The sequence below is a fragment of the Varanus komodoensis genome, unplaced genomic scaffold, assembly GCF_004798865.1.
Source record: "Varanus komodoensis strain SLA01 unplaced genomic scaffold, ASM479886v1 scaffold1, whole genome shotgun sequence".
In the NCBI taxonomy this organism is placed as follows: Eukaryota; Metazoa; Chordata; class Lepidosauria; order Squamata; family Varanidae; genus Varanus; species Varanus komodoensis.
The window spans coordinates 106,542,206-106,614,294 of NW_025335268.1; the positions used below are offsets into that span (position 1 = coordinate 106,542,206).

General features: G+C 43.7%; 1 protein-coding gene across 1 annotated transcript; it reads left to right on the plus strand.

Annotated features, from left to right (window-relative positions):
- Positions 1 to 9,029: 9,029 nt before the first annotated feature.
- On the plus strand, positions 9,030 to 43,070 carry KCNK18 (potassium two pore domain channel subfamily K member 18). The gene is made up of 4 exons (XM_044431537.1): positions 9,030 to 9,190; positions 34,982 to 35,292; positions 36,613 to 36,756; positions 42,253 to 43,070. The coding sequence occupies exons 1-4, from the start codon at positions 9,030 to 9,032 to the stop codon at positions 43,068 to 43,070; spliced, it is 1,434 nt and encodes a 477-aa protein (XP_044287472.1).
- Positions 43,071 to 72,089: the final 29,019 nt, after the last annotated feature.

Here is a 72,089-nt window from a genome sequence, read left to right on the forward strand (position 1 = left end):
TATTGCTGTTCTTTCTGGTTTGCCACTCAGCCAGTCCATACTGACTTCAAAAGGCCCAGAAACCTCCCTTTTGCAAGCAGCTGCAAGTCTCTTCTTAAGAGCAAGGCCAGGTTACCTGGCTGAGGTCCTCTGTTGGCCAGGCACTGCTACTAGGTAGAACTATGGATTGTCACATCACTGAAGATCCTTGCCTAGAATCCATTTCAGAGCTGAAGATAAGCCATTACTTCACATTCAGCAGGTGAAGTACTGAAGAATCTTCTGGAATCTGCACCCAGGCAAAGGAGGAGGGATCAGAGGAAATGCACTCCACTGGGAAAGAAAGTTGGGGGTTTTCCTCTTCCAGAACAGGTACTATGAGCAAGACTTCCAGGAAACAGGGGTTCTAGAGGCAGATTGCACCAAGGTTTTACTGTATAGGTGTCCAGGTATAGTTTTCCCCCCAAGAAAGTGGGGATGACCTGACACAGGGAGCAGGAGAGCTTTTGCACGGACACAGTGGAATTTCAAGGAACCAGGTAGGCAGCTCCACAGGGCTCTCATGTTCCCCCAACAGCGCCTGAGAACTGGGAAGTCTGGTTTTGTTTTACTGGTTGTGGTGGCAGCAGGCAGCAGTTGATGCCACTGCAGCAGGCCTAGCACCTTCGCACGGGGTTACCAGCCGGTACCAGGTCACCACAGCTGCGTGACCCAGACTGAATTCTCGGCACGTCTTCTCAGCAAAGTGCATGGAACAGTGAAGGGTCACTACTACTAGTACTACTACTACTACTTCTACTACTACCACCATCATCATCTCTGTATCTCCCAATAGCTGAAGCTCCCTTGACAGTGCACAGTCAGCAGAACTTAAGGTGGGAAAGACAAGACCAGGTCAGCTCGGAAAAGCTGTTTTTTCCATTATATCAATATATGTTTGAAAGATACTTATTTATCTCAATAGGCTTTTAATCAGGCACATGCGGTTTTTAGAAGGCCATCTTTTAATCAGTCCACTTCTGTCTGGACTGTCTTGCTGGATCATAGTGAAAGTGTAGAAGCCACAAACGGCTGATTGGCAGTCTTACACTGGAATGTGCAGCAGGGGCATGGAGCATGAGCTTCTGCTCATGGGACGAAGGGGTACCAAACCCAGATTCAAGTAACGGTTCCAGTCAGCTATCAGCTTCTGGCCACGAGGGCAAGGCTCAGGACCAAACAGGAGGTCAGAAAATGAAGCGTGGGAGGGAGGATGCCCTCAAGTTTATCTGACTCTTTGAGAGGCTCCTTGCAAGGGAAAGAGGCTGCTGAAGTACACTGGGCACCCCAGTCCTGCTTATCCCTACTCTCTTGTTCTATGCAATAAGGGCAGGTCAGGCCCAGCCAGGGAAGGCCATTAAATGAAACCCGGGTGGTGGGATTCTACGGACCTCAGCTGAGCGTGGCTGCAGTACAAATGGCAGAATGTGGACCTGGAAGGGGCAGTGAGGCTGCTGTTCCTGCAGAACCCAGAACCCGGGGAGACATGGTAGCCTGTGGGAGCACTTGCCTCATAAAGCAAGATGGGCAGAGCTAAGACGGGCCCCCTTGCAGACTGGCTCTATGTAAATCCCCATTTTAGACTGTTTTTAAGAGAGCATTCACCATTGTTTCCAAGATGAAAGAAATCATTCTAAGATGATTCACGTGAGGTTGATAATTAATTAATTAGTTAATTTCTATACTGCCCAATCACCGCAGCTCTCTGGGCAGTTTACAGCACATTAGGATAAGGGCAATGATCCCACAAAATATGAGGCATTGTGAAGGGTTGGACATATAAGATTTAAATAAAAATAAATAAATAACATATCCAATATAATACACTGTATTATATTCATGCATTTTGGTTTATTTCCCTCTTGCTCCTGTTTGGCCTTTAAAACAAAACAAAACAAAACAAAACAAAACAAAAACCCTCGCTCCGAATAAAGTTTTTCAAAGTTCATTATGCTTCTTGAACATAACACTCACCTGCATTATCACTGTGGAGTTCCTGGGATTTTCTACTGCTCTAAATGAAGGTTTCTCAATGTCATGGGATGTGAAACTAAGCAACAGAGAACGCCCAGCAGGAGAAGGCACAGGTGGGTCCTCGCAACACATGCTATGCATGTGAAGTTCAATCACAAACTATTGTGCTGCTTTGCCCCCTGCTGGAAATATTCCAGGGGATACCCAACATTATTGGACTTACCCTCCATATCACTGTAACTCTAACCAAGAAGACGTCCTCGGATTTGTGGCATGCGTCTTAGCCTTATCTGGTAGCTGCTAGGCTACAGCAACGAAAGCTGCAATCCTAGATATGCTTTTCTAGTTCAGTATATAAAGGGAAGACAAAACAGTGGTAGTGACATTTACTAGCAGCTGCTAACATGCCGCAGTTCGAAAAGTCAACTTATGGCCATACTTGGTGTCACAATGGAAACATTCTATACAAGCCATCAGTCAAGACATGGAATAATGGTCTCTGTCAGGCTGCAGTATCATTGCAAAGTCAACCAAAGCTTTAAAAAATATAATGTCAAAGACGAGCGTGTATATAGTTTTAAGACAGTCAGTGGAAAACCTCTGACAGCATAGTCAGTGATTGTAATTTTGTACACAAAAGAAAATATAAATGACCCTTTCCCCCAGTTTAGGGTCGCCTCCCCCTTCTTCCTTGCACAATTGGAACTCTATTGAACAAACCCAAGAAAGAACAGAACATTATGTGTAACAGATAATCAGTTGATCAGTCCAAGGATCATAAAAGGTGTCTCACTTGTCTTGATGGCCCATTTGTGATCATTCCACTCCATTCACTTTTATAGCAACATTCCATGAACAAAATTCCTTAGAATGACCTCAGCCCAAGTTCAGAAGAAACCCTCCACACACCCTCTTCAGACCTCTGTCCCTTCCTTGGTAATCACCTGCATAGCTAGGAAGATGAAGAAAGATAAAGAGGGAGGGGAGAGAGAGAGAAAATATGTGGCAGGAAAAAAAAAAAGGATTAATACACCCATTTTTAGGTCCAGGTGGCCTCTTTACTACCATTGGCCATGCTCACCACAGACATGCAACCCTGACAAATTTGCGAGAAAGGAATGCATACCTTGACAGAGAAAACTCATGTGGATCCTTAAAACTTACTCCTCACCCCCGGGCTAAACTGAGGTACTTACCCATTCTATGTATGTATGTATGTATGTATGTATGTATGTATGTATTTATTTATTAAAACATTTTTATGCCGCCCCATTCGCCGGAGCCTCGGGGCGGCTCACATCATTAAATTAAAATAATTATAATATAAATTAAAAATATAAATATTAAATTAAAATACAATTTTTTGTGCTTGAGTAGGGATTTAACCATCTATCAAATGCAGGGCTCTGTCCTTCACTGTAACTGGCACATTCTGAATCATGCACAACTGTTTTGCATCTGATCATCTCCATCTGCTGGTACATCCTGCAACCCAGAAGTCCCACTTTTCTGCTGCCACTGTGCTTCCAAAGTCCCATCCAACAGAACTGCTGTGGGTGAGGAGATTTGCTTGATATGATGATTTTGCCACCTTTTTCTTTGCAAATAATACCAACTGGTATCTGTCCCATGTTGCAAAACACTTTCTGTCTAATAGTGTTATAAAATGAGAAAATTTGGTGAGCCTCCTCTGGTTCCCAACTAAGAACCAATGCTTCAAAAATTTGAAATGGATAACCTGAAAAAGTTTCATTTATATATTCTGATGTGTGTGCATGTGTACAGGTTCAGGCATACATGCATGCACACACATAATTTTAGTTCCTTCATTTATACATTACATACATTCCATTCTGCTTGACTAGCACTCTTAGGGTGTTCTAGACTTTTAGAATAAATTAGAAAATAGCATCTCATTATCATCCTTGAGTTACAAACACCCAATTATGAACAACCTGAAATTATGAACAAACTGCCCTAAAACCTATATTTTAAAAAGTGCAGAAAATTGTCATTGCTATAGAGAGAGAGGAAGCACAAGGGGAGAGAGGAAGTCCTCCAAAGCGTGTTTTCCTTCTCTGACTATCAGGAAAAGGAAATCTCTCCAGCATTACTTTGCTGCAAAGAGGAGGCACAGGTAAGTTTGTGTGGAGGGATGCCTAGAGATATTAACAGGTTTTTAAAAATGTCCATAGGGGTTCTGTGCCCCTAACCTCTGCAAATGTCAAGGTCTTACTATAACTGATCCAACTTACTGTTGTGTATCTGTGCACTACAGTAACCAAAAGAGCTACAGATTTGTTTTTTAAAGTATCACAGCATTAATATAAAAGACCTGGGTAAATTAAAAGCTCTTTGCCATGATGCCAAAAAGTCAAAGGACAGAGTCAGGAGCATCTTGCACAGAAGGAGTACAGTTCCGTATAAGAAGAATCACCACTGAGAAGGTCCTTTCACCATAAAGCAAAGACATCTAAAGCTCAACCTCTGAAGTTATCTCTATATTCAAGCAGAGTTCCCCTGGAACTAGGTAGTCCATTAGATTCCAGGCCCCAATTCCTTTCTAGATCTTTGCATTGTGCTCGGAAATGGACTGGTAGTCTAGGAAGTTGTTCAAGAACTGATGGGATGTGTTCCAGTGATGGTAAACAGTCAAGGAACCATTTTCTTGACCAACTGATGTTTCCAAGTGATTGGTCTTTAAGGACAGCCCTAAGTACAGTGCAGTGCAATAGACTCATCTGGATGTGGCCCAAACATGAACAGTGACCTATCTCTCTGTGCAGATGGGTTATAGAAAGCATGCCAGAAGTAACTTTGTGCCACCAAAGCCTCTTAGGTCTCCAAAGACAGGGCAAAAGTGGCACATGTGGTCCTTTCAGCTTGGCCCCCCACATGTGGTTTGGGGCTAATTTCATGCAGCCTCCAGTGTTATCTGGGGTACACATGCAGAAGGTAGAGAAGTGATAGGATGGCACCATAGTCAGAATAACCAGAGGACTTAAAGTTCTGCAGCCCCCAATCTACCTTCTGTGGGGCCCTACTAGAGAACTGAGATTCCCAGTTTGCTTTCCAAGCAAACCTGTTTAGCAGTGATAACAGAAGGTTTAGAAGGTCCAACCTGGCCTTGGGTACCTGATCTTCTGAGCTGTGCCCAGGGTCTTTAGAGTTGTCCCAACTTTCAACATCTACACTAATTCAAGATTGCTTCTTTCCTCTGAATTCAGTAGTCCTACAGTTGTCCCTTGGAAGGCTAACTGAGCACATGGGGAAAAGGCCTTTTGAATCTGAGGACAGACTGCTACTTTTCTTTTTGCTTGTTCTTGGGACTAGCCCTGGACATGAATACAGAGGCCTGTGGAGAGGGAAAAGTAGCTGAGCTAGTGCAGGAAATTATATGACAGGGAAGAAACTGGGGCTGCAGAGGAAAGGGAAGCATGTACAGGGTTGCATCCAACTTATTGTGTTCTTATTATGATCCTAAACATGCTTACTCAAAAGTAAGTTGTCCTGAGTTCAATGGATTTACTTCTAAGTAAGTGAATGTATAACTGAGTCTTACTACTTTATAAATGTAAATAAACTCCTTTGAAAATAACCTCCTTACAGGTTTGCAACCTGTCTTATTCACTCTGAAATTAATACCAATATTTAGATTTGGAAAGAAACATGAGGATTGAAAGCTTGGATATTAAAAGAAAAGCAAAGATAGCTGTGCTGGTCCATGAGGGGGAAAAAACCAAAATTAACAGTTGGGCAATACCTTCGTTAGGAACTTTGGTTGGTCATAGTAACAAGTATGCAGTTATGCATTTTGATATTTTAAGATAATGTATGTATTATTGTATGATAATGAGGCTGCTAGAAATGTAATATTGCCAACTTTGTGGATGTTAGGATTTCAAGAAGTCAGAACCCAGGTACTGAAGTGGACAAACAATTGATCAAATGAATGCACTGTGCAGGCCTAGGAATAATGAAAAGGGTATTTGAAATGAGAAGAGCCACCTTCAAGGGGCAGCTTTCTGTACCTCCTCACCTAGTTTAAGAGCAGCCATATGACGCATCTAGCCCTGCAGTCTCTGGTGCTGCTGCACTTGCTGGAAGTAGAATGGCTACTTCTGAGCCATTCCTTGCTTGGGGGAGAAGAGGAATGGCTCATAAGTAAATCCCCCTGTATTTAATACCTATCAGCAGGGGCTTCTACAGCTGACAACACATTCCCACATTCTCTCTTATCAATGTGCATATTCAGTTTTCCATTAACTGGAAAATTTGAAACCTCGTTCAAATCATGTACATAGAAATGGGCTGGAAGCATTAAAGCCACTTAGAAGAAAATCCTATTGGAATTAGTGGAAATGTTTATAAATAAACATGGGTATGTTTGGGGTGTAAAACAGTGGATTCCTAAATCAATTAACTATGTTTATGGCTTGTCTTTTAGGATAAAACCCTGCCAGGGCAGCATACAGGAATGAATAAATGAAGCATATCAAGCAAACATAAAAACAAAACCAGTAAATCAGCAGTTAAAACATAATGCACAATGAAAAGCAGAGAGCAGTGATTTTTTTAAAAAATCTACTTAGATTTTTCCAGTAAAAGAAGGCATTCCAAAGACTGGGGCCACCCCTGAAAAGATCATGGCATTGACGGTTTGTAGTTGCTGGCCAGTCGGCAAGGAAGCTGATTTAGGGCCTCATAGATTGGTAGGAATTATCTATGAGGAAGTCTCACTGAACTCAAGGGGATTTACATCTGAGTAGATATGTAGATGATTGTAAGCTAACCTGGTTCTGTAAACCTCCACAATCAAAATTATCAGTTGATACATCTAAGTGTTTTTAACCCACTGTAGATCTCAGTTGATATTATATTTCTCTTAATTTATTAATAACATTTGGAGAACATTTTCGCACCAAGGTCGGCAAGGCAGCCTGCAGCAATTCCAATAAAAATACATTAAGAAACAAGGAGTAATCAAACCAACACTGAAACATTAAAGCTGCTATAAAATGGTTTCGAGGCGTATTCTCCTCAATTCGTACACTTCTAGGTAGTTTAAAGGGCATTTATGTTTACAGGCCTATTAACAAGTTTCTTTAACAAAGTACTAGAGATGCTGCAAAAGACAATGTTTGTTTTCAGAAGTAGCTCCCCCGGACCACCTTCTCCCCACCCCCACTCTCTTTTCTTTTTCTTCCTTTCCCTTTCCTGGTAGAGTCCTAAGAAATTGCTTAACATCGTGGAGAGGAAACGAGAAGACTTTGAAATGAATTCCCACTTTCATAATAAATCAAATTTCGCCCTCCCGCCGCGCCCCGAACTGAACGTGGGTCGCGGGCCCCGAAAGCAGGCAGTCCCAAATTCCTCCAGTCTAGGAGGCAGGCGTGGGACTAGAGCCGCTCGGCGGTGCCCGGATAGTCCGGAGTCCGGATTCAGGACTGAGAGGCCCTCTAGTGCTAACGACGCAGAGACGTTGCCCCGAGGACAAAAGCCTCGTCTGGCTGCGTGTCTAACCGGCCATTCTGCTAGACCGTCGAAAGTGCCAGAGAGAGCCCGATTTGCCCAAGGGGCCGCCGACGGCTGGGCTGCCTGCAGCGCGTCCCGTCGGACTCAGGCACGGACCCTGGCGGGCGATCCAGCGCGACGGCTCGCTTCCGAGCCCCGCCTTGCCGGCGCCATCCTCCCTGGGCCGCGGGGGAGCGGGAGGGGGCCTCGCCTCCCCGCGCCCCCTCTTGAACCCGCTGGGCCGGCGGACCGGACCTCGGCGAAGGAGACGAACTGGAGGGCACCGACGGCGCGGGCATCGGTCGTGGGCCAGTCGCAGGAGCCGGCCGGTGCCGAGCGCCGACGCCACCTAGCACCGACGCCGCCACGCCGCAGCTTCGCCCACGCTGCCAGGCATCCCCAGATAAAAGCAGGCAGGCAGGCAGGCAGGCCGGCTTTCTCATAAGTAGCTTCGCCGTGCCTGTCTTCCTATCCCATCCCATCCCATCCCATCCCATCCCATCCCATCCCATCCCATCCCATCCCATCCCACGTGTAACTGATGTTTTGGTCGTGATCCAGCCCTCTTCTGAAGTTTTCAGGCTTTCCTTTCATCAGCGTTACATCCTTAATGTTCTGTATTTCTAGCGCCTGACTTTTCACATACCGTACACTGGATCTGCAGCGTTTCTTTTCGCTTTCGCAGAGCAGTACGAACCATGCTTACTCAGAAGTCAGCCCCGTCGAACGTAGTGGGGCTTCCTTAAGAATACGCACTTTCCGGATTGCGCTTCGCTCCTCTGCTTTTGCGCCTTTGCAGCCGCGTCTTCCTTTTCCTACGCAGCCTCATCTGTATAAATGTATCTTCTCATCTATATTTATATTTACATGGGACCCTTTGTTTGTATGCTGCCGTGCCTGTCATTAAATTGACGAATGAAAGTTCGTGAAACCACTCCCTATAGCCTGCAGCAGACGTCAATATAGAGTGAAGTGTTCTAGTCCGTGAAGTTACTTTTAAGAGCGATTATTGCTCATGGAATACTTTTTAGGATCCCTCAATATGATAAACTGTTGAAAGAAGGTGGCAGAAAAAAGAATGAAATTCCTCATTCAGATTTTCTCAATGGGACTCTCATATATAATTCAGAGAGTGTGTGTTGTGTATTCAGAAGGACAGTCATGTAGTCCTAAAACAACGCTTCTGAGAGGTACTGTGTGGATTTAAAAAGTTGTTAAATGTGCTAATTCTTCACATTTCTGTTAAAAGGTCGATGTCTATCGCTTAGACGTTGCAGTAATAAATGAGTAATATAACACGCGTGGTTATCTTCGCAGGATGGTTCTGAACGCCTTCTCCATCCTCATCTCAGCGGGAGCGCAGCAGAAGGAGAAACGGAAGTGCTTTCAGACGTGCACAGGGCACTCTCAGTTATGCGGAGAGAAGCGTTAGACACGCAGCTTCGTAGGCGGAAGAGGGAGCGGCCCGTGAGGCGCGAGCGGCTGCGGTGGTGTGAATGCGCCGTCACGTTAACGGGGGCGCGATGAGACCGCCCGCCCGCCCGCCGCGGGAGCGTCCTGCGGCGATGCTGGCGAGGACCGTGCGCACCGCGCTTCCCCCGCGCACCGCCACCCTTGCGGCTGCGGGATCATGGTCATCGTCCGCGATGGAGAACCAAGGACAGGTCGCCAATCAAGTGTTTTTGTAACGGTGTCATAAATCGGGAAAAGGAGGAAGTGTGGAAAAGGAAAGTTTTCAAAAGTCAAGTCAGGTTAGGCTGTTCCTTCTGCCCCTTTCAGACTTTTTCTCGGGCCAGGCATAGACGGAATGGCAAGGATCAGATCGCGCTACGGGTCGGGCGAGGCGGGCTCCTGTTGCTGAGAGCTGTTGGCGAGCCAGGCGCCGAGGACTCCCGCGCAGGACCAGAAAGGGACGCCCCTCTTGCTCTCATGAGAATATAGGAATGTAAGAGAGTCACGCTGGACGGGAGTGAAGGGCTGCCTAGTCCAGCATTCGGTTTGCACAGGTGCCCACCAGCTTCCCGTGCAAAATCCACAAGCAGGACAGGAGAGCAAGAGCTCCCTTCAGGCCAAGTCCCCAGCAACAAAGGCAGGCAGAGGGACACCAGGAGTAGCAGCCCCTGATGACACCTTGTCCACTGAATCTGCCTAGTCTCGTTTTAAAGCGACATATTATAGTAGGAAATTCTATCGCGTGCCGTGCGAAGAAACACTTCCTTTTATCTACCCTGAATCTTCAGCTGCATGGGATTGCCCCAGGTTCCAATATTAGGAAAGGGGAGAGAAATGTCCCTCCAATTGACTTTCTCCATCTTCCGCGTAATTTTGCACACCTCTCTCTTGCCTCCCCTTACCTCTTTTCTAAGCTAAACAATCTCAGATGGGGTCTCACTCAGGTCCCATCAGCTTATACCGGAAGCTGCAATTTAATGTAGCTGGTAGTCAGAAATATCCTCCCTCTCATTAGAGGAGTCCTACCTTGCTGTCATGGATGGCAAACAAACCTGTCTACTGTGTGTATGTTTATGAAATATCATGAGTGGAAAAATGGGGGCTGAGAAGTAGTCACACAAAATACTCGATCCACAATATTAGATGGTTAGCATCTGATGCTATTTCTGCTTAGAGTAGACCCAGAACTAATGGGATTCAGGTTAGACTAATACAGGTTACAACCCCTTGAATCCTGGCTAACCTGTGCTCTTTCCTATTCACATTTCTTGAAGGGGAAAAAAACCCTGCAATTGTCTACTCATTTACCTGGGAGCAAGCTCCATTGAACATAGTGGGTCTTACTTCTAAGTAGAATGTATAGGATTGCACCATTCAAGTTCCCATTCCACCCCTTGCAGAATGCTCTCTTTCATTCCTATACCAAGAGTAGGTTAAAGTGTTATTTTACAGAGTGCAGAATCAACTCTAAGCAAATTTGCCTGGATGCTTAAAATTCACAGAGTGTGTGAATTCTTGCACCGGTCAGTTTTCTGGTCCCTCATTTCACATGCCCTCTTTGGGACTTACTTCTTCCCAGACTTAAATAGGATCCACAACCACAGTTCTATTCAGTGAAATGCGGTGCCCAAGGCAGTTCTGTGCTTGAAGCCAGATTAACAATAGATGTATCCAGATTCAGTCAATGTAGCTTCTCCAGTAAAGCAAGCAAGGAGTTTTGGACCGCTGAGCTGAATTGGGTGCAAATGGATCCTTGCCTGATGTCTGGGGGAAAGACCTTTAATATGTGAGTTAGCAGGAAAAATGATAGTACCAAGGCACATGTGCAGAGTATTACCGTATTTTTCGCTCTATAAGATGCACCTGACCATAAGATGCACCTAGTTTTTAGAGGAGGAAAACAAGAAAAAAATATTCTGAATCAAATGGTTTACTAAACTATTTAATAAACTATAACAGAATACAGTAATACCGTATTTCACCCTTGTAAAGTGAACAGCAGTCAACAGTTTCATTAAGAACCATCATCACTGTCATAACAAAAGAGACTTTAAAGTTTGAATACTCTTCTAGTTTTCATTGAACCCATAGAACTCATCATCACTAGAGTCAGAATTTATGAAGCTCTGTTGCTCACGATCACCAACATCACTTTCTTAGTCAGTAGTGGAATTATTGAAGGAATCCACAATCTACACCAGTTATACAAGAGCTGCTGCAGACAATTCAATAACAAATCTAAAAAAGCCAGTAATGTCCACGCTGCCCTACTAGTAAATAATAGAAAAAAACTTCTGACAAAAAATGAGATATTATATGGTAAATCAAACACACAGCGGACTAAGTAGCCTTTGAAGAATAAACTTCATACATGAAGGTAATGCTGTTCAAATACCCACTGATCCTAAAAAAAAATGTGTCTGATCAACTAACAGATAACTGATCCATGGAAAGCTTCCTGATAATCACAGGCACATTCCCCATCACTTCCCCATGGGCTTCATTAAAAGACGGGTTGCCATTTGAAAACACACACCGACCTGTGATTTGATTAACAGCTCTCACCTGTGCCGGAGGAGGGGGGCGGAGCAGGGCGTGCTGAGCATGTGCCAGCCATGTGGTGCCATGTGGTGCAGGCGGCTGGCAGAGAGCCGGCGATGGTCTTCCAGGCGGCGTGGCGGCGGCAGCGGCAGGTCTTCCCGGGCGGTGGGGGTGAGCAGTCCGTCTCTCCGTGCTCTCCGTGCGGCCGGCGGGTTAAAGGCCGTGGCTCCTCCTCCTCCGCAAGCCTCCCCCTGAGCGGCACAGCTCTCACCTGCGCCGGAGGCGGGGGGCGGAGCAGGGTGCCCCGAGTGCGTGCCAGCCAGGTGGTGCCACGTGGTGCAGGCGGCCGGCAGCGTCCCAGGTGTCGGGCACACACACATTCGCTCTATAAGACGCACAGACATTTCCCCTTACTTTTGTGGGGGGGAAAAGTGCATCTTATAGAGTGAAAAATATGGTAATCTCCAGGTACCCTCTCCTTTAGGATGAGAAAAAAGGGCTTCTATAAGAGAATAAGTACCTTCTAATCAAGCTTGAGACAGAACCCCCTTTTTTACAAACAGTTGTGTGGATGAACAGTTCTGGAAATACTAAGCCAGAAATGAATCAGTGAAGTTCGACTTGATGTGTGAGTGGGTGCTTGCATATGTGAATGTGAATGTGCCAAATTCCATTTAAGACCCTTGCAAGCCAGTTCATCACACAGGTTGGCAGCATCAACAGGTGATGTTCTTGTGTGCCAATATGAAAGGACTATAAGAGCAGCCTTCCCCAACCTGGTGCCTTCAGATATTTTGAACTTCAGTTCCCATCAGCACTAGGTAGCCTATCCCATGATCAGGAAAACAGGGAGGTGTAGTACCTCTGGCTGGAGAGGTTTATTATCCCAGAGTTTTTAGATGATGGTGATGAGGAGGAGGACGACGACATTGTATTGCAGTAATTGTTACTGTCATGTGCTTTAGGTTATAGCTGACTTATGGCAGCCTTATGAATAGATGTCTTCCAAAATGTCATGTCCATGACACATCTGCTCAGCTCTCATAAACTCAAGGCTGTGGCATCCTTCATGGAGTCAATCCATGTCCTTGTGCTTCTTCGGTCTTCAACCTTCCCTAGCGTGAGAATGCATTTTGCAGTGAGTTCTGCCTTCACATGATGTGCCCGAAGTATTACAGCTTCAGTTTTGTCATTTTTGCTTTCAGGGAAAGTTTTGGCTTGATTTTATCTTGGACCCTTTTGTTCATCTTTCTGATAGCCTGGGGTATTTGCAAAGCTCTCTTCCCATCATGTTTCAATTGCATCGATGTCACCCCTACAGGTATATATCAATGTGTAAGCCACCCTGGTCAAAGTTGCTTGAAGGTTGTGATTAAAGAAATAAATTGATTCAACCTGAAATGTGAATGTAGTCCCATGTTTAATTGCAAGTTATTGGGAGCCGACTAATGCAGCAGAGCTGGTGTGTCCCATTTTCAAAAAAGTGAAATAATGCACATTACAATTGAGCCACCCCACCCTAACACACACACACACACACACTTCATGATAGATTGCCTCAGCCAAGTTCACACTTACTTGTAAGAGCTTTTCAACATGTGGAATTTACTGCTTTTCAACATGTGGATTTTACTGCATATTGATGTCTCCTTACTCAAAGTTGTTTACAAGTTCCATAGATGATAAGGAGACTGTCCAATTTTGCTTCTGATTTTAAAGGCTCTTTCTTATTTTTGTTGTTGTCTTTTTTTAAAGCAGGGAAAATATGGTATTATTTCTGAAAGTAAAGCCGTTATTTTGTTATAAACAAAGTCATTCTACTATGGCAGAGCTCCACCTAGAGCACGGGGCCGCTGGAAGTAGAGTCTGGGTGAGGCTGGGCCGCATCAAGTATTCCACCACCGCGGTGGTGGTGGGCCGCTCATCCCGCAGCCGGCCCGGGTGCCACTGGCGCTTTGAAGGCAGCAGGGCCCCTCCCCATGCCGTGCCCGTCCCAGCAATTGGCCCGCGGGCCGCAAGTTTGAGACCCCTAACCTAGAGGGTATGTTGTGGAAAGGAGGAGAGGAAAAAATGTAGAGCTCTGAACTCAGTTATGCAACAAAACTGAAAGTAGATACAGTCCCATTTAGGAAGCTCTGAAACTACTGAGCAAATTAAGTGCCCAGAGAACTCAAGTCAAGAAGGCAGATGCATCTGGGAATCAGCACTAAGCAATCCTTTTTCCCTGACTCAAATTATAGGAGCATATGTAGGGTAGAGGCTTCCTGAAATTCTCTAGCCCCTTCCCTTAATGTCCACCAATTTTAGCTTTAAAAACTGTTCTCTAGCTTTCTAGACCAGCAACAAAGAGAGCCCTCAGAAAATGCTTCAGATCTAGAGCACTGTGGTCATCTTTGCCATCAGTATTTTCTATACACTTCCAAAGACATTCCAAATATCCCTAATAAATGCCAGGTAGGACAGAAGAGCAAATGCTGTCACTTGCACTACTGGTACAAGTAGCAACTTGTAGTAATAACCAGTGGTACTAGTTACAAGTGCTAGTTACAAGGTGCATGTGGTAACTTGTAGCATTACTACTAATAAGTAGCACTAATATTATCGCCAGGTTTGGCAAAGGCTGATACAGGAACATGAAAGAAGGGTCCTGTAGGCAAAATGAAAAGTATAATTTCATGTACGCACTGTAGGCAATGGTTCCACCCATTCCGAATAACTGAACCAGGCTGTACATTCTTTGAGTTTGTATTTATTTCATTGCTATACTGTCTAATGGCCAAAGTTCTCTGGGCTTTCTAAGTTTGGGTTAGGAGGAGAAGTTAGGTTCTCCCTCTCTCCAAAAATAATCTAGGGCACTTGCAGCCCTGGGTCAGAGGGTCAGCACTGTTCATTTTAGAACCTGGACTTATGGACCTTGTGGAGTTCCTCTTTAGATGACAAAAGGCATTCATTCAGTTGTGAAACAGGCAGCTAAACATGTTTCTCTGCACTCCACACCACCATCTCATGCATTGCAAGTTTTTCTGGATTCCTGATTTCTTAGAATCCCGACAATGAAACACACTCAACTCTGGGCATGTGCAATGTTGCATTTTAATCTCACTTAAATCATAGCAGCATCACGGCTACATGAATGCAATGCTATTTGCTTCTGCTGTCCTGCTGCTTTCCTCATCTGCCTTTGTCTGGGTGGTCACACAGGAGAGCAGCTCTGAACTTAAATGAGGCATAAGAAACTCATCCTGCTAATTTCAATGGCTCTGTAGAAGTGCCTGGACTAAGTTTTGGAACTGCAGTGAGATATGGATAAACAGAAAAATAAATAGTTCTCTGTACTGATGTGCAATAAACATGCTTAGCTACATGTATGGACCAGTGGATAATGACCAGTACAGAGATACATGGAGGAGACTGGATCCAGATGAAGCGCAGCACTTGGGTGTTCAATGGTGGCTGATGCTGGCAAAGCACAGGAAGAAGATCCATGCTCCAGCTAGCTCAGTATTTGTCTACATAACAAAAAGACGTTTTCCAGGGTCTCTCCCAGCCTTGTCTGGAAATGCTGGGAGCTGGAGATGGGTTCTTTTCCTGCAAAGCATGTTCTCTACTCTATCAGGCAAAGCACAAGGCTATACTGAGCCCAGATCCTGGTACTATGAGCTCATGACCATTAATTGTCAGCTGGGTGTTATAGCCCAACATATCAGGAGGGTGCTGGATTGAGGAAGGCTGGATATTGGCTCATTTGCAGCTTTTCACTCTGGCTTGCTCTTGTAGGCAGTGTGGTGCAATAGTTAGACTTGATCTGGATTCTAGTCTCCACTCAGCTGTGAAGCCCACTGGGAGACTTTGGGCTAGTCACAGGCTCTCAGCCCAACCTACCTTACAGGATTGTTGTGAAGATGACATGGAGTTAAGTAAGCCACCTTGGATTCCTCACAAGAGGAAAAAAAGGAGATATATAAATGTAAAATAACATAATCATAATCCCTTCCTCAAATTTCCCTTTCCTATAACATCCTTCAAGGTATATTGCACATAGTTAGACAACTTTCTTTTTGCACAGGATACAAATATCACTATGCTATAGCCAGGGCATACGACCATGAAAAGCCACAGAGTAATTCTGACAGGTTCCCTATGCCAGAGACAGTAATTTAACATGAGGAGCTTTTTCACACATGCTATATCCCTACTAAATTCCTGCCTGTTGCATGGCTGTTGCATAAAGAAGGAATCCAGAAAATAAATACAGAAATGACAACATTAGGTACCAATAGATAGACCCAGTTAGTTATTTGGACAAAGATAATAAAAATAATGATGAGTAATGAAAAGATTAATTCTAGTTCTAGATTTCTAGTCTTTTGTATATAAAACAGTTCATAGGTACATGCATGTAGTTTTATCTATAGAGAAACATATGACTATTTACGCTTATTATGCATTAGTATAAATAAAACAAGGGACTGACTTTGCTGTGAGTGAGCCTTCTCTAGTTGGGGAGGAGAAGCAGGAAAGAAGGCACCACTGGGATTGAACAAGCAGCTGGAAGACCACCCGATCCCAGATGCCATGACTCCTTCAACAGGGAAGGCACGGCGTGGGCAAGTTCTCTGCAGGCATCTTCCACGGTTATCTCTAATCACAATTCTCCAGCACGGCGGGCTTGGAGGAAACTGGGAAGGCTCTATGGGCTGAATAACAAAGTCTACAGACCAACTTATGTCCATGGGCTTAGACATTCCCTTCCTTTGCTCTAAATAACTACAAAATGGATGAGGACATTTTATGTATGTATGTATGTGTATGTATGCATGTATGTATCTGTTTGAAAGAATTGTTCAGGTGCTTTCAATCACCTGACAGGTGTCGGTGCATTGTACATACTGGTTAAAGAACTGTACCTGCTACCACCCACTTTTTAAAATTAAAAAGTTCCATCTCTAAAACACTAACCAATTAATTGGCATCATCTTTTTATTTGTTCAAAAGGTTTAATCAACTAAATATTCCAGACTATTTTGTATGCAGATGTAAGACCTATGGTGGCTAGATTGTGCATTCAGGCTTATAATTGTTCTTTCTCTTCAATATTTTTTAAAAAATGCACAAATTGCACACAAGAAGCTCAAAGCTAGTTTCCCAGGTGAAAACTTTCTCAAACTGCTACAACCTTATGAGAGGAAATCAAAAGAGGGATTTGCTACCCACACCTCCCTCCCAGCCCTGACCTTGGGTAGGGATGTGCGTGAGGGAGAGTGGGAGGGATTGACCATTTCCAAAACTTCCCTACTTCCATCTCTGCAACACCACAAAAACACATCTTAGGAAAGGCAGCAGAAGATAGAGCAATAAAGATGGCACCCATCATGCCTCCTACTTTCCCAGATGTCTGTTGGCAGAGCACCAGATGTTTGGGGCCCTCCAACATAACATTGGATCGCCTCTTGGACAGGCATACAATTGCCAAGTCGATGACCTTCTTCAGTGTTGGTGGGGCCACACAAAAGAGCTGCCTTGGGGGCATTCGGTTGTTTTAACTGGTGTTTTTCAGAGTAAGAAAGGATGGAAGAATTCTGGGCGTCCAATAATCTAAATCCTCAAAGATTAAGGCCATGGGGTATCAAAAGGCCATGCCTCCATCTCTTCCCTTTTTGACACAGATTTCCTGGTCTTGGTCATATTCATCAACACTATTAAGTTTTGCTTTGGGTTGTTCCTGTAAAAAATATTATTCAGCTCCCACAAGAAAATATTGTAACATGTGCAATGTTCCAGCCACTAGAATCTCTTCCCAGATATTCCATTTCATTATCCTTATGAATTTCCAGCTCTCTCTCTCTCTCTCTCTCTCTCTCTCTCTCTGTGTGTGTGTGTGTGTGTGTTTCTTTCCTTCCATGGTCACTGAACCTTTTCGCCATTGGGCTGCTTGAAGAGGCATTCCCTCATTTATTTATTTATATTATGCTAAGCCTTCCCCAAATTGCTGATAGCTCTCCCTCGCTTTTTTAGTGGGGAAATAATTAAGGGTGAAGTGCTGTATGCATTTAGATAGGTATAAACCTTATGGTGATCTGCATCAAGCTGGAAATTGTAGGCCTAAATATGCATAGGATTGCACCCTAAGAGGTGGTGAAATAATTTTTGATGGCCACTGGATACCACACATTCCCTAATCCCTTTGCATCAACTTTCATTCACAGTATTAAATGTCTTTTGATTACTAGGATCATTCCTGAATTACTTTGGCTCATATAGAACACTGGTCTTATATAGTCCCTTAAATACAGTATCTGCAACATTTTATTAGAAGTGGGGTATCAATAGTTAAGACACTTGCTAGGTTTATCCATTTTCTCAGACATTATAAATCCCTTTCTTGCTGTTGTTTCTCCCTTAGCAGGAAATGTATGGGGATTACTTTCAGTTTCTCTTGGTATTTCAAAGTTAGAAGCTTGATCATCTCTACCCAACCAAAAATGGCCACCCTGCTCCATGACAGACACTCTGGGTTGCCTCCTTGCAGGATGCCAGAAAACTTCACACCAAGATGTGAGCTGGGGTGGAAGCCATGCAGAGCAAGTACATTTCCCACAACCTTGAAAGAGAGCAGGTGCCCTCTTGTGGCAAAAATGGCATCCTAATTCTTCCATACAGCACATATGAAGGGTGTTTGGATTAATCTGTGTATTTATTGACTTATTAATCATCACAATATTTTACTATGGGTTCACTAAAAGGGAAAGACTTAATTGCAAGTGCCCATTAAACTTTTTGCCTAAGATTCACTCTAGGCGCCACAGCAAATAATTCGTGCAGCTTAAAGACTAATGGGTTTCTCTGGCATCCATTTGTATGCACACCTCATTGCACTTTTGATTGTTTACTATTACATCCATATCCTGCCCTTCTCCTCCTTGCAAGGAACCCATGACTGTGGTGCTCCGCCTCTCTCTCCCTTTCCTCAGAAGAGCTCAGCGAGGTAAGAACATGAGAAGAACTATGCTGGGTCAAAGGGTCCACTTAGTCCACCATTCCACGTACACAGTGGCCAACCTGTTGCCCATGGGAAACCCACAAGAAGAGCCTAAGAGTGACAGCGGCCTTCTGCCCATGTTCCCCAGCAACTATGGTGCACATAGGCATACTGGAGTTAGCAGGACTAGTACCCACTGATAACCAAGATGGCTTCATCTTCAATAAGTCGATCAGCCCAAGAATCAGTACCTGGCCGCAAGTCACCCGAGGAGCATTCCGGCTGCATGGTGACTAAAACCGGGCTCTCCCAAGCCCTAGTCCACACTGCAGCCACCACATAATGCTGACAGACACTCCGTCACCCGTGGGATTTTGTCTGTGGAATTCGGCGCTTCACAACCTTACTGACACAAGGTTTCTCTTTTTATCCAGAGAAAACTCTAAAGGGCATCTCAGAACTGCCTTGTGCGGGCAGTGCCATTTAAAGAAGAGTTACTCAGTAGTACTGGACTGAATTTGATCTGATGAAATCAGGAGCTTCTTGCTGCCATTCTCTTTATTTCTTGCAAATGCTTCCAGATGGACAGCAACTAGTACTATCAGTGAAAAGAAATTGCGGAGCTCTTCCATCCTTCCCTCCTTCTTAACTGGTTGTCTGTGTTCAATATAAAAGGCATCTAAGATGTCCGAATCCCCTTGTGAAAATCTATGAATGAGGCAGAGTAACTACACAATGAAAGCTCCTTTGGAGACAGCCAGACATAGTGAAGTTGTGGCCTCTAAACCTTCCATGACAATCCAACACGTGTCTCTTCAGTGAGATCATTTCTGTTGGTCAGTCAATCCATGTTCTTCTTCCTGTTGTTCTCATGTGCCATCAAGCTGTCTCTGACTTATGGTGAGCCTATGAATGAAAGCCCTCCAATATGTCCTGTGCATGCCATTCCTGCTTAACCGTTCTAAGCTGTGGCTTCCTTTATGGAGTCAATTCATCCCTCGTGTGCCCTTCCTTTTCTTCTTCTGCCTTCGACCTTCCCTAGAATGACTGCCTTCTCCAATGAGTCTCACCTTTTCTCTATGTGTCTAAAGTATGGTAGCCTCATGTCATGTTCCCTTCGGGGGAAAGCATGGGCTTGATTTGAGCCAGGTCTGGTTTAAAGATACTGAACCATAAGAAGAAAGAGCTGGGTCTTTAAGCTCTCCATGAACAGCACCTGGACAGCAGATGGAGCAAGCCACACCACTCACCTGGTCACATTTTCCCCTGCTGTGGTGAGATTCCTGTATGTCTAGATAAATAATAGTAATTGATTGTAAATTTGCATGCATGCATATAAATTAGTATAGGCAAATTTTACACAAACATGTGCAAAACTTTTCCTCCATTTTGGTGATGCATTTCCTCTCTCTCTCTTTCTTTGGTGAAACAGAAATGACCACACTATGCATTCATCCTATTTTCAGGCTCTTCCTGCCTTTAGAAGTGAGATGTGATTACTGGTAGAAGGACCATCCTGGCTAAGGTGCTTTGGTTGTTGCAGAATGCTCACCTGGCACTCCGTCTGAAGTTTGTTTGGGCCTTGTTTTACACGGGCCTTTTACCTTTTTATTCTGGGCAATATCCAATAATGTAATTCCTCTGATGAAAATTGCATTGTGCTAGCAAAGGTGTAAAGCAAAGGCGGGCAGTATCCCAGCATGCAAACTTCTACTATTGGCATTGCCCTAGAGGCCCTTTGCATTCTCTTGATGTAATTTGCTTTAGTGGAGTGACATAATTAAATACTTCCCTATGTTGTCTGGCTGCAGTTCTTCCTGTGCTGCTTGTTTTAAATAATGTTATTGTGATTTGAACTTCCCTGGATGTTTATGCATTGATCAATATGATATTGTTGTAAGTAATAATTCAATCATATATTTTTTTTAAAAAAATGCACCTCGGGTACCTTATTAGTTAGCACTAACTACGTAAGAACTGAAGAGGGCCTCTGCTGGATTGGATCCAAGAGCCTCTCTAGTCCAGCATTCTGTTTACCGCTGTGGCCAGTCAAAGCAACAGAAGAGCAACAATTGCAATTAAAAAGCAAACACATGCTAAAAAAAGAGAATGCAATTGTTATATGGAAGAAGAACTTTGGTTATTCAGTGCAGCACCTGAAGAAGTTAATCAACATGGGATATTACCAAATGCCTGTAATATTGCTTTCTTTGGCAGTGGCCTGGTTTGCACATAATGACAAGCCAGAGTTGGGACCGAGTGTGCATTGCGATCTAACCAGAACATTCCCTAGAAGCAAAAATGACAAAACTGAGGCTGTCATACTTTGGACGCATCATGAGAAGGCAAGACTCACTGGAGAAGGCAATCATGCTAGGGTAAACTGAAGGCTTTAGAATTAAAGGAAGGCCAAACAAGAAATGAATTGACTCCTTAAAGGAAGCCACAGCCTTGGATTTAGAATGGTTAAGCAGGGATAGCACGAGTAGGCCATTCATAGGGTCACCATGAGTCAGAAATGACTTGATGGTACATAAAACAACATGGATTGTAAATGGACTGAATCATGGATTCTCATTATATGTGAATCTTGCACAATTGAGAGTGCACAACCCAATGACAAACCATAGTTTTTCATGGGTTATTCATGGTCAAGAACCCATAGTTAAGTGTAGGGTTCATATTCCACAACAACCCACAATTCAATTTCAATCCATACTCAACCATACTCTTGGTTGTCATATGGAAATGCTGATGTGTGCTTTGCTTTTTTAAAGACGTTATTTCTTTAGAAGTATATACTGACTTCTTTAGGAATGTAGAACTTATTCCAACATCACACATCTTTATTACTTGTTGGATGTTTTGGTGGCGTTTATTATATGCATGATAGAGATGCATATACTTTTGCAATAAAATGTAGACAAGTCATTTGCATGCACCCCTCGGGGACTAGTCAGATGCCCCAAAGGGAAGACTCCAAGCAGGACTTGTTGATGCTTCTGCTTTCACTTCTTATGACATTCCATTCTGAAACTCGATTTAGACCAGGCAGCTCTTCAAGTAGACGGCCTGTACAAACAGCGGACTAGCTGATAAAGCTTCACTTGTGTGGGTGTATGACAAATAAGCTCTATATTCTGGTATAAGAATTCCTGGTCAAAGAAGGTTCCCACTCATTTGATATGCAACAAAATAAATGTGTGAATCTTACCTGAACCTACCCATGCACATGTACACAATGCACTGAAAAAAAAACTAAACTGAAAGTCAACAGCTTACAAAATAAAAGACGCTGGTCCTGGGAAACCGTATATATAGATTTACCAACAATCACCGTCTAGGGCATTAACAGGCTATAATTAGAATTTAATAATATGAGTGGAGGAGTGATCTACATGCTGCTCGAGAAATTGGAGCCCTTTTTCATATTTTGGAACATTTTCCTTTCTAGATTGGACTCCAACTTGCTCAGCACAATGTCTGTCCAGCTGAGCCAAACTTGATACAAATAAGAACGATGAGATCAGCAATGACCTAGCTTTAAATACCATAAACAAAAGGACTAATTGGAGCACCTCTTGCCCCAATACAATCTGCACAACTGGCTAGCATGGTGGGGCAAGGGAAAGAAAACAGTTTCCTAGACGTCAGAAAGACTCTTCTTGCTTGTAAATATACTACCAAGGAACATAAACCACAGGTTCATTCTGACCATTTATTGATATGCCAGTGCAAGCACTGAAGGACAGTGATATTATGCAAGCAACAGTTGGTGGTGTAGTCCTAGTGCAGGGCTGAAGAAGTGCAGTCCCAAGCGGACCAGACCTGATCACCTAGAGTGCCAACCCGGCCTCTAGAAGGTCACACTCGGTTGCCTCCATCACCACGTGTTTGGTGGGCTCCCAACTTTTGTGCACTCCCCTGCCCCCCCCCCACCATTCTAAACAGTTGAAATGCCTCTCCCAAGGCTTAGTTGCTGATCCTGGGAGCTTTAAGATGCTGGTGCTTTAGCCAGAGATCCCTTTTGTCTTTGAGCCTCCCATTGGGACGCAGCATCCAAGATGTTCTCCCAAAGAATTCTTATTTCATTTATTTTCTATGGAGAGCCAACCCATGCATGCACCTTCAGCAAAAGATTAATTTTGGAACTAGCAATAATTTGATAATAATATTGCATTTAAATGTAATAAGCTAATGTGACTTGCAGCCTAGCATGCCCTCCCTTTCTAATTAGACAAATGATCCAAAGAATGTAGATTTTTCTCAGTGTAACATAGAAAATTGCTAGTAAATTCATTAAGCACAGATTGCATATTTGAGCATATGTGTCACCTGAATTAAAAAAAAGAAAATGAGAAGGGTAGTGAACAGTCTGTTGTTGGACCATGTGTCATTTACGGACCATCACAAACTGTATATAGTTTTATGTGTCTATGTGTAGGTGTGTTGGAACTGTACATGTTGGACGCCATCCTTTGCTGCATCCAACTCTGTTAGAAGTACCATCTGCACATGTGTCTGTGCACCAATCATGTCCATAATGTGTTCCATTAGATGTGCAGAATATGCACATATTATGTTGGAAACTGGACCTTGCCACAGCCTCTCTGCACTTATTTCTATATTTAGAAATAAGTGTTTCTAAATATATATTTCTATTTCTATATTAAAATATATTTTATATTTCTATATTTATATTTCAACCCAGTTTTCAGTAAAGTGCTCTCAAAGCAGAGAACAATACTATAAAATAGGCCAAATCAGAGCAACAAAAATCCACAACTACAAACAAATCCATAAATTCAAACTACAGTGAAAAGCAATGCAGTTCCAGGTATACATATTTTGAAGTAAGTGCTATTAAGCTTATGGGGGCTTATGCCCAAGACATTGCGCAGCCAATTAGGATTGCAGCCTAATTGGCATATTGAACAGTCTACTTGCTTGAACAAGTTCCTTGATCTGGTTGATTTCTCATGGTTTCCATAACTATAGGGCTGTAAGTGGAAAAGCCCACCACATAGTAAGCTCTTACAGTCAATTGTTGGTATGGGATCACACCATAAAGGACTTCATTGGGTAACAGAAGCTTCATTTGGTCTAGAACCATGAAGGTAATCAGTGAAGTTCATAGAGAATTGAAGTTATATGTTCTCTAGAAGCACCAATCATCAGCTTAGCTGCTGAAGTCTATACTAGCTGAAGTTTCTGAAACATTTTCAGGACCAGTCCAAGTAGACCATGTTGTAATAGTCTAACTAGGAAGTTAGCAGGATGTGTACCACAATGATCAGATCTCTCATTCAGGAAAAATGAACTCACTAAAACTACTTCTAGTGGTTTGAGAACTGCAAGTGTTTGGCCTGATAGATTTTCATCTGATCTCATTTTAAGCAAAGTAGAGGTAGGAACAATTGATGGTGTCTCTTCTAACAACCTGGATTTGCAAAGGTATCTACCAGAATCAATGTGATATTGTATTGATCAGGATGGAAAAGAGTAGGTTGGAAAACTGACACATCAACCAGTCCAGCCTCACAAGGACATGAATGGAATTTTCCCAAGTCCTAGTAGCAGCCAATGACTTTCCTGTAGACATTTCCTTGCCTCCCATTTTGATCCTTCTTGAACAAATCCCTTGACTCAGCTTTAACATCTCATGTGTTCCTTGAGTGCCCTCTTGTGGCCATACTTATTTAGTTATTTTTAATTCATCCATTTGCTGCATTCTCGTCCTGAATGATTGTTTCCCAAAGCAGTTCATAATAATAAACCAAGAGAGCAAGACTGCTATCATGGTTGTAAACTAATACGACACACAAGGAAAAGAGAGTAGGGGTGGGGGAAGAAAAAGAAAAGGAGGGACCCCACAGGACCAATTGGCAAGGTCCCAAGGCCTGGTGACAGCTCTTCTGTGGTCACAGGGAAAGGGGGTCTTGGGGAAGGAGGATGTCATTCTGAGGAAGTGGGAAGTGATCCCTTAGAAGGAACCCATTCCTTAGAAGGCATGCATGCATCTTCTCCCATGGAGGATACACCTCTGGGGCACAGGGGGGCTCCGGCAGTGGGAGATATGATCATCAGGAACATAAAAAGCTGGGTTTGCCATGGGGGTGTGGATTGCATGGTGAACTGCCTGCCTGGTGCAGGGGTTGTGAATATCACATGCTGTCTAGATAGCCTTGTTGACAGCATAGGGGTGGAGTCAGTGGTCACGGTCCATACCATGAACTGTAGTTGTGAGGTCCTGGAAGGCACATTTAGGCTGCCAGGACCTCCAAGGAGGCTTTCTCTGGAATGCTATCAGTTCCATGTGCAGACAAGCACATCTGAGGCGTTAAAACAGTGGTGTAAAGAGGAGGGATTCAGGTTTGTTAGAGAATGGGGAACATTTTGGGACAAACCAGGCCTATACTGGAAGGTCTATACTTGACTCAGAATGGAACCAGACCGCTGGTGCATAACATTGAAAAGGTGGCAAAGCAGTTTTTAAACTGATCCCTGGGGAACAGCCGACAGGATCTGAGAAGGATCTGGTTCCAGTCAAATCATCCCTAGTGGATGAAGGGGAAGAAGTTTCAGATTGCTCAGATGTAGAAAGGAGGACATGGGCAACAAGGTTATGGTAAGCTGTGATAACTAGTTGGAAAGGGCAAAGTGCCAGAACAATAGTCACATGCAGCTGGAGGGGAACACTGTTCTTAGATGTTTCTATACACAGGCTTAGCCTTAGAGCTAACATGGTATCAGATTTGATATACAGTTGGGTGGAACACTGCCAAACAGCTCAAGCACACTTACATTTGACTTCACAGAAGGAAACCTCTCAAAAATGAAGAAGGAATTGGTAAAGAAGAGGCTAAAGAGGGAAATCAAGAAGTTTAAATCATTTTGAACTGCTTGGAAATTACTCGAAACCACTCTAACAGAGGAACAGAAAATATGCATACCACAAGTGAGAAAAGGGAGCAAAATGTCCAGGAAATCATCAGCATAGTTAAAGAGTCAGGAAGCTATTAGGAAGAATAAAGTTTCCTTCAAAAAATGGAAGTCTTCCCCAAATGAAGAAAACAGCCAGGACTACAGTCTTGCACAAGGGAGATGCAAGCAGACATTCTGAGAAGTTAAGAAACAGGTTGGTGTGTGCATTGCTACCATTGCCAAGGCTAACAATAAATCATTATTTAAATATATTAAAAGAAAAAGGAGGCTCTCAGTGGCTACTAGCCTTGCTGGCTATATGCAGCCTCTTCTACCAGAGGAGGCCTGCCTGCATACACCAGCTGCTGAAGAGCTTGGTCAGGTGAAGGTCTTGCACACATTCTGCTTGAGGGGTCCTGTGGGCACCTGGTTTGCCACCATGTGTCTGGAGTGCTGGACTAGATGGACCTTGGGTCCGATCCAGCATGGCTTTTCTTATTTCCTTAAGTTCTTAGGGAGATCCATTTTCAAGTCCAAAACAGGTGGGTGTGCAATTGTGGGTACTTCAATGCGCTTTGTGCCAGGATGATCTTCCCTCGCTGATGTTCTTGACTGAATTTCTGACCAAAGGATGGGGGCAGAGCCATCTTTCTCATGACTTCTGCTCTCCCAGGGCAATTGCCAGTTGGGATTGAATGATATTTCTGCATAGAGGGGGAACTGGGCATCCTACAACTGTTCTTTCTCAGGAAGATGGATGAACTAGGTTGGTCTCTCCCTTGGCTTGATGCTGCTTGAAGCAGCCTCCCAGAGGCCCTAGACTTCCTGGCTGATAGCTGACAGAAGCCAAAGGGTGGGTCCCTTCTTCATGCATTCAACGGTTCCCCTCACCACCACCTTATATTGAAGGAATACCTTGATAGGGTAAGTATAGAAGGTGAAATTCCCTCATCAGAATGGGGATGTGTTCTTCATTTTGTGAGGAAGAATCATTTATAGGAGGTATTTTAAAAGAATTCTGAGCTGGGGACAAATCTGACATATACTTTACTTTATACCACAGGAGGTGAAGAAAAGAAATTGGGAACCTCATTAGGGTTGTTGCACTGAATAGTATTTAGCATGATAGACAGTCTAGCATATATGGTCTAAATCCATAAGTTATTGTTTGGCCATCACTCAATCTTTGCATAAGAGATGTGAGGGTATAATCAATTAAGTCAAAGTGGGAGGAAACAACAATGACCTGAAACACAGTTGGGCTGGTAATTGTTAATCCATATCTCCCCCTTGTTCTTCTTGCACTGCCAAATGCTGGAGTGGCTTGAGTGTAAACAAGATGAGAATTAGCCTACAATCTACCACAGATTGACCACTGCTAGAAAAAGTAAGGTCATTACTTAACTCTAATGGCCCGTTGGTTCCTGCTATTTGTGATTTGTTTCAGGAGAGCTCTCAGTCTCAAATTATTAAACATAATAATGATGGAGTAAGCAGGTAGTTGAAATAGCTCTCTAATGGAATAGCCTGCTGAGCTAATCACTTCTGTCCATATAAACATTTGATGATATGGATTGTGGAAGGATATGTCTTGATATAATGCAGAAAAGAGATGCTTTAGAGCAAGCACAAACAAGGCTGATTTTCCTCCTGGTGTACAATGTTGCACAATTTGCACAACTGTAGATCAACTGTGATTACACACAAAGCTGATGGACATGAAACTCCAAAGCTCTTGACGCTTGCCTTGAGAGAAGATCCGCACTTAACTGGGCAACTGTTGTCGAATTATGTTTCCTGTGAAAGCTATGAATTTGGGGAAGCAGTGTAATGCAACGGCTCTGAACACATTCGAAGGCAGACAGCACTACAAGGTAGGTTTTAGCTTTGCTGCTATCCCTAACCTATTATGCTCTTAAGGTGGCCTGTCTGCAGAATCTGATGATCCCTGATGGCTCTGGCAGGGAACTCTCAGTCCTATTGAAACTCTGGCTGGGGTGGGCCACAACATGGTGGAAAAGCACCTGTTCTGTATGCAAAAGGTCCCAGGTTTAATCTGCAGGTAGGGCTGGGAACAATTCTTGCATGATACCCTGGCGAGTCACTGCTAATCAATGCTGACAGCACTGAGCTAGATGGACCAAGGGACTGACTTGGCAAAAGGCAGCTTCCTAAGGCCTGTGTTCCTAAGGTAGGGCTGGAGTCCATTGTGGAAAGAATGGTTTACCGGGGAAATAGGGACAGAACTTTAATTTTTGCCCCTCCTCCTCCATTTACCTAGCACAAGGAGATCTTTGAATTTCCTGTAGCTTCTTTGTTTAATTTAATGCTTCCCTAGCTATTAATCTTATGTAAATTATTCATGGCACTTACTGAGGAATATTTAAGATAGTAAGGGTGGGTTTTCTTAAGCACTGTGGCTTAATTTCATCCTGAAAGTCCACACAGGAATATTTTAAAGAGCTGAAAGGGAGTGGTGGTGGTGTCCCAGAACTTCACTTAAGCAGGAATTGCCTGTGAGAACATAAGATGAGCCATGTCCAGTCAAGCTCCTCAAGACCCATCTAGCCCAGCTTTCTGTTTACACAGTGACCAGCCAGCACCCTGTTGGCATCCTGCAAGGTGGGGATCAGTGCAATAGCTTCATCCCATTCATCTGCCCCAGTAACTGCTATTCACTGCCTTTGATACTGTGGGTAGCCATCATGATCAACACACCAACTTGTCTTGGAAAAGCCATCCAATCCTACATCTGATGGCAGCAAATTCCACCATGTAACTGTGCACTGTGACTTGATTCATCCTGAAAAACCACCATCTCTGCCTGGATACACGGGGAAGACACATTTGCGCTACGCTGCTTAAAGGATGAGTTTATGCATCCCAATTCAAATCATCATCTCCAACTCTAGCTGTTGTCATTCAGAAAAAATGCAAAGCATCAAAAATCAGAGAGCGAGGGAGAGGGAGAGGAAGAGGAAGAGAGAGAGAGAGAGATTTGCCTGTTTTTAACATGAAGGCTTCAGCTATTTGCCCTTAAATCAGTCATATGACTTGCCTGTCTTCTTGTGCCACAAAAAATGGTGACATCTTCACTGGCTGCTTGAGACCCTAAGACTTGGCTACTTTTCAGGATCAAGAGGAGAGAGATGGGTGTCTTCAGCATGTCAGTGGCACTGGATGACCTTTCTTATCCATTTCATGTAGAATTTAAACAGAAAGTAATCCCATAATCACCCATTTCATGTCAGGGTGTCACTAGTCCTCCCGCCTCCTGCCCTGAAGATCTACCTCGGGGCAGGAGCAGGCAATCCTCTGGCCAGTGCTGGGAGAAGAGCAGAACCACTCAACTGATTCCCTGACCCTCTGCGCTTGCAGGAGCAGGAACAGAGAGAGTTGACGGGGTGGTGGCGCCCAGTGGGGTGCTGTGTGCCATAGCGGATTCCCTCGTGCCACACCTCTCGTGTGAGCAGCAGGGCAAGTGACGCCTGGCTGGGAGTGGCATGCTGCAGTAGATTCCCCCGTGCTGCCCCTCTTGCTCCCCAGAATGAAGCTCCTCATGCGCCAGAATCTGCCGGCAGTGCTGGGCAAAGGAGCAGCACCACTCATTCGATCCTCCTCTGCTCCCTTGCCCATGCCGTTAGGAAGCTCCGCACAATGCTCTGGAGGACCAGTGGAAGGGCTGAGAAGCAGATGGGGGCAGTGACGACAGGGAGGTGGCAATGGTCCAGCCTTTGCTATCTGGCTTGCTAAAGACATGTTCCCGCACAGCCCAGGAAGCGGGTGCCAGGTTGGCTGCCTCTAGGGAAACTAGAGCAAGAAAGCAGGGTGGCTGCTTCTTGTTCTTGTCCCTGGCTCATCTGCACACATGACCATGTCTGTCAAAGCAAGGAGCCTCATCCCGCCCCATGGTGCCTCCTGGGTACTGCCCGGAGACTGAAAAGGAAGAAAATGCCGGACAATAGGAGAATTGCCATGGTGAACCTGATCCAGCCACATCCTTGCCAAAAATGAATGAATGAAGCGTGCAGTGGAAACCACCTGGCACTGTTTGTCATAAGATGTGAACCTGGCCAATGACTACGACTACCATAAAGTCATGCCTCCAAGACCTACCCTGCTTTTCAGGAGGTGCTGTTGTAGGTACCAAAAGGCACTGAAAGGTCTTGTAAACCCATTGTCCCGAGGCAAATTTCCTCTGTATGTTCATCTGGACAACCAAAGGCATCTTAGGCCCCAGATCAGGCTAGCAACAGAGTTTTTTCAGGATCCAGATTATCTGATTTGAGCTGCCATGAAAGGGCAGAAAATTGTTATTTATGTATTACTGGGGGTAGGTATTGACAGACAGTTGTGGACTTTCTTTCTTTCTTTCTTTCTTTCTTTCTTTCTTTCTTTCTTTCTTTCTTTGCCTTATTGAGCGGGGATACTTGTAGAATTGTCAGCCTCTGGTACCAAAATAACTTTACTGGCCTTGGGAACATCCCCCCCCCCTCTGCAAACTGTGGATTACAACAGAGAAAGATTCACTGGTGCTCTGGACTAAGTAGAATGCAGTAAAAAAAACCTGTTGGAATATAGTCCATCCTATCAACAAAATAACACATTTAAAGCATATGCAGAAAGCACAATATGTTAAGATAAAGACTCCAATGTGATGCACTTTCAACATATGAACTTTTCAAGAAGTGTTATATCATCTCACTAAGATTTACTGTTTACCATCTTTGACACAATGGACTCAACACAGAGAAATTCAACATGGTGGCTGCAGGTTCCTGGCAGGAGAAACCATGCCTGCTGAATTTCTGCATTTGTGAATGGTACAGGATCTTTCCCAGGCAATTCTTGTCTTGTTGATGGATTTTCCACCTGTTCAAGCCACCAACATCTCCTCCTCCTCTTCCTCTTTCCCTGCCTAATATATGGTTAGATATCCCTGGAGATGTCAGCCCCAGAAGGAAAGGCAATTTTATTCTACCCTTATGCTATCATCTCCACAAAGTTCATCCTGCTAGTTTAGAAATAATTTAGGTGAATTACCACTCATTTCAATCGGTTTACTCTAAGTAGAACTAACATTGATGCAAGCTCAGGAATTTCAGTTTAAAGCCACTACAGTGCTTTTCCAAAAGAGCACATTTCACTGTCAAGTCCTATGAGTCTCTACTCTTAAAAAGACAAATCTAATACAATTGAGTAAAATTTATCAACAAGGCCAAATTTGCAAAAGGAGGGAGGGAGAGAAGGGAATAATCCCATCATCATAAAACGGCATGGTACTGTGTGAACTGTAAGCCCACTGATTTTAATATACTGCTGTGTGCGTGTATGGCTTGCGGTCATTCCGAATGCCTTGCAGGGCGACTACCTTGGTCCAGCAGTGACTCATGGAGGAGACAAGAACCCCTCTATTAATTTTTCAAGAGAGGAGCAGGGAAGGAAGATCAGAACATGAGATGAACGTCAGTGCCCGAATAAATGAAATGCTGTTGTGTGGTTATTGGCTATAGTTGTGCCATGTCCAAACACACACTCACAGGTGTCCCCCTCATTTAATCATCTCCACAATGGCAGCATTACTTCAGGAGTCCCTGGCCAAGGCCATGAAGCAGAGCAAGGTGGTCTTCTCTGGTGCTGTATGTGCATGCGAGGAGGGAGGACAGAATCCTCCACTGGGCTCAACTTGGCTCAGGTGTGGTGGACACTGGCCTTTCACTAGTGCGGAAGCAGGATTGCACTGCCAGCTCAAGCGGTTTGCGCAGAGGTTGGGAAGGGGACACCATCTTGCCCATCACCTCAGAAAGCAAGATGTCGTGGGCTGGCTCTGCCCGTCATCACGAATTCAAAACATGAAATATGGACAATCCAGTGATATTGCACCGCCATCTTCTTGGCCACTGTTATCACAGCAGTGATAGTGACGGGTATGTCTTGAAGTGCAAAAGCTCACTCTGACAGTGTGCATAAGACCCACGCCCCCTCAAGACCCACAATCCTGTAATTAGCTATCTGGGAGTAATTAGCTATCCACTGAGCCCAGCGCACAGTGCTTACTTCTGACTGCATAGGTGAACTTCCTCTTGGAAAATGCACTGAGTCGTAACAAACGGCTAAGCATCATCAGCATCAGCATCATCCCTGCACTATGTCTGAAAAAAAGAAAATCCTGAAGTTGCTTTTCCCCTGCCCCACTGTGTTCTCTCTCTGCTATACCAGTGAGTCACAGGAATTGCAAAGCATGATGAAAATGAATTGCAGCCCCCGAATGTGTCTGCAGCAGGAAGAAGATGGGCAATGAGAAGCCCAGTTTTCTCCCATGCAGTGGAGTAGCACCCAGTGCTGCTCAGGCAATTTGTTCATATTGCCTGGCTATCAGGTACCTCACACTGTTCACCTCTTAATCTCGGCAGTGCTTTAATGCTCTTTGAGGAAGACACCTGCCTACAGTAGTTCCTGCCTAATTAGGGTGGCCAGGTGTCCTTCTTTATAGTGCTGTATTAGAAGGGGTCCTGTATTTGAAAGGCAGTCCAATCCATTCCTGTTTATAGATGGAAGGAGGTCAAGCAGAGCTCTTGAAGCTGCTCATCAGCTTGAATAGCAGAATGAGTAGGCACCCACTGCACTGTATTTCTGTTTAAATCACAGTTGTTATTACACATATATTAGCATAAGAAAAAGTTATATATTAAAAAACTAACCTCCTTTTTGTTATTCATTTCCTCTTGTTTAGCCATTGCAGCATGGAAGAATAATTGTCCCTTTCCTCTTACAGACTCCCTTAAATGGAAAGCTATGAATATCTCCTCAGAAGTAAGTCTGATTGAGTTCCCTGGAACATATTCCCAGGTAAGCAGGTATAAGATTGCAGCTTAAATGATTCACTTGGTAATCATGGGAAGAGAAAACCTATTGCATAGCTATAAACTATGGACTTGGAAATATGAGTGTTTAATGCCTGAAAGTACCACATCTGTATATAATGGAGTGCCTAAGCAGCAGCCCATTGATAAAATAATGCAGGGAGAGTTATTATTGATTATCTAAAAGCCTTTCAGTATCCAAAGAAAGAGCTTTCTCATTTGAGCTTCTGTGATCCAAGAAAATTAGAAGAACTGTGCACATTCTAATCTGCACTTATCTGTGACATTAATCGAATTAGCCTTGTCTGCAGTGTTTCTTTCCCTATGTGCCAATTTTGCCAGCCTCTTTTCCACTTGGCTTAACATCCAGTCTCCTTGCCATCTTGTCAGCCTTTCTGTCCTGCCCTGAAACGGGGAAGTGATGCCCCCAAAGCGATGACACCAAACAGGGTCCCCCTCCTGGGGGGAGCCAGTTCAGGAAGGATGGAGGGGCAAGGGATGCCTCTCTAATATTGAGGTCACTTTTGTCTCTTGGAGCGGGGAGGATTGCTCCTCTTTCACAGGGTCTGTGCATGTGCAATGGAAGAAGGTATAGTACTAAGTGGGGATCAGAACGGGGGATCCATTCGTGTAGGGATGGGTAGGGATATATGGTTGTGGGCGGAGTGCTAGTGAGGAAAAGAGAACGTGGTGGGGCAGTTATCGAGACTCTCCTTGCAACTGCCAGCTTGCAGGCTGCCTGATCAACGAGCCCTTGGATCTCTGGATGCTGCTTCCAAATGCCAGACTGGTGCACAGAAAGACCTCCCCCATCCCTTCATCCAGCAGTGGATGAAGAGACAATCTGGCATGTATGGCCGAGAGCTGGGTGGGTGAACAGGGAGGAGCTACTCTCTCCTAGCTCTGCCTGCTAGGGCAGCTTGGAACATCATCAAGGAAGACTAGAGGGCCAAGGGATGGGTTGCCATGGTCTATAGGGATTCTCTCTCTTTCACCATGTTTTCATTCCTCCTTTCAAATTCCACTCCTCTCATTTTACAGACATTCCTCTTCTGAAGTCAGTTGTGATTGAGTTGGACTTCCCTGGCAACTGAATAATTTTCCAGCTTGCCCCGTTGGGTGTTTGTTTTTCTATTTCACCATCCATTTCCAGTTGCTGCAAACCAATTTATTCTAGGCTGTTTTTATGGTATGTGGCAGCAAATATTTTTATACCTTGGTTTTATCTTCCAACTCTCTCTCTCTCTCTCTCTCTCTCTCTCTCTCTCTCTCTCTCTCTCTCTCTCTCTCTCTCTCTCTCTGTTTGATTGTCATATACAGTGGTGTGATGGAACCAGGGCTTATGGACATGTAGCACCAACATCTGCCTCTCCCATCCTCCAGAATTCCCTGCTTCTTCTGAGCTTGTCTATAATCCTTACAGCAGCTGGTGTGAAAACTGATTTTCACAATACATTACTATGAACAGTTCCTGCTATATGGTGAAGTATTTTGGGGTGGGCAATTAAGAGGATGCGCTCCTTGTGCTCCTTGTGGAGACAAAAAGTGCCAGAGTCGTTGATATGCTTGTCTGACTGCTTGGGTCTTCCTTAGGGGTGTGCTATGAGGAACACCTGCCCTTCAACATGTATCACCACAGCGCTGGTTTGAGACTGCCTTGATGAAATGGTAGTTTTAAGAGTTGGTAAGCAAGCATGAATGGTGCTCTTGCACCAGAAGAGAGGGATGGAAATATTCTACGCAATATCATATACAAGTAAATGTCAAGCCACCTGTCCTCCAACAGAGAGAAGGTTGGAGAAAATTTGGCCCGTGAGAAGAGGCTTGGGGAAACAAATATGAGTAGCGAGAGGCACTTTTTCTCCTGCTTTTGTGACACTAAAACCAGGTGGGACCATGTTTACTATAGTGACCGTATCCAGCACTGCTGCTCGTCTTACACCATTGGTGCAATGCTCACAGAAACAGCCTCTGCTACAAAGGCAATAGTGTATGCCTGCTAAAGCTCACTCACATTTGCACAACATCTGTGGCATAAGTTGTGCAGCATAATTCACACACTGCCCTGTCCATACAGTAGGTTTAGGAAGGACTCTTGTTTCCGATGGTTCTTAATTTACACCGGATTCTGCAAACTCGAAGCCATACACGCATGCAGGATGCTTGCACCGGCACCAAGCAAATGTCCAAGAAATCACTGTGGGGGATGGGAGGGCAAGCAGCAAGACGAAGGCAGAGTGGTGTTTTGAAACACACAGTGTAGCCATTAAATTATGCCATGGCCAGGGCTTAGTAGTTCTTTTGAAAAAGTTAGCCGTTACATCTTCAGTCCTTTGAGAATTCCCTGACTATACAGAAGTCCATTATCTTCATATATACACCCATTATCTATACTTTGCTGTTTGCCTTCTCTTCCTGGAAAATACTGTTTCTCTTGTTGCCAAAAGGCAGGGCATGGGAAGGCAGCCCCTCCTTCAAGTATCAGGTGACTGCCAGAGATACGTACGTGGCTGGCCGTCTGAATGCATTACAGCTTGGGGAGAATCAATAGCCACTCTGCACGATGTATTAGCATCTGACAGACGTTTTAAAGTCATGATTGGTGGCAAGCTCCGTCTGGGCTCCTTTGGGTACTGTAAGAATAATTCTAGTTATAAAATTGTACGTGCGTTCACTGTAAAATAGAAACGGGCATTTTCTTGTGTTCTTTGTTCAGAAGAGGTTTGACTGGAGGGCTGGAGTCATTTTTCCCTCTGTCCTTGGAAGGTTTTCCTGCTTTGCGGATACAAAGTTTTGAGAGGATGAAGCCAAAGCCAAAGCCAACTTCTGCCCCACCAGAGAAAAGGACCTGCAACCAGGTGTTCTGGGCTGTCTTCCCTCATACCTGCTTCATCTGTGCCCTAGTCATCTATGCATTGCTGGGGGCCCTCATGTTTTCTCATGTTGAAGGTAACAGAGAGAACAATGAAAGTGAGGCATACAGGAATTTCATGCTGAGTCTTTGGAATCTGTCAAAGGATTTGTCAGGTAAGTGTGTTCGCTCAGCTGAGAGATGGTGGTGGCAGTGATCATGATAATGGCATGGGATGGACACCAATTCTCTTCTCATTTTGAAGCGCTGGATAACAGATTATGCTGATGTCCAGAGAATATCTTGTGTTTGATTTTCTTAAACTGAAAGGATCTTTTGTCCATGCACAACTCTCTCCCCACCCCCCACCCCCCGCACGCCCATCTTTGCTTCATGAATAAGTCTTTCTCACAATTGGGAATTTTCTTTCCTTGGGATTGGTTCATGGGACATTGCCATGACTGGAAATGTAGATGTCAGAAGCGGAAGTTTCTGGGAAAACAAGTGGATCAGTTTGAGGCTTCCTTGTCACAGATCTCTGACAGTATCTGCCTGAATGCTTTAGTCCTAAAGGCATTCATCTAACAATCCTTTTCCTAGAGTAGTTTTATTTCAAGCAATGCAATTACTTTGGGGTGCAACATTTTCAGATTTATGATAAGAGTCATGATTCCTGGGGTGGGGGAGGTATAACAGAAATATAACATTGTTAGGGATATTTTGTTAAAGTTGCTTCTCTCAGTCTTTATATTTCCATTTACAATATTCTCTGGTGTGTCTTTGATTGATTGATTGATTGATTGATTTTTAGCATTTTTATATGCTGTCCAATACTAAAGTCTCTGGACGGCTTACCAAAAAAACAAAAACAGCTTTTTCCTGCCAGAAACTAGTCTTGGTCTTGAAATCAGTGTGGTGTAATTGTACTGGGGCTCAGGCGATCTGGGTTCTAGTCCCCGCTCCACTATGGAGCCAACTGGCTGACTTTGGACCAGTCACTGACTCTCAGGCTAACCTACCTCACATACATGGTTGATGTGATGATAAAACAGAGAAGAAGAAGACTACCTAAGTCATCCTTGCAAGAGTAAAATAGGTGTGCTATAAATGTAATAATAAATAAGATAAATGAAAAAAAATCTAAGGGTATATGTGGAAAGTGGGGCCCAACCAAGTGCTTTGTGTAGTTCTCTTAGCACTGACTAACAACAGAGAATTCACACACAAGACCTGGGAGGCAGAGAAACTGCTGGACCACAAAGGGTTGTCCTTAGCTCATGCCCCATCCCCACATTAGAAATTTGGAAATGGAAGGTGTGTGTTTAAGCCACTGCAGTGAAACCTGTTTTTTCCATTGCTGGATCATGACATGGTTCCACTGAAGGGAACAGTAAATCATAGCACAGATTGAATTATCTGTCAGGGTTATTGTTGTTGTTGCTGCTGCTGCTGTTATGATTCCTGGTTTATAACCTATGATTATGCCTTCTGATCAGAAAATGCAACTTCCAATGAGATTTTCAAGAACAGAGCATATGAGCTGATCAGCAATATTGACTTCATATGGTTTACTGATCCCAGAAAGAAATGGTCCTTTTTGGGCTCACTCTTCTTCTGCTGCACTGTGTTCACAACAGTTGGTAAGTACCAATCTTGGCAAATTTTGGCAAAGTAGTATTTTGCACTACTTCTGCCTAGATTGGAGGTGCCAAACATCATCCCAGAGAGCTAAATCCAGCCCACTGGAAGGCCCCATCTGGCCTGCCAGTGTCCCCCAGAACCTATTACTTTATGCCAACTTCCCCCATTCTAAAGGCTTGAAATGCCCTGTCTAAAGCATCCTTACTGGCACTAAACATTTTTCTCTAAAATGTACTGGTATTGCACATTTCAGCATTGCTGAAATAGCATTTGGCCCTCAGACTGAAGCAGATTGTGCACCCCAGCTTAAATACAAGACCCTGGCAGCACATGAAGAAAACAACTCCTCCCTGCAAGGAAATATGTGGCTAGCATATTTCATCAGGATATCGCAAATCAAGGGTTGCAGTTCTATTCACATTTATGCAGGAGTAACTCTGGTTGAACTTACTGGGATTGACTTCAGAGCAAACATGAACAGTGTTGCAAAGGTCAAGCTTTCCTACATGGGGCTATTAATCAGCTGTAACTGCTTCCTGTTTTGTCACAAAGCTGAGATCTAAGAATTTCATGAGGAACATTTCCTTTTCTGCTTTTTCATTACATCCCCTTGACATGGCACTGTGGTATAGTGGAAATGCACAAGTTGAAAAAGTCATTTCTTTCCAGTTTTACAGTTAAACACTGTGCTTTTCCTGCTCTGAAATTACTACTAGAAAGTGCTTTATAGACACAAAATGACAGGGGAGGGTCATGAATGATGTTGCTGGGAGTAGGAAATGATGCACATCCAATAAATGCCCTATGTAGAAAAACCTGACACAAAGGGCTTCCTAGAGAATGCAATGAATGGATAGGAAAGGTAGCATTAAACTACTCTTCTTTATAGAGAATCCTATCAGATTTATTTCTGATAATGCCATGGCCCAATAGCCACACACATTTCTCACTTTGGTCTTCATTCACAGCAAATAGGAAAGACTCTCGTTTCTCTTCCCATTAACCCTGTAACAGGCCAATAGCAATACTGTTTTAGAACATGAAACCAAGAAACTCCACTCCCCGCTCCCTTTTTAAAAATTGGATTAGAATATCTCAGGTTGAGTTTCTTCCTGGCACTGTGTTAGTAAAGATGGTCATCTTCTACATATCTATTACATTACAAGAAATCTTCAGAAACTTGAACTGTAAGTGGAATCAAGGAGGTATGCCTGGAGCACAGTCTTATGCACATTTACCTGGAATGAAGTCCTGCCGTCTTCAATGGAATTTACACCCTTAAAATGTATTTTGGGGAGCAGCCTTAATATAGCTTATAGTCAACATGTGCATTGTGTACATTGACTCAAAACACATTTTTTTCTTGACCATTTGGAACCTTTCACTTCTCTTTTGGAAAAGTGATCACTTGCCTATCCGATGCACTTATTGCAGGCAGAAAGATATCCACCCCTTCCATGTCACACCTCATTCCCTAAGGATGATAAGCAGGGAAGTCTGGCTTACAGAAGCAAACTTTTCAACTGTTCTGTGGACAGATGGGGTCATTTCAACACTGTAGTGGCGCTTCCCATTCTCCAAAAGCAACATTCCCCCACTGATGGTATTGTATTGGTGGAAGAGCCCTGTGCTCAGGGTGTATCTAGAATGGGTGCGTATAAAGGGGAGCAGCACCCCAGCTACGAGTCCTGCCCCCTGTCTAAATGCATCCAGTTAAATGCATACTTTCCATATCTGCACACATGTGACTGTATGTGTGTACAGCTCTCTCCCAATCTGTTCTTCCAGTATTATTGACTGTATGGAAGGGGGAGGGCAGAGAGAGAGCGAGCTTCCCAAATGGTAGCATTCTTGGCAGCAGTGGTTAGTGGCACCAAAGGCAGCGGCATGGTGTAGCCATTCTGAATTTCAGTCTGAACTTTAGAGGACCTATCCATAGGGTTGCTTCGATTTGGGGGACAGGGTTCACTACCATGGATGGCACCAAAGTTCTGACTGAGACCTGGAGTGGATACACCACTCCACTGACATCGGAGCCACCAGCCGCCACGGGCTGCAGGCACCATGCAGACATATAACAGAACATTCTCAGCCTTCCTCAACCTTGAAAGCTCCAGATGTTTTAGACTGCAACTCCTATCATTCACAGCCAGCATAGCCACTGGTTTGTGGAGGTGGGTGGGAGTCTCTTTGTGCATGACTGTCTTTATATTTTTGGTCTTTTTAATCTAATCAGGATTTGAGTTAAAATATATAAACAGGGAAAGCCAGAAATGCGCTCAATAAATCAAGTGGCGATCACAGGGCAGCTCCCTATGCTGGGTAGGGCCAATGGAATGTAGCGCGCTAACTTCTAGAGGGCCACACCTTCCCACACCTGCAATAAATCTTAAAGCAGCATGTGTATTGAAATAGTTAATATGAAGCAGTATAGAAACAGAGAATGAAAGGCATGATGTGAACATTAATATCAAAGTCATTTGTTCACAGACGTTAATAGAGTATTGACACCAGTTTGCATCCCTTCCTACATGTACTTCCTAATCTCAGATTACCACTGAATCTTGATCATTTTGCAATTTGACATACCTGCTCATACCTACCTTGCAATTTGCAAGACTGGTCCTGCCCTTCATTGAGACAGGACCATCCATATCCATAACGCTGTAAGCTCTGTGGAACATTACATGTCGAGTAAAGAAAAGATTAAGATTCATCATGGTAACAAAGAAAAATATAACGACATACCCAAATGGCTCATTGGCTGGATTCATATAACATGACTAACAACCCCGCACTGTTTCCACAGTATGCTGATTGTCGCCCAGACTTATGTGATTACCTACCAGTCTCAAGGTACATCTTGACAGACCTGTGAGCATAACCCCCATTCTTTCCTTATGGATCACAGCAGCCTCCTCCTGCGGGATTCATTGCAGTCCTGAGGCAGGTTTCCCCTTCCTCCTCCTGTATATCAGCAATTTTGGGGCACTTCCCAGCCACTCCAGTCCACACAGGGATTTTATTAAATGCAAATGAACAGTATTGTGTGGTTGCTCCCTTCTCCCTCCATATATTTTGGTGTTGCCTCCTTGTTTCCAAAAGTAAACAGGGAGATGGACACATTGCTCAACCACTGAGAATAAAGTGAGCAATGACATTTCAGTTGCTAGGGAGCTGAGGATGATAGAGTCAAAGGCCAGAAGTGGCCACTACTGCAGCTATTCTCTGTGTTGTTCGCATATTAACAGTGGTAAAGTGGATGACTGGAGAAGCCACGGTGAAGCCTAGAGACCTTAGAATAGACCATTGATGCTCACCGGGATTTCAAAAAACTAATACTGCTATGCAGGAACTCCAGAACTGGGACCAGGCAATACAACAGAGCCACAATAGTTAGATTCCACCATGTCTTCTCATGCCATGTGAACCTGCCCATTAGGTGAGATTGTTGGAGAAAGATGGAAACCTGTGTCAGCATCCAAACTGACTTATGGTGCAATTCTTCTGGAGTGCATAAGTGGCAGCTGGAATTTGAATATTTAATTTGTTATCCTGGCATTTTTATGAAGCTGGATTGAGGAACCATTTTCTCTGTCAGTGCCAGCATTACCTCAAGGGTAATCTTGAAGTGAACCTCAAGAGGACTGCATGCCAGGGCCAGAGTCAAATTGTGCAGAACGACCCATTCTCTTTCTCACCCTCTTCCTGCCCGCTGCTTTTTGTCTTTCCCCCTTCTTCTCCCTCTCTTTTTCCCTTCTCCACCTCACTGGCTACAAGGGAAGGGACCACTGATCAATTGAACTTGTTGCCCACTCCTACCTTAGAGACAACTAGTCCTTTAGAATAATTTCTCTTCAAATATACTAACCCTTCATTTTTTTAGGAATGCACGTTCAGCTAAGATGTAGCACAGATTTTCAACATGTGTTCTCTTCAGAATGAATCAAATTAAAAAGTGAAAATATGCAAGAATTTTTAATCTGAATTAACCAGAAACATTGGACTTTCAGCTGAAATTTGATACCATTATCAAAAAGGAGCCAAAATTTATTTAGTCCTGCCTCAAAGGCAGAATCATCCATGAACTTGTCTTCTTTCCTTCTTGCTTCAAACCATCTCCAAAATTCAGACTTCAGTGGTCCAAAAACTGGAAGGCACTTCTGAGACAAAGAGCTCTGAACTACTCAAGTAATCAAGGCAAGTTCGTGAAATTATACACTGCAAACCAAAACAATGGCAATCTATTTGTTCTGGGTTTTTGGAGAAGCCAAAATATTTGAAAGAGGAAAAGGAGGAGTATTCCTTCTAATTGTTGCCAATACCCCCAGGCAGAATTTCGCAGTATTTGGGTGGACTGTATTGTTAAGGCCTTTTACAAGAATGCAGAATCTGGGCTAAGCCCTTTTGAGGACAATTGTTAAGAGATATAAAGGAAACACAACAGCACCTATAGCAATTAACCTTAACCTCTAGCCTGTCTCTGAAGTCTGCATTATTGGGTACTGCTTCCAGGTGTGAAAAGGAGGATAGGGAGGGAATTAGAAGCTTAAGGGGCCACACATCAAGTTGGTCAGAAAGTCTGGAATGGAATCTAAAGATGGTAAGAAGCCTCCATAGAAGCAGAATGCATGCATCATTTAAAAGGCTGCTTGAGCCAGCCTTTGGTATACTAATCTATTCTTGATCAATTGAATGGCACACCTAGTGACAAAACCTACCATAAACTCCTACCCTCACATTACATTTCACATATAGTGACCTGGTTTGTGTGTAACAAGACACCATAGGTGAGTTTCCCAGTGGTGTTTACTGTAGTAGTAGTGGCTGCCATTTTGAATATCTGAGTTGTGGCAAGAGTGCTCTGTAGCTGTTGTTACACGTAAGCCCAATAAAGGTACATTGTTTGGGTGGCTAATAAACTACCTGCAGCCCAAAACAACCCATGGATACTAGATGGCTTGTAAACCACCTCAAGAACTCCCCCTCTTCAGGGCATGTAACCACATGCTACAAGTACACCCTCTCTGAAGCCCAAATATTCAAAATGGTCAACAGCATTGTAATGAAAACCTTGTGGAAAAAAGAGTCCACAGTGGCTTCTTGTTATGTGCAAATGGTTCTGTGTATGCTGTAGACATTTTGGATGTGAAGTCATAATCCATGACCACTGGCCATGCTGCTGGAGCTAACAGCAGTTGTAATCTAAAATGCCTGGAACATACCAGGTTGGTAGAGAATCACTGCATTCCCTCTAGCCAATTCCCTCTGGTCAACTCCCTTTGAATGTTCGAAGGAAAGAGCTAGTGGGCATCCTATGTGAATGTGAAGGTAGCTTGTTAAACATCTTGAAATATAAGGTTAAGAATAATGCAGATATTGCCTCTGTTTTGCTTAAACTGAATGGCATGGAAGGAAAAGCAACACATTAGGCTTAAATTGTCTTTCTCGGGGGTGGGGTCTTTGTTTGGGGTTTGTCTGTCTGTCTGTTTCAGGTTACGGTCATACCTACCCTGTGACAAGAGTTGGGAAAAACCTGTGTATGCTGTATGCTTTGTTTGGCATACCTCTAATGTTCTTGGTTCTCACAGATATGGGGGACATCCTTGCAGCTATATTATCCACAACTTACAATAAAGCTAGACAACTGCAGTCAGAATTATTAACCAGACTTTCTCCTGCATCGTTTTGTAAGAAAAACAGAGAATCAAAACCAGGATCAACATCATTGTCTCTTAAGCAAAACAAAGTAGTCATCCATGAACCTTTGAATATTAAGGAAGTGCTAAAGCGCCACGCTTCCTTTCAAAGAAAGTCGGGGCAATGTCAGAATGTTGAAATCTTTGAAAGATTAATTGCTCTGGAAAATGGATTCCTGGCACCGCCAAAACCTACCAGATTTGAACGATGGAATTCATGTCCTGAACTGGATACAGGGACAATGATGAATAACATGATTGACAATATTGACAATATAGGAAAAGAAGTGGAAAAGCTGGATGTACCCTTTCTGCTGATGACTCTCCTTGTCTTTGCATACATTTCATGCGCTGCGGCTATTCTTCCACACTGGGAGCATGATTTAGATTTTGAAGGTGCTTTCTATTTTTGCTTCATCACTTTAACAACAATTGGCTTTGGCGATGTCAGCCTGAGGCATCCCAACTTTTTCCTATTTCTCTCATTTTACATTGTGGTTGGTATGGAAATTGTTATCATTGCTTTCAAGCTGGGACAAGATAGGATCCTTTGTCTGTACAAGAAGCTGATTTTCTGCATTGGTCAGAAAAATGTTCCACCGAAAATGGCATGAAGATCCGTTTAAGTAAAAACAACATCAGTTCCCAAGTTACATCTGTGGACAGCTGCATTAAGATGAATTGGATACTTTTGTTCTTCCATTGGATTTCTTTATTCTTAGTGGAAATATTTTGTGAAATGATTGTATAGGGCAGCCCAATGCAAATGGCTTGGAATAGCTCCCCCATCTCCACTTCAAGGAATAAAACTGAGAGAATAACAGTGCAGTCTGAAGCATGTCTATCCAGAGGTAAGCCCCATAGAAATCTCAGGGGGGCAGGCTTTCTGTCTGTGATTAAGCCTGATTGAGGTCAGTAGGTTTTACTTCTGACTAGACTTGCACTGTAAAAATTGTCTTTGGGATGTTAGTCTGTTTTAATATTAATATTCATGTGTGTGTAAATGTGCTGATCATGGGGCTTTAACACAACGGGCAATGGCAGGCTTTAGCCAGATGAACGGCGCCATGTAGTAGCTATCCATTTATTTATGCTATCTATTTATTGACCATTACCAGAATTGGTTCCAGACTGAACCATTAATCAAACCAATAAAATTGCACGACTAAATGAACCAGCGGCTTCTCACAGGCAGTTGCTTACAATTCTATAAAATGCTGGGAGAATTTTTAAAAGGAGCAGGAAGGGGTCCCATGGTGGTATTGTTGTTATTAAAAACGTTTATATGCCATCCCTTATGCATGGCATCTCCGGACAGCTTACAATCATTAAAAACAAAATACAATAAAACAATCTATAGCAATATAATAAATAGCATATAACCAGTAAAATATATTAAATAAATAAACCTTGGTGGCACGCTTACTTCCCCAAGGAGGGCGTTCCAGAGATGGGCACTACAGCCAAAAAGGCCTTCTCCCTGGTTATCATCTCCTCCACCTTTATCAAAGAGAAATGGGGTGGGGAGAAGACACAGTCCTATGCAAGGTTAGACAGGAAAAAAAGGCCTACCACACTCAGTTGGCTGGGGCACTTCTCTGTCTAATCTGTTGAACCTTACATAGGATTCTAAAGTTAGCTGATGATCTCAGGACTCAAGTAGGATTTTAGGGAAGGAAGTGCTCCCTCAGGTACTGGACCCAAAAGCCATTTAGAGCTATAAAAGTCTGTGCCAGAATTTTGAATTGGGTTCAGAAGCAGCCAGCCGAGCTCTTTTCACATTGACAAGCTAGGATGGATGAATCACTTGCTTGCTTTCTTTTGTATTCAGAGTAAACCTATCAATTGCACTAAGCATGTAGCATATAGCCAAAGATTATCATCTTTACTCTAGTGTAAGTACATGGTCAGATCTAGACCACCAAGCACTGGGAGGAGAGGATTAAAGTTCCTCCCCTCACTGCACACACACGCACACACGCACACATGCAATAATTGCTTCCAGAACTCCTTTCCCCATCATGGGGGGAAAGGGGAAAAAAGCCTCAATTGTTTCCAGTAGATTTCCAGCTGGAGCTGTTCCAAGACCCTGTGCCAGTAAATCTAACCAAGTTTTGGTCATAAAGCTAAATCTAGGAGCCCCTGCAAGCTGTGAACCTACCAAAATAGGTTGAATGGCATCTTCTAAACTCACAAGCTGTGTTTGCATAACTGATTTTCAGCTGCTCAGCCCTCACCTGTCACATCACCAGTTTTGCACACCTGTTCAGCACTTGCAGGGTGTCACCCAACCTAGGTGACAAGGAGGAATGGCGCTTGTTACTGACCAGAGCTGAGTCTTCAAGTAGGGATTTTAGCAACCCAGGGGGACAAGCTGTAGAATGATGCTCCTACCCTTACTCAGAAACGATGGAGAGAGAGTTCCCCAACTGATGCTTTCTGGATGTGTTGAACTGTTCAGCCTATCATTCCCAGTCTGGCTGAACAATAATGGGAGTTGCAGTCGAGCACATCTGGAGGACACTGGGTTGGGAAGACTAGTTTAGAGAGAAACTAAACAGAGCACAGACAGTTCTCTCATATTCTGATCTTTTTTTTCTTTACTAGCACAATAGTTTGATTTCATTATATACTATTTTGTGCCAATAATATATGGGCCGCATAAAATTAATAGCTTTTATGCTACATGAAGGCCAACTGAACTTCAGTGTTTCTGCATCTAGAGAAATGAAACAAAGTTGAAAGCCATTTCTCTTTCCAGTCACTCTAAATTAAAAGTACTAAATTTTCCTTATTAAGTACAGGGAGTGCAGTTCTTTTATTATCAGGAGTACCATGTGAATGGATACACAGTCTTGCTAGAAGCTTTATGTCACAATGATGTGCTCTAGCCCTGAAGTGCATAAGAATAGACCACATTTATCTTTTTATCTTTCTTTACCTTCTATAGCTACAGTATATAGCTTCCACTTATTAGAGATTTTACCATGCATTAGCAACCATTCTGAGTGCATGCAACTAAGCTGAAATCAAGTTCAGAGCTGTATTAACTTACTGTTTTAGAGACATAAAGTTGGTCATACACCAGTCTGTTTTGCAGATTACATTAACAAACAGTATGGGTTGTTAAATTCTAAGTTGCCATGATGTGCAAATGTAGATTAACAAACCAAGAAAGAGAACCCATTATTTGTTCTTATGAACTCAGTGTTGTTTGAACCATGAGTTGTCATTATGTGCAAACCCACAAGCATGGGTAGGTTGTTCATGGGCTAAGTTGCCAGCGTACAGAAGGAGCAGGCAGGAAGTGACCAGGTGCAGGGGGACTGAAACCAACCAGGGTTTCATCAATCATCTGAAAGACATATCCAGAGTAAGGTGACAAACCATGAATTAAATAAACCATGGATTAGTATCATGTAAGAACCAAGCCAGTTCTCAGTTTTATCAAAACACTAGAATCTGATTCTTATTCCATTGTAACCCATAATAACCGGGTAGAATGAGCAGGCCATTTACAACTTACCTTCATGAACATTATTCATTTGTTTACTTTCTTTACCGCCTGTAACTGAAGCTCTCTGGGCAGTGTACAACAAAATATCTCGTATATGAGGGATTTAATAACGATTGAATCAAGAAGATTTCGTCTGTGTCGTGAACACAAAAACACTTATAATTATGTATTTCTATCCCTTGGCAGTCTATTTGGTCAATCATTGATCCATCATATTGTTTTTGTTAAGGACATAAAATAAACACTTTTTAAAAAATCACAATCACTTTGAGGTATGTATAAATTTCAAATTATGTTCACATTTGAGTCTTTATAGAATGGCTTATGTTTTCCCTGCCTTGCAAGAAAATACTTGTCCCATATAACATTTTTATTATGGTTCTCAAAGAGTTTATTAATGCAAAACCATTTACAACAGAGGAACTTGCATCATGAAAGCATTCCTTTAGCACTCTTTTTAAACTCTAGCCTCATCATTACTTGTGAACAAGATTTTAATGCATGCATTTTAATTCAACTGAACTCTTATTACTCTATACATACTGATATGGATCTTCCCCTTTCCCCTACCCAGTATAAGATATGAAAAGTAAACATCAAAAGTCTGTATGGTTGCTGACTTTTCAAAATATTAACAATTGTTCTTTTTCTCTCTATTAACAGTTATCTGTATTTTTAAATCTATAATCTAACCAATCTATATTTGAATAAATGTATGCCAATAATGAATAAATGGTCTTTTATTCTTCTTTGGTACATGTGTCAGCTATAAACCTGGAGTTTGGATAGGAAGCCTCATGCCTTCCAGATGTTTTGGACTGCCAGTCCCAGCCAATATGGCCAGTGATCAAGGATTTTGCAAAATGCAGACTAAAGCATCTGAAGGGCATAAGGTTGCTTACCCCTGGCCTAGAACATCTGCTGCTTTCTTCTATTTTTTGTTTTCATTTTGTAAACTAAAAGGGAATATAGCGTTCTGGGTGAAGATAGATGAAGGACTATATTTTGTTCACAAAACAGAGATGAAGAAGATGGAGTTGTTAAAACTGTCTGAACATTGTTCATGGATGTCCAATAACTCCAATAATCATGATTAATGACTCGGAATTGATTAAGAATGGATGATAGGCTAGAATGCATCTTAAATAGCACCAATAAAGACCATGCTTGCATTACATCATTCTGCCTATTTAATCTGTAGCCTCATGAAGCAGGTTTTACTTTTAATCCAGAAATAACAAAGTTTTTTACTGTGTATGAGATATTTCTTTTAGGATGGTTAATACACAAGAGCAGAGAGCAGGGTTCAGAAGAGCAGTTACTATGTACATTGCAGAAGGCTGGTTTATGCTGGTAAAAGGTCAAGCCCATCCCACCAGGACACCCTGGGATCCATCACACCCAGCAGAGTTCACAGAAATAATAGTCCCTGAGCTGCTAGCCTTGGCAACAGGAGAGTTGACTGTCATGGCACAGTCCGTGTGATAGCACTGCGGACAGCACACCAGTACGTCGGGTATAGCCATCCAAGGAAGATCGTATGAAAACTGGAATGCAAGGGAAGCCAACTGATTGCTGGGGAAACAAGGCCTGGACACAAGCCAATAAAGTCATGTCAATCCAGCCAAGCTGGAGAGTGTGTTGCTGACTTCATTTCTCTGACCAAAGATGTAGTGTTCTCAAGCACCAATGGGCAGCTCAAAGAATGGGTCACACAGAGCCCTTGGCTGTTCTCTGGGGACCCCACGGAACACCCAGAAGTCCAATCCAGTGACCAGAAGGAAAATCATCATTGTTCCTGGCCTGCTATTAGCAGTGGGGTACAACAATCTTCATCAGGATCACTGGGGAGAAGGGGGATCCCTCTTTCCTTTCCAGGCTCAATAGGGCTTTTAAATGCTTATACTTCCTTGCCTGATGGTTTTGCACTTTGAGTTAAAGGCTAAAGTTACATTTCAGCCAACCAGGGATGGCTTGTTAAACCTCCTATTAGCAATGCAGACTGCAGGGTGCTGACAGGCAGGATTGCCCACCCAAACCTGACTCCTGAGGAAAGTTGAGACATCACCCTGCTGACAAAAGTGCATATAGTCAAGGCTATGATTTTCCCAGTTGCAATGTACGGCTGTAAAAGTTGGACCACAAGGAAGGCTGAGCATCAAAGAACTGAGGCCTTTGAATTGTGGTACTGGAGGAGACTCCTGCGAGTCTTGGACTGCAAGGAGATCAAACCAGTCAGTTCTAGAAGAGTTCAACCCTGACTGCTCTTTAGAAGGCCAGATACTGAAGCTGAAACTCAAATATTCTGGCCCCCTAATGAGAAGGAAGGACTCATTGGAGAAGAGCCTAATGCTGGGAACGATTGACAGCAAAAGAAGAAGGGGACGTCAGAGGATGAGGTGGCTGGATGGGGGTCACTGGGGTGGTCAGTGTGGGCTTGGATGGACTTCAGGAGGATGGTGGAGGACAGGGAGGCTTGGAGGAATGTTGTCCATGTGGTTGTGATGGTTTGGGCATGACTTTGTAACTAAACAAACAAACCCCAAAAGGGGACCTGGCCGACCACGATACCCCTGGAAGGGAGGAGGCATGCAGCGAGGGTGAGGTGAGATGGGAGAAGTGCCCCCTGTTTCCCATGCCAGCCGGCGCCATCATGCAGGCTGGCAGGGGGGAGAAAGCGCTTTTTCCCTTCCGGCGAGCAGGCATGAGCAGAGTGGGGCTGACCTTTCAAGGCCATTACCCAGCAACTCATGGCCCCCTCACTCATCAGAGACAGTGTTTGGAGCGCCAGCTCTCCAAGGCAGCTTGCTTTCCTCCTGGATGTGCATGAATGTCATGCTCACAGTGAGCTCCTGCAATTTAAAATGTACCACTACAGCACTGCTAGATCTTATCTCAGCTTGAATGGTTTGCAAATGAATTGCAGGTGATCCTATGTTACTACCTGAAAAGTAATTGATTTTACTTGAAAACTGCTGCTTTTCCCACTAGGCAAACTACTGGAATTGCATTACCAATAAGTAGTAGACCAGTTCTGTTCCCTTCCCCTTCCCTCCCCTGTCCTCTGCCCCAGGCAAGCACAAGTCAACTCATTCCCTGAGAGGCCCCTGAGTTATAACATTTATACAAAAAAGGGCAGTTGGCTTTGTCCAGGATGAATTCCAGTCGTGTTTGTTCCAATGGATATATAGGAGCAAATGGTGAAATAAATGAGTCAGCCTCTTCTTCAGTAATGATGAGACAGTACCTGAAAGACACTGCCTGGTCTTTAAAAGGATCCTTGGGTCTAAATCTATATTTTAAATGCACATGACATTCACATAATGGGATGTGCAAGTTTCTTATATCAGGTGCATGTTAGTATGCATGTTATTAGTCACCTGCATACAAAATATGCAAATGTATATGTGAGGAGGCAGGGGGGCTCAGCCCTTTTCCTGGGGCCTTCCACAGAGCAGGGCCGAAGATAACAGGGCAAGGCTGGGAATCTGTGTGGGGAGAGCAACTCGCTAGAAGACAACAGCCAGGAGATGCATGCGAGCGCACAGCTGTGCGGGATGGCGGACGGAGGCAGGAACAGCTGGGTTGGGTGGAGTGGTGCAGGAGGAGGGCGGAGAGAGGGGGTGAGCAAAGGGAGACGGAAGAGAGGAGAGAAAGCTGAGACACACGTGCGGAGAGCGGGCAAGGTGGTCACTGGCAGGCGAGCCAGCACAAATGGAGAGCGGAGACTGGGGAGCGTTCCGGCAGGCAACCAGTTCGTTGCCATAGCGACAGGAGGGAAGGGAGACAGAGCAGGCCAGACCAAGGCGCTATGGGAAGCGAGCCAGTGAAAGTGTAAAGAGGCAATAAAGACCTGGCGAGTGCACTGTCCTTCTGGTGTTGCTCTTCATGGAAAATCAAGGAAGAGGCACCTTTAGCCAGCACCCCTCTCCTGACGCAGTCACAGTGGTGGAGAATGATGCGGGCAGGATGGCATGGAGGGGCACAGGTCATCTCTTGCCCCCACCCCAGCTGACTCCTGGATGGCCTGGTGGGCTGAGCAGCAAAGGCTCCAAGCCCAGGAGCAGCAACGTCTGTTGCAGCAATTATCAGCACAACAGACGCAGCTCATGGAGCAAGTTTTCACTGCCCAGCTCCAGAACCAAAGCTCTTTGCTTCAGCAAGTACTGGGAGAATTACAAAGCCCTCAAGCTGAGACTCTGGTGGGGCAGACAGGAGGAAAAGGCCTAGGGCCTATGCAGATCTCTAAAATGACCACAGAAGATGACCCTGAAGCCTTTCTAAATACCTTCGAAAGGGTTGCCCTGGCGGCCAAGTGGTCCAAAGACCAGTGGGCCCTCATCCTGACACCTTGCCTCACAGGTCCTGTCCAAGAAGCCACAGATACACTTACCCCGGAAGCGGCAGGCCAATATGATTTAGTAAAAGTGGCCATTCTAGGGATTTTGAATGTCTCTGAAGAGACCTATCGGCGATGGATGAGAGGGGTTGTATATGTGACTGGCACCTTACCCAGGGCTGTGGGACAGAAGATTCAGGCCAATGGGCTGAGATGGATGAAGCCCACGGTCCGCAGCGCTGAACAGGTGGCTGAGCTGGTCCTACTGGAACAGTTTATAACCATCCTGCCCGCGCCAGCCAGAAACTGGGTTAGGTGCCAGAGGCCTGAAACCCTAGAGGAAGCCATTGGTCTTATGGAAACCTTTGTGGTCGCTGAGGAGTCAGGTATAGGCGACAGGCCGGGTCAGAGACAGAGCACCTGAGGCCCTTGGCAACAGAGGCCCAGAGAGAACAAGAGCGGATGGACCCACTGGAAGGGGTACGAGACATAAGGTGGTTGCCCAGCTGGAAGTGCGTGCACCGGGGGTGCCCCCAGCTTCGCCACAACTTGCAAATGGGAAAGGAAGAAGATCCCAGCTGAAGCAAGTGTGCTTTACTTGTGGCAAGGAGGGGCATTTCTGGAGGGACTGTCTGTTGATGGAGTGTTACTTCGTGGAAGCCTGGTGGTCCGCCCTGGTGAGTGCCACCCCTCAGCAAACTTGGCGGGTTCCGGCCAGAGTGGATGGGAAAGAGGTTGAGGCCTTGGTAGACACTGGCTGTGGTTGCACCCTAGTTAGGCAAGCCTGGGGCAGCCCCTTGGAAGAAATACTGCAGGTGAAATGTATACATGGGGATGTCAAGCCTTATGCCACCCAATTGGCTAAGGTGGAGGTAAAGGGGAAGGTACACCTATTCAGGGTGGGAGTTGTCCCCAGTTTAGCTTATGAAGTGATAATTTGATGTGATTGGCCCCATTTTGAAGAGTTGGTGAGGGAGGTGAGCTTGGAGGTTGCCTTGGCAGGGGAGGAGGAAGATGTAGACCTTACAGCCCTGCATACCTCCCGCAAGCGGCTGGTCTTCTTCCAGCAAAATGATGCCTCTCTTGTCGATGCCCTGAGACAAGCCCAGGACCCCTCAGGAGCAAGAGAGGGTGCAAGGAGTGGTCCCCACTTTGAGATTGTGGGGGGATTGCTGTATAGGGTTGTACCTGCACAGGAAGGACACAGTGAACTGTGATAGTTGGTGATTCCTGAACCCCTGAGGCTAGCCGTTTTACAACTAGCCCATGATCTTCCTACCACTGGCCACCTGGCAGTGGAGAAAACCACTGACAGGCTTGTCCGGAGGTTCCACTGGCCAGGGGTATATGCTCAGGCCAAGCAGTACTGCTTGTCCTGTCTGGAATGCCAGAAGACTCAGAGGAAGGGGGTCCCTGCAGGGCCCTTGATACCAATGTCAGTTATAGGGGAGCCCTTCGAAAGGATTGGGGTGGACCTGGTAGGGCCCTTGGAGAGGTCAGCAAGTAATACTGGTGGTAATTGACTATGCAGCCAGATACCCTGAGGCCGTGCCTCTAAGAAGTACTTCAGCTTGGGTTATCGCCCAAGAGCTATTGGGGGTTTTTGCCTGGGTGGGCTTCTCCAAGGAAATTTTGACAGATCAAGGCACTAATTTCATGAGTCAGGTGATGAGGCAGATGTGGGAACTGTTGAGGATAAGGCCCCTACACACCACGGTCCATCATCCACAGACCAATGGTCTAGTGGAACGCTTCCATCAGACCCTTAAACAGATGCTTAGAAAGTTTGTGGCAACCTATCCGCGACAATGACATGTTTTGTTGGGCCCCTTGATGTTCGCAATACAGGAGGTACCTCAAGCCTCGTTAGGGTTTTCACCATTTGAGCTGCTATACAGGTGACACCCCTGGGGAATTCTAGGCCTGGTCAAGGAGCATTGGGAGACGTCAGCCCTGGAGCCCACCTCTACCCTCCAGTATGTGTTGGATATGAGAAAACACCTCGCTGACCTGGCTCAACAGGCCAAGAGTAATTTAAGGCAGGCCCAAGGAGAGCAGCAGTACTATTGCGATCGGCATGTCCAACCCTGGATGTTTCAACCAGGCCAGCGTGTTCTCCTGATCCTGCCCATGGGAGGGGGCAAGTTGTTTAATCAGTGGCAGGGGCCTTACGAGGTTGTTAGGAGGGTGGGACCGGTGGACTATGAGATACACCTCATGGATAGGTGGCGCTTGACCCAGATTTACCATGTAAATCTACTCAAGGCCTGGAGAGAGAGGGAGAGTACCAGCCATCAGGCAGACTGCACAGCCGAGTCGCCCATGGCTCAGGCTTTAGCCTCTGGGAAGTTATCTCTTGATCCACAACTAACACCCACTCAAGCAGTGCAAGTCCGGGCCTTGGAGGCAGAATTTGCAGAGGTGTTCTCTGACCGACCTGGGCACACGACAGTCATAGCTCACCATATACAAATGGTCCCAGGGGCCATTGTCAGGGTACCAACTCATCCCTACCCACCACAACTGAAGCCAGTGAGAGTAGAGGAGGTAAGACGGATGCTCCAGGTAGGGGTCATTTTGGAATCGGTGAGCACTTGGAGAAGCCAGCCGGTCTTGGTTCCCAAGTAGGATCAAAGTGTCCATTTCTGTATTGATTTTCGAAGGGTAAATGAGGTATCAAAGTTTGACGCATACCCCATGCCCCGAATAGATGGGTTGCTGGATCCTCTGGGGCAGGCCCATTTCCTTTCGACACTAGATCTCACTAAGGAGTATTGGCAAATCCCATTGATGGAAGAATCCAAAGAAAAAACAGCCTTTGCAACCCCTGTAGGGCTATTTCAATTTAAATATATGCCCTTTGGGTTACATGGGGCTGCCGCAACCTTTCAGTGGCTTATGGATAAAGTCTTGGGACATTTGTCTCATTGTGCGGCTGCATATATTGATGACATTGTCATTTTCAGTCGTACCTGGGGGGAACATCTAGACCACCTCCGGCAAGTTTTATTGGCTCTAAGGCAGGCCAGGATGACAGCTAATCCAGGCAAGTGTAGAATAGCATGACAGGAGGTACAGTATTTGGGGTATATTGTAGGTCACGGGCAGATACGACCTATGGCGGATAAGGTGGAGAAGCTGAGCCAGTGGCCATGGCCGCACACAAAGAAGGAAGTACAACAGTTTCTGGGCCTGTCCAGTTACTAGCGGCGATTCATCCTTCATTTCTCCTCCAAAGAGTCCCCTTGACAGAGGCGCTTAAGAAAAGGCAAAGCCATACCCTAGTATGGTCTGAGGAGATGGAACAAGCTTTTGAAGAACTGAGGACCTGTCTCCTCAGCCAGCCTGCTTTACGGTTGCCAGATTTCTTCTGGCCTTTTATCCTCCAAACCGACGCCTCAGCCGTGGGTGTGGGAGCAGTTCTGACCCAGGGAGAAGGGCCGCTGAACATCTGGCACTCTACTTGAACTGTAAGCTGGAATCTCGAGAGCGCCGGTACTCTACAATAGAAAGGGAAACGCTAGATGTCAAGTGGGCTGTTCTAACACTGAGACATTATCTCTGGGGAGCCCCATTCACATTGGTCACCGACCATGCTCCATTACAGTGGTTGAATAGGATGAAGGATGACAACCCCCGCCTCACCCATTGGTATTTAGCGTTACAGCCATACGCATTTACTGTCAAGCATAGGCACAGTCACCAACATGCTAATGCTGATTTCTTTTCCCACCAGGGTCCCTGGCCCTTACATGGAGATGGTGATCCCCTCTTGGAGGGGGGGTATGTGAGGAGGCAGGGGGGCTCAGCCCTTTTCCTGGGGCCTTCCACAGAGCAGGGCCGAAGATAACAGGGCAAGGCTGGGAATCTGTGTGGGGAGAGCAACTCGCTAGAAGACAACAGCCAGGAGATGCATGCGAGCGCACAGCTGTGCGGGATGGCGGACGGAGGCAGGAACAGCTGGGTTGGGTGGAGTGGTGCAGGAGGAGGGCGGAGAGAGGGGGTGAGCAAAGGGAGACGGAAGAGAGGAGAGAAAGCTGAGACACACGTGCGGAGAGCGGGCAAGGTGGTCACTGGCAGGCGAGCCAGCACAAATGGAGAGCGGAGACTGGGGAGCGTTCCGGCGGGCAACCAGTTCGTTGCCATAGCGACAGGAGGGAAGGGAGCCAGAGCAGGCCAGACCAAGGCGCTATGGGAAGCGAGCCAGTGAAAGTGTAAAGAGGCAATAAAGACCTGGTGAGTGCACTGTCCTTCTGGTGTTGCTCTTCATGGAAAATCAAGGAAGAGGCACCTTTAGCCAGCACCCCTCTCCTGACACAGTCACAGTATAACACAGAACTCAAAAAGAATGAAACCTCCTTTACACATACCCTGATTCTGAGAACAGAAGCTTTATAATGGATAACCCAAAAGACCTGGACAACATATGTTCTGCCAGGAGACAGGGGTTCTTTTGGAATTTGGAGACAATGAGCACACCAGTAGGTGAAGGAAAAGTCATGCTTTATTTAAGGAATAAGAGTATCTATAGGCAAACAAAACAGCATTTATACTTTGCAAGAATATCTTCTCTCCCTTTCAGCTGCCAGGAGCCCTGGTTAGGCAGCGAGAGAGATCTCAGACCATCAATTACACAGCATCAGGCACCTGATCTGTGTAGAAGCTCCCAAATTCAAGCTCTCATCCCCCTGGTTTTAGAGTTGACTGCTTCTGACTCACAGACTTTTATTCTACGCATGCCCGCACCTGGCCCTTGAGCTAAACAACTCCAGAGTAATCTAGGATCCTCCCGAATGCTCTATGCCTGGGAGGATAGGATATGAGAAACATAAACACATTCCATGGTATAACTGAAGACTCAACATAAACCAACATACTTGATAATGGCAACATGGAAAGAAATGGGACATGTCACCTAACTCCTCGCCAGACAATCTTCTGCATGTTCCCATACAACATACAGCTATGACAAAACCTGAGACTGAGAAGGAAGAAAACTATAACTGTGGTTGTGTGTTTGGAGGGGTGAGGATATCATCTGAATCTTTCTGTAATCCCATAGAAACGAGAAATCTCTCACACAGACCCACTTCTAAGAGCCTCTGCACTTGATTCTCTGCTTCAGCAGAATTGCTTGGCTTTTATGACTGCGTTGACTGCTGGGTGCCTCCACGTTGAGTGTTCTGAAGGAGCCACCCACTGACCCTCAGAAGTGAATGAGTGTTGACACTGCGGTCTCTTGCCATGTGTGATGCGAAGCCTTGAGGACCAATCATGGATTTGAAGGACTGTGCTTCCAGATGGTACACAGCACTCTTCCTTAAGCTCGCCTTGCTATTCATTTCGAACAATGGGTCAAGTGCAGAGGGACTAAAATGCAGGCAAGGCCAACAATGTTCATCCTAATGGCAGCCTTCACACTTCATGTGTTTCTTTTGCTTTTTCTGCAGTGCATCTGAGCAGGATGCGTATGCGCCTCGGTTGCACCGCATGTGAGAACTGGAAGTTTCCATTCACAGCATTTCAAGTACTACTGGGAAAAGGCATCACTCCAAAATGAAAAACAAAGAGTGTTGTAGCATCTTGAAGACTAATGTTTATTTTGGCATAAGCTTTTATGAACACAAATGTTTCTTTTGGCTTTTTATTACTCTAAGATGTCATGAGACTCTTTGTTGGGTTTGTTGCAGCAGGCTACGTACATAGCCACCCCTTTGGAAAACATCCTGAAATTATGATGAATCTTATTTTGCAAGATTGCAGCATTTGGCAAAGTCCTTCAACAAGCTGTGAGCTGCCTCAGGGAAGAATAATCCCCCACCCACCCTGAAACTGAATTATTAAGGGATGGCTATGTATGCAATTTGCTTAAATACAAGCTTTATAAATATTTTCAAGATGTCAAATAGGTGCTATGATATAAGCACAAGGGGCAATATTGCTCATGATTTACAACTTGCACAAGCTCAGGGGTTGGTTTGCCTCAGAAACTGCTCTTTTCAACATGGTCAGTCTTTTTATATTAGAAAGGAACAACACTATCAGACAAAAAGGACACGAATCCAAGTCTGCCCAAATGTTGACATTGCCCCATATTTTTAATGAGGATTGAAATCACCAAAGGTTGTGTCAAAAATCATATGATGGTCATGTGTAAGATGCGACCTGAGAAGAGACACTCTTTTTAATTTGCATCATTCAAAAATCAGGCAAAACTAGATCACGTAGAATCCTAAAAAGTGGGAATAGGGCACACTCCAAATAGTCCTTGCCCTCAATGCATGGAAACCTCTGAACTTGAATGGAGGCTTCAATGAGGCCAGTGGACAGAGCAAGTGGCTGTCATCTTTGCTGCCGTCATGCCTGGGTCGCATGCATGTTATCTAGACGGCCATTTGCAGTTATCTAAATGAAGTGTAGGGAAGGGAAGGGGAAGGAAGGAGGCCTCCTCTCCCAGCATTCTCTCTCTGTGAGGGGTCTACATGGCTCAGGTGAGGTAGCCACTATGGTTCTTCTCCTTCCATCTGTGCAGGAGGGGGGCTACAGCCTTTGGCATGTCAGGAGACCACAGGATGGTGCCATTAAAGAGGATAGAGGAGGGAAACCTTGCCTTCTTGTTCAGCAGTTAGCCATGAAAAGCGTGGAAGCACCCTTAGTAAAAGGAATGAGCGACACGGCTCCATTTTGGGATGAGATGTAATGCACCTATATGTGCAAGAACACAAACATACACACACACACACGCATGGGAGAATACAGATGAATAGGCTCACCTGTACCTGTGCCTGATAAGAGAAGAGAGGAAATGGAAGGGGAGGTGGAGGTGGAGGAAAGAAGGAAAAAAGGCGGCTCTTACAGCATCCCATCTTGCTACATGTATACACACTATTAACTGATTGCCAGGTGCTATCACTGAGCTCGCACATATCACAAATGCCCTCTGTAGTGCAGAAGGCCCATTATAATGCTAGATTTTTAAAGAACAAATATCAACAACTTACACTTGCAAAAAAGGGTTCCATCTGGAAGCCTTAGGCTCACTTTACTCATGGCAAACTGCAGCACGAGGTGTAAAGCAGCCTAACCTGTGTTAGAAGAGGACTTTGGGAAGTCACACTAGCTTTCAAACTGAATTAGCTAAGGATCTGGAATATTTCTACAAGAATCAACCTTGTCCTCTCATTTGCAGAGTCTGATGTGAGACTGTGTTGTACTATGCTATGAGTGACCCAAATTTGAAATCCAAAATAGATTTCATTAGGTTGCACCCCCACATAGTTTGTATTTGAACTCGGCATCATTCATAATATTATACAACAGATTATAACATGAGGATTTGAACATGAGAGCCAGGCATAGATTCCTGAAGAAATATTTGCAAGTGTGAGGGCACAGTCCTAAGGCCTTCCAATGTATTCTGGGACAGGGTGGGGACAGGATTTTCTGGAGTTCTCGTGCTAAAATTCTGCTGTCTTGGAGCTCAGACGCAAAAGACCAAACCCTTGCTCTGCCCCCTTATAGCTATCCAGAGAGAATTGCACCAGCTGAGGCTGCAAATGTACCTTAAAGGGGAGGAAGTAGGAATGCCAGGGGTCAGGAAGGGGTAGAAGACTTAAGGCACTTAGGCATGGCAGCAATGGAGATTGGCATAGGATGCATGTAAGAAACCTGCACATTCAGAGCCTTCGATGCGTTGCATGTGCGGTTGATAGGACCGCACTCTTAACTGATTCGCTTCCAAAGCTAGTGTGACTTGATTCAAAATGCCTCATGCATATTGTATGCTCTCACAAGACTTTTACTGGGCAAATCTGGAGATACCCAAGTAAAAAAATAGATCTCGAACTGCAAAATGCTGATGTTTTCATTTTAAAAATGGTTTCTCCTGCCAGTTAATGAACAGTACAATCCATGTCTGCTTAAAAGTAAGTACCAATGGGCTCAGTGGGACTTCCTTCCAGGAAAGCAGATATAAGATTGCTGCTGAAATGAGTTGATCCTATTTGTCTAAGCCGTTCATATTAGAAGAACTTTGATAGTAGCTGGCAGCTTTTTATGGTCAGGCTGACAGGATTTTATTATGATTTCCAAATTGTATTTTTCTTCCCTTTTAAAGTTTAGAAAACTTAACCCCATTGAATGAGAACACATGACTATCATCCATGAGAAACTAGCTGCTCCAGAAAAACAGTAGGATTCCATAACTGCATGGAATTAATAAAGCTTCTTTTCAAAATGCAGTACAAAGAAAACCTAAACTAGTGCCAACCCATTTTTATCCAGGATTTTATTTCAGCAATGAAATAAATTTTATTCTTAATAAGATAACAACTGTGTGTGTGTTCATCTGTCTGTCCGCCTGGCCATCTCTCTCGCTCTCTCGCTCTCTCGCTCTGTGTTTTCCCTTCAGTCTCCCAAATAGTGAGCTTAAACTGGATTATTCTTCTACCTCTCTGAGTGATAAAACCTGAACAGAATATACTTCTAAAATCAGTAGCACCAAACAGACAGCTTAAATCAAAGAGAAATAACATGCAACATATCTTTGTTTAAACAAGGAAAGCAGTGCATCTAAATTTCTCCTCTTGTTTGTTGGCCTGTCCAGCTGCCATATAATACAGCCTCACATTCTGAATGGTAAAACAAAGCAAGAAAACAAACTGCAATCCAACCTAGAAGGGGCTACAGGAAGGGGGGCAAGTACCGTCCTCCCCAGATTGCTTGCCTTCTACCCCCTCCCTCTGCATAGCACCATTTCCCTAACAGCTGGTGTGTACAAAACCAAACTAGTCTGTAATTATCTTTCTAGTTCTGTTACTGCAGTGTACCTCTCATATCTGTGTCAAGTGAAATGAAAATATATTTGTAGCTAGTTGAAAAAATATGTTGCAGCTTGGTTTATTAAGATATGCCACCCCTTTGGAATGGATGCTCAGATTTCACAGAGATTTCGTTACAAACCTCAGCGGTTACTTAGACTGAGCCCTCGTGTACCCTCTGCAGAGACAAAGCTTACAAACAGCGCTGCTGGGTAGAGGTTGAAACCTACTACAAGCTTTTACAACATATACAGAGTGATTTATAGGCTTTGAGTCACATGTATGCAGCAACAGGGCACATGGTGAAGAAATAATGAGGGACACCATCAAAAGAAATGTGAGAGATCTGCAGAGGGGACTTAATACAATAGCATTGATTACAGGAGACTGATATAACAATTCAGGGAGGCCCGGGGATTATTGAGAGTCTTAGCTGTGAGTTTGAACATGCAAATTAGGGTAATTGCAATGCTTCTAGAAAACTAACCGGGCAGTCTTATCAGCTGTTGCTGCTGTTAGCAAAAGAACAGGCAGAGATTAACTTCCCTTGCAGCATCTCAAGTGAGCTCCAATCTCTTAAAGTAACAATGCTAAACAGAAGCCTGGCTTGGAATTCTGATACTTTCTGAGAAAGAGGCACAGGTCTGATTTTATAACACAAAGACACATATAAGCAACCTTTTTCTATGAGGATTTATCTGAATTTCCCCAACACATGCAATTGTCCAAATGGAAAATGTTCCAGTTGTAATGACTTTATTGTTGAAACTACATCTGGCCATTTGATCAACATTGTTCAAAGGCCAATATTTTATCAGAATATCCACACTGGTCCGCACATTATGATCACTGTGCAAACACCATGGATAAGAATGCAAAGATTTCATAATATAGCACTTTCTATTATGAATCTGCTATCTTGATCCCTGCAGGAGGGTACAAGTGGGCTGTTTGAAAGGAACAACAAAGCAGAATGAGAATATCATTCCTGTTTTCCCCCTAGAAAGGGACGGGGGTCGGGGGGAATAAACAAAGGTGCATACAGTGAGCTGGTTTCTGTACGAATATAATCTCTAGGCCAGGGGTCAGCAACCTTTAACACTCAAAGAGCCATTTGGACCCATTTCCCACACAAAAGAAAACATCGGGAGCCGCAAAACCCTTTTGACATCTAAAATGAAGATAACACTGCATTTATCTTCCTGCTCAACCAGAGCTAAATCTTACTTTGATAACATTCTACGTCACATCCAGTTCTTTATCACAACATGCATCCGTGGAAGTGACTCAAGGAGAAGCATCACAGTAGGCATAACTCCTGAATGTATCTCTGGCATCTGACCCTAAGATGACTTCCTCTCAGCAATCAGGCTTATGGCTAACTTCAGAAATGCCCTTATGATGGAGCATCTCTTAAATCAAGAAGCAGTTTGCTTCCAAGGTTGAATTAACTCGCCTGTGGCAAGCTCCTTTGCCCCAGTTCAAAAAACACATTTTTTTCACTCAGTGTTAGCTCATGACACATATAAAACTAATCCTTTCTATAAAGTACAATAAATTCTTGTTAGGCCGATACATTACAATATGTTTTCTGTTACAGCATGAGACTCTAGCTTTGAGACTATAATGTAATCAACTTTGTAAATATAGCAAAAGTTTTGTTGAGATTTTATTGGGATCCTAGTATATTAAATAGCTAGAAGTTGATGGCAGTACTCCAGCCCTAGACACAGTTCCCTGAATGAGGCCAGAGGGGAAAAAATAACACAGAGATAATAATGAATGTTTTGTTCAAGCTTTTTTGTGTGTAAACATTTGGTGTAACTCCCACCCCATTTTTTCCTTTAACTTCTTTTCTCTCCCTTTTTACCCCTTTTTACCCCTCAGTCCTCCTGCTGGCATCCCAGGGGACACCACAGGAGCATCGAGAGGAGCTGAGCAGGAATAGCAGCTTCCCCAAAGTGCTCAAGTAGGTTTGGGTGCAGTTTTCAGAGGCTCCCTGCCAACGATCCTGGCAGAGAGCAATTAGCCACATTGTCCTGGGTCTCCTCTGGAAAAGAACAAGGAGAATGCATTTTATCCCCCCTGCCTGCCTTGCCAATCACTCCACAGGGCAGGGAAAGGATTGTGTTCTCCTGGTTCTCCTCCCAAGGACAGCTGAAGAATGCACCCCTCCCCCATCCTCATTTGCCCCGTTGCCTGCAGGCACTGCCCTATGCAAGGGTGGAGATGTTTGCCACGTTCTCCAGAGCTTCCTTGGAAGTTGAAACAGGAGAACCAGGCTCATCCCCTGGCCAAAACGGCAGGTGGAGCTGATACGGAAGAGGAACAAGCTCCAAGCAAGTGACTGAAGCTCCCTCCTCTTCCCTGCTAGCTTGAAAAGTCACAGCTGGGAGAATTCTAAATGAGGCTTGTGATGGCAGCACCTGGTAGGGAAGCAGATGACAGCTGCTCAAAGTGGCCTTCATCAGGAGGTTCTGGATGTGTCATCCAGTTGCTGAAGACACAGGAAGCCTAGCAGTAGCTATAAAAACCCGTATCAAGCCATGGCTTGCCAGAGTGGTTTTGTAACCCCAAAGAGGCAACCGCACAGCTTTAGATAACATGGTAAGCCACTACGGCTTTGCAGCTGGGCATGTCATGTAAATCCAGCCACTTTTCAATTTAAACCCTTTAAAATTACTGTGGCATTGATATTTGTTTGAGACTGGAACTACTAATGCTAGCAAAGGTGTCATAGTAACATCTAGCACTCTTGAGAGCATTTGTATTAAACTGTTTTCTCACCAAAACCAAATCTGCTGTAATTCCTCTAAAAGCTACAAGGCTGCTTTCAGACTAGACCATTTATCTGTTTTCACCACAAATGGCATTCCAAATGTAATCTAATTTTCTTTTCTTGAAGGAGCAGAAAGTGTGAGCTAAAAAGCTAGCATAGGGAAGTGCAAAATGTTGACTATTAGATTACAAGCCTTCATCCAGAGCTAATGGGCACTTAAATGGTTATACTGCGTACTGGGGGACATTGCAGCAATAATGTGAATGCACAGTAATCGCAAAATGAGTCACATTCAGTGGGAATATTAAGCCTAGTTGCAGCGAGGGGCAACTTTTTCCATATTCATTTTTTTGCAGTACTTTTTTTATTAAATTTTAAAACAGCACTAAAAACATCAATCATCACAAACATCGGAACTATTGAGTCAGCCCCTTACTACCTATCTTTTAACATTCTGTAATCATATTCAGATGCATTTATGGAATCTTAAAAAACATTTTTAGATCGAAACCAAGTCCCGTTTCTCCAGCCAATAAAAAAAAAGGTTCCAAATTTCATAGAAGTCACTGTCTTCTTTCTCCTTCTGCGGTAAGATCAGTCCATCCATTTCTTACAGAGTCCCATTTTCCTTGACCAATATTAAAAGAAAAACTCTCCAAATTTGATAAAAGTCAATATCTTCTTTCTTCTTTGATAGTAGCTTCAATCTAACCAACTCTACACAATTCCAGATCTTTTCATTTTTCTAATATTAAACAGATAAATTCCTCATTATAATAGTTACAAATACGATCAAATACATTTTTTGCTTACTAGTATTCCAGTCTAATATCCACTAAAAAGGAAAGTGAAAGAGAAGAAAAGTTCCAAGCTTAAAAAAGAACTAAAGACTTTTAACCCAATTTATGTTCACATGTCTAACATCCATTTAGCATCTTTAAGGACATTTTATCTAATCTATTTAACGACAATAATTATCTATGATATCTTTTAAACAATTTTTCTTTAAGCTAATTTATTAAAGTTTCATCTAGCTTACACTTCACTTAATCACATACAATTAACTCCTTATGAGAGTCCAGTTCCTTACAATCTTTAATATATCTCCCTTGTAAAAAGAAATCTATTTAGTACAGCTCCTCCTACCCATAATAGTCATTTTCTAGTATAGCAATTCAAAGACAAAAGAGTCATGCAACTTAGCTTTTGGTCATTCATTTTTAAGATAAAAAAAGAAAAAGAAAAAGAAATTCTCATTTTCCCTTATATCACCCACAAAGGAGAGGAAAAAAAAGGGGGGGGGGACTCCACTCCTATTCTTCTCCTTCTTAGTTCAGTTTAAATCTTATCTTATAATCTCTTCATAATTCAACACATTTAAATGTAGAAAAGCTTCCACAGTTAAAATCATATACCTTAGCCTTTCCATACCACAATAAACATGCCAACCTATTTATGCCATTCCTTTTTAAGATTTCTTTTTTACACCTCTTCCAAACCGCTTTTGTTTTAATAGGGTTTGTTGAAAATCAATATTTTTAAACTTTACATCTCCAGCCCATCTTTCTCCCCTTGGTGTTATTTGTTGAAAATCAACCCACTTCAAAGTCTGTATTTCAATCTTCACTATTTCTTGCTTTATCTTCAGTGATTGTAGCATTTGTTGTAGGTCAGTATTTATTCCCAATGGCTGTGTTTTTTGCTGCAAATCAACCTTCGCTGTTTCTTCTTCCTCAGAATCAATTTTAGTTAATTCAGGATCCATCCATCCTTCCAAAAAAAAAATATTCCTTCCTTTAGTGGCCAAATTTGTTTCTTTTTATCCACAGTTTCAAATTTTTCAAATTGTTCATATACTTGTTGCCTTTCTTGTATATTCTGTTCAGTTTTGGATTCTACATCAATCACCATCTCCTTAAAAGAAGCATCAAGCTTATCAAAGCACTTTTTTTGTACAATTGAGAAGATTTCCTGTTGTCTCAACATCACCTCTTGGGATATTTGTAAAGTTGTTAAAGATTCTTGTATTTCCCAAAAAAATCTCTTCAGCTCTACCATCGTTGCAATAATTCCAATAGCCACAAAGTGGCAGCCAAGATCAGTTCCACTTTTCTGTAGATCACTAGCGCTCAGAAGGTTGGCTAGTTGCCAAATACTTTGGCAGAGGTTCCAGAAACGCAGGAGAGGACATGGAGATTCTTATATCCTTCCTCTTTTCTCCCTTTTCTCTTTTTTTATGCCAATTAACAACAGATATAGTTTTTCCACAAGTAGTATTGCAAAAGGAAAATAGGAATGCTCACCCAAACAGTCGTCGCATTAAAGAAGAAAGCATCCAACAATGCGAAAAATATCCTGGCGAGTGTCCAGTTGATCTTGGCAGAAGTCCAAACAGATATCCAAAATGATCGGTCAAAGCTTTGAACTCCTATCATGTAATTGCACCTCAAAAATTTAAACTAATTTTATACCCTTACAGAGGTTAGAGGTAAAAGTCTTTTTCTTCGGCTTCAACTTGGACAAAAGCCTCAGCACTCTCTCATCTCAGTCACCACCTAAACATCCAGAGGGTTTTTCTTTTCTTAATGCCAAATTATAAACAAATGCAGCTTTTCCACGGGTAATATTGCAAAAGAAGTAAAAAATATTTACTTAGCAGTTCCAATGCTTATCTAGCTAATAAAAATCCTAAGCTAATCTTCAAAGATGTCGAGAACTTGAAGGAACTGAAACCACCCCCTGTGTTACTCAGTTGAGAAGTACCTGAATTGCTCTCAGCAGTTATGAGATTGCCATCTCACATCAAGCCAGAAGCGTGCCCAGGCAATCTGTCTTTATCCCGACAGGGCTTAGATGAGTCTCCCACGACTCGCTGCCGAGTAATACCAGCGTGATAAACGAACTCTGTTAATCACATCCGTCTCGTTCCAACGCCATCTTGGAATCTCCATATTCATTTTTGTGGGGAAACAGTAGGCATTTGAAGCAATGGAATTGTTCATGGATCTCCCCAATCACATTCAACCCATGCTCAGCTGCTGTGTTGTCTGAACCTAATTACCTATTGGTAGGTGGGGAACCTCTGATAGGTTAGGAGGGCATTACCCTGTCCTGGATGGGGTCACACTCCCCCTAAAGGACATGGTCCGCAGTCTGGGGGTGCTCCTGGATCCTAGTCTATCCCTGGAATACCAGGTGGACTCGGTGTCTAGGAGTGCCTTTTTCCAGCTGCAGCAGATTTTCCAGCTCTGCCCTCACAGTGGGGACCTGAAGATCGTTACCCATGCTCTGGTAACTTCCAAAATAGATTATTGTAATGTGCTCTGTGTGGGGCTGCCCTTGAAGATGGTCCAGCAACTGGTGCAGAATCGGGCTGCTTGGTTGGTAACTGGTACTGCCAGAGTGGCATATATAACACCAGTGCTGAAAGAACTTCACTGGCTACCAGTTGTGGCCCGGGCCCAGTTAAAGGTGCTTGCATTGACATATGAAGCCCTAAAGGGCTTGGGGCCCAGCTATCTAAAGGACCACCTGCACTCATACATACCTACCTGCCCCCTTTGCTCAGCTCAGGAGGCCCTTCAACAAGAACCACCCCTCAGGGAGATTAGAAGGGTGGCAACTAGGCGAAGGGCCTTTTCTGCTGCTGCTCCCCATCTCTGGAACTCCCTCCCTAGGGAAATTCACCTGGCGCCATCTTTATTTTCCTTTCAGTGCCAGGTGAAGACATATCTTTTTAGGAAATTTTTTAACATTGAGCCTGCACGCTATGGCCCTTTTAAATTGCTTTTATAGAAGTCTAATTTGTCATGTTTTAATTGGTTTTAATGTGTTTTACTCAGTTATATGTTTTATGCATTATAAGCCACCTATGAAGGCCTTGGCAATTATAGGAGGACTATAAATACATGTAAATACATAAATAACTATTGTGGGTGAAGCAATCTGGGTTCAGACGATACTACAACCACCCATGGCTAGTGTCAGGGAATCCCAGGTTTGCAGCTTGCCAGAATGTATGCTCAGATCTCCAGGGAGACATCGTAGTCATGAACCTCAGCTGTTTTATTGGTGAGCGCATCCAGCAAAAAAAACCCTTTGCAGAGAGAAATCTTATAATAGCATTGCCAGGAAGTGGTGCACATCAAACTGTGCTCCCAGGGCACAGACAGAGTTTTTTATAAGTTGTGATTCATGCACACAATTTCAAGGCAGTGCTCTGAATGGGTGAGGAAGCAAGGATAATCGAGAATAATACAGAGACATTGAGAAATAATTATAGGCATCAGGAAACATCATGACCCATCAAAGGCATGGGCAACAGATAACAAATAAAAATAATCAGGAGTTGCAGAACTCTAACAGGTTTAAACTCGGAGAGCTAGGTAATTTTGCATTGCAAAGGAAGCACAGCTTCCCAATGACTTGTCTAATTCTGCAAGAAAATGGATGATCAATGGAGCTCCAGGGCTGCCTGCTTTTCCAAGGTGAGAGGAGCTTGGCCCAAAGTTCTAGTTCTTTCTGGGCAAGAACAGTGACAATGCAGTTTGATTTTATATCAAAAAGGCACACATAAGTAGCTTTTATCTGCAAATATTTTTTTGGATTTTTCCAACACTAGTTACCCACAGCAGTTCATCAGGTCATCTGAACTAGGCCAGTGACTATAAAACAGAACCACCTTTTAAATTTGGAGTGCTTGGGTTGGCAATGTGGTGTCTCTTTGCCCATTTATTGCTTTCATTACCCCACACCCCTAAAATCCCATCACTAAACTCCGCATAACAAGCTAAACACAGCACAGTTTTGGACTTCAATGGCCATCATCTCTAGCCAGGTCAGGACTGTCCATCAAATGCAGCCAAAACATCGGAAGGGCACAAGCTTGGGAATGGCTGATCTATTCATGTGTTGCCTTTTTGCCTTCTAGGTACCTGTTGCATGAGACAGTATCCTTCCTCTCCTAAAAGCCTATTTGCCCTGGGACTGTAGGACAAAAGGGAAGCACACTCTGCCTTTTGCTATTACCCTGTTTCCTCAAAAATAAGACCTAACTGGAAAATAAGCCCTAGCATGATTTTTCAGGATGCTCATAATATAAGCCCTACTCCAAGAATAAGCCCCAGTTAAGATCATCAGCCAGACGGATGCATTTAGTATGTCCATTGAAACACAATTTGGGATTTGGAGAATTATGACTTTGTTCCAGAAGAAGATGACATGACTGTACATGAATAAATGAATAAATATTGATTGTTGTACATAAAAAATAAGACATCACCTGAAAATAAGCGCTAATGCATCTTTTGGAGCAAAAATTAATATAAGAGCCAGTCTTATTTTTGGGGAAATATGGTAGCTTGGCCTTTCCAGGACTGCTTCCCAGGAATAATGTTAAGCCACAGAGGTGACCAACTTGGTCCTTCCACTGGCCAGAGGAGGGAGAGGGAGAGGGGTGATGGTGCAGGTGGGTAATTTTCGACCAGGGACTTAGGGTGCAATTCTAGGCATGTTTAAACAGGAAAAAAACCCTCATACAGGTCCCTGAATTACCTGTTTGCTGTGAAATGCTGGGAGTTTTAAGACATTTTTAGACAGAAAAAAAACAGACTGTGCCATTCAATTATTTATTGTGCCTGAAAACTTTAGCTGGCCATATGTTTTACTTAGTTTTGAAGTTTCTTAAGTTTCCTGATATGACAGAGCAAAAAGTACAAGCAAAACAAAAAATCTATTTTGAACTCTGCTAAAGAAATCCTCTGCACATGGGTAATTCTACATTCTAAATTCACTTTAGAGAAGTGACATGATTACAAATATTTGTTTTTACTGCTGTGATGCTAAATATCTTTATTTGGAAACATGCATGATTTGAGTGTAGAAAAACAACATTTAATTTAAAAAGCAATGATTAATTAAAAATAAAAATAGTAAAATTTGCATGTCCAGTCATTCATACTCTGCCCATGACATGTTGTTAAAAATAAGAAGGAAGGATGCTGTAGGAAGGAGCAGATTTAGTGCTGCCTGACTTTGGGATCCCTGTACCAACTCAGGGGCTGATCCGGGGCCTATTTGCTCTCTAGATGGTCATTTGGAAGGAGAAGGCAGTAACCAGCTGGATGAGGGTCACAGTAACCTTGTGAGCAGTAACCAGCTGGATGAGGGTCAATAAATACAGTCCTGAAGCAATGGATGGGTTGTTGACAGTGCTTCATCTGCCCATGGTATTCAACCAGTTCTGTAGGGGATGCCACTCTTTTTTAAAAATAGAGGAGTAGTTTTGGAGTATGGCTAAGATGCAGGTTTGTGCCTTGGTGACACAAATGTCTTTACATAATTTGTGTCCAACTGCAATACCTCCTCGATAGACATAGTCTTGCCACAGTTTCCTAGCTTCTAGGATGGATCCCTCAAATGTTCTTCATAATGGGCTGTCAGTGAAGACAGTTCAGAAAATAAAGCTGCTCCAGCATAGCTAAACTGTTAACAGGAACAAGGGAAAGAGAGCATAACTCAGCTGTACTGAAATAGCTTATTTAGCTTTCCTTAAGCTTCCAAACTCGGTTCAACTTGCCGATCTTCATCTTTAAAGTCCTACACATGGCTCACAGTCCCTGTTATCAAATTTCAGAACCAGCCCTATCATTAGGCAGAGTTTAGTGATCACCTCAGGGGACATATAGGCTCCCCAGAAGTTTTCCTCTGCTGAAAGACAGATCCCTGAATTCCACACAACCCAGTGCTGGGCTCCGCAGACTAGCCTGCTGCCTCAGCTGTGGCAGAGGACTCCATCCAATCAGCAGTGTTGAAGACTTGACTGCCAGTCCAGTCAACTGCTGGTCATGCTAAGCTAAGGGGAAAAGAAGCCATCTTGTTATTTGCCTCAGCAAGCAAAATGCCTGAGGCTGATCCTGTTGAATGGTGGCTAAGAAATACAAAAGAATGAAATAAACAAATAAAAAGTAATTTGTTCACCACAATCCCATCTGAGATTGCCATTTCAGTCCTTCCTTTGGGATCTTCCCCACAGTCTGAAATGTGGCAGCTTTAGGCAGAGTCTTACCTGTCATGGCTCCTCACCTTTGGAATGGCCTCAAGAGAAAAAGCATTGCTGTTTTCTCAGGATTTTAAAACCACTGATGTTAGCATTTTAATTCAGTTTTTTATTTGGGTGCCTGTTGGAACATATGACTGCTGCTTTAGATGGTTTTGTCAGCTTGTACACTTCATTTGATTTTCTATTTTTATCAGAATGTGAATTTATATTGAAGGTGTGGGATATAAATTATGTAAATGAATGAATAATCAGGGGCATCATCAGAATTTAAACTCCATCTATTATTTTATTTACTTATTACATTTTAAGCATTTTCATCAAAACTGAAATGTCTTCTTAATGTAAGATGTGGGATATCAGAGGTGACTGGGGGTTTTTAAAGTCTGCCTAACAGACAGAAATTCAGACTTGCTGGTCTTTTGCCAGCTGAGGAGCATATTTATGTATTAATTAGAATTTTATATATCATCCAATCAGCCACAGACTCTTTTCATGGTGTACAGCAGAGAGAAAAACCACCTAGAAAGTACAGCATAATATAAATTTGGTATTGTGTTTCAGGCATGAAAGCTCTTCTACAATAAAGCAGTCATCCAAGCAACAATCTCTTCTCTTATTATGTTGCCTTCCTCGGGACCATGGTGAAACAAAACAGAAACTTTCAGTATCAACCAACGTTTGATTTTCTTTGGGATATTTAATACTGGAAGATCAGATCAGTCTGAAAACAGTGTTTCTGAGGTCAATGCTTTTTTTTCTTCATGCATAATTACCTTGCTATCTGAACAACGGATTGCTTCACCCGTGAAAGAATGGAATAGCATCTGCCAAAACTCAGTCTAATCACAAGATGACACATCTGGACTTTGCTTGCAAAAGTGGTGGCCACCAGATGGCAACAGGGGAACATATTTGCAAACGGTAAGTCCCACCCTGTTGCTTTTACTTAGCAAGGAAAAGCTGCCTGGAATCCTCTGTCAGAAATCATTGGGGTGCTTGTTTGTTTTTTTAATCTCTTCTTCGTATTTCATTGTATTTTTATATTCGTAGAATCTCATGCATGGAAAGTCATGCTAGCTCCCACAATGCTTAATCAAGACATTTGTTTTCGGCATGGATTTTCTAACTAGTTCACTCTTTGTCTGCTTTGTTTATCTTACTTCATGACCAACTTGCTGTGTAGTCCAATGCTATACATGCCTACTTGGAATTAAAACCCACTGACTTCAATAGGACATACTTCCTAGTAAGCTCACATAGGATTACTGACAGTACTGTTGCCTTCAGCTACTCTATTGACCTGACGCCTTTTGCGCATCAAGCATGACACTAACAGCATGATCCAGAGCACAAATACTCAGAAGAAAGTCCCTCCACTTTCTGTCTCTAATAACACTGCAGTCCTATACATGTCTCCAAAGTACGCCTTGCTGAGTTCAACAGGATTTTCTCCTAGGGAAGCCATGTCTCAGATTGCAGTTTTACGGCCATGAGACTGCCAGTGGTTTTTTTTTTTTTTTTTTTTTTTGCATCCAGAAGCAATAAGGCAAGTGTTCTTTTTGCATCCAGGAGCAATAAGCAAGCGGGTTGAAGTCAAAAAGTTTTTATTCTAAAGCAGGTACAATAGTATGAAGAATATACAATACCAAGCAAGCTGACTTTCCTCAATCAGTTGTCGGGAGCCCCAGTAAATGAAAATGAGAATACCTCAAACCTGCAGCCAGCATGCAGCACCTTCCCAGTTAGGTCTGCATCGAAGCTCACCTGGGGCAGAGCCGCAGGGCTTTTTATCCTAAACTTTAGAATGCTGCATGCTGTAGAATACTGCATGCCACCCAAACCAGTTAATTAATCACACCTGCTGTTTGCAGCGCTCACGATGATTTAGGTACCATCTAACAGATAAGTTCCACTGTTTACGGTATTCTCCTGCATTCCAAGGCCGTACTATCCTAATCAGCAACCAGCTTAGAATAACACATTTTTTCATGCCAGAGAGCCTCAACTGGGTCTTAAGGAGGCCCTATTCTTAAGGTCTTCCAGGAGATATAGAATAGAAGGAGCAATTGTAGCACACCACCCTATCTCCTCAATGTACAATAGTCTTCTGGCAGTTTTTCTGTACAGCCAGTAAGTCCCATTTAATTTAATACGGCTTTCTCTGGGTTCATGTGTAAGTGTGTTTAAGGTTGCAGTCTAGCAATGTTAGCCTGTGTATGTTTACTCAGAAGTACTCAGGGGCTCTTTCCCAAGAAATGTGCGGCAAACTGCATTTCCTTTAATGCTTTAGTTGCTTTAATATTAATGTGAAAACCTAGAATGTGCATTTACATAGTTATCATGGCACTAAAAGGAAAAAGAGGCTTTATGGTGCCTTTTAGTTTCATGCAAAAATGGTTTTCTAGATGGAGGCAGGCATCCCCCCTGCACTGTAGCAAGCTGGGTTCCTTTCCAACCTTTCATTAGACATCTCATCAAACCGGCACAAGCAATGAATGATTCACACAGTAGTTTATCTTATCCTTAACCTTTTTCATTCCATGGTGATTCTCCTGCTTGCTTGGCTGCTAGTTCCCTGGAGTTTAAGCCCCATGTCATTTGTATTTATTATTATTAGTTTAGTTCAGTTCATGTTTTATCTCAGCTGCTAAGGCATGATTCACTGTCCTGATGGTACTGTTGACTTTATCAGCACCAGGCATTTGGAGACAGTAAACATACAAAATGTCGGCTTTCGCACAAAGGTCTAATTGCTGAATGACAATGGCCTTCCCTCCCCTTTAAGTACTACTGTGACCACTGAACTCTTCCTGCCTGAAATGCTCAATAAAAAACACAGGAAGGGCAAAATGTCAGCAATTTTGCACATGTGAGAAGCACACTCATCCTTCTCTTGAAATCCTGAAAAATGAAGCATTTCTACCAATGCAAAAAAAAAAAAAAAGGAAATGATTGCATTAGTCAAGGAAGGAAGGAAGGAAGGAAGGAAGGAAGAAACTTTGTATATGCACAGCTTTACTGTGTGCACTTTTACTGTTCTGGCAAAGCAGTTTATATTGCTTATATCTGAGCCGGAATGTGGAGAGCAGGAGACAAAGTGAAGAGCATCATGCATACGT

Coding starts and splice junctions, on each gene's coding strand:
- KCNK18 (XM_044431537.1), top strand. CDS start 9,030: ATGAGACCGCCCGCCCGCCCGCCGCGGGAGCGTCCTGCGGCGATGCTG. Junction 9,191..34,981: donor GTCGCCAATCAAGTGTTTTT/GTAACGGTGTCA, acceptor TTCTTTGTTCAG/AAGAGGTTTGACTGGAGGGC. Junction 36,757..42,252: donor CACTGTGTTCACAACAGTTG/GTAAGTACCAAT, acceptor TGTCTGTTTCAG/GTTACGGTCATACCTACCCT.